This window comes from Rhinopithecus bieti, unplaced genomic scaffold (assembly GCF_001698545.2).
Source record: "Rhinopithecus bieti isolate Rb0 unplaced genomic scaffold, ASM169854v2 scaffold_6933, whole genome shotgun sequence".
NCBI lineage: Eukaryota > Metazoa > Chordata > Mammalia > Primates > Cercopithecidae > Rhinopithecus > Rhinopithecus bieti.
Window position 1 is genome coordinate 2,843,845 of NW_016805426.1, and position 67,613 is coordinate 2,911,457.

General features: G+C 49.2%; 1 protein-coding gene and 1 long non-coding RNA gene across 7 annotated transcripts; one reads left to right on the plus strand and one right to left on the minus strand.

Moving 5' to 3' along the window:
* Positions 1-2,469: 2,469 nt before the first annotated feature.
* Positions 2,470-34,258, plus strand: GATA3 (GATA binding protein 3). 6 transcript variants are annotated; one of them, XM_017872494.1, is made up of 7 exons: positions 2,470-2,515; positions 4,291-4,534; positions 14,314-14,923; positions 17,321-17,857; positions 23,014-23,159; positions 28,530-28,655; positions 32,800-33,956. In XM_017872494.1, exons 3-7 carry the CDS (start codon positions 14,683-14,685, stop codon positions 33,082-33,084), a joined length of 1,335 nt encoding a protein of 444 aa, XP_017727983.1. In that variant the 5' UTR covers positions 2,470-2,515; positions 4,291-4,534; positions 14,314-14,682; the 3' UTR covers positions 33,085-33,956. The 6 variants fall into 6 exon arrangements, with proteins under 6 accessions (XP_017727983.1, XP_017727984.1, XP_017727987.1 ...); XM_017872495.1 differs by lacking the exons at positions 2,470-2,515; positions 4,291-4,534 and adding an exon at positions 12,619-12,793; XM_017872498.1 differs by lacking the exons at positions 2,470-2,515; positions 4,291-4,534 and adding an exon at positions 13,682-13,920 and having other exon boundaries at positions 32,808-34,258.
* On the minus strand, positions 11,273-12,459 carry LOC108529922 (uncharacterized). The gene is made up of 2 exons (XR_001885716.1): positions 12,206-12,459; positions 11,273-11,767 (listed from the first exon to the last, which is right to left on the minus strand). It is a non-coding gene; the product is annotated as an uncharacterized LOC108529922 (long non-coding RNA).
* Positions 34,259-67,613: the final 33,355 nt, after the last annotated feature.

The window sequence follows — 67,613 nt, forward strand, 5'->3', positions numbered from 1 at the left end:
ATGTAGTGGTAGTCACGGTTCTGAAAGTTGAGTTTAACAAAATGTTCTTTTATAAGAAGAAGCAGAAAACTGGATTGTTCCCATGTGATACCTCCTTTATGCCCTCTCAATTCCCACCCCACGCATATTTATAATAAAATAAATCTCAGTGAGTGGAATTGGAAGATTAGAACTTTCAAACCCGGTGATGTGTGCTGTCGTGTGGCAGAGTGCACTTTAAAGAACTAAACCAATCTGAGTATTTGTAGGAAGGTAGAACAACTGAAAAGGGAGGGTGACTCTGAATACTGATGGGCAGAAAGAAAAATACGTGTTTTAGGGAAAAGAAACAAGATGTTGGAAACGTGGATGAATAAATATGTTGGTTCTGCAGCTCTACACAGAGCTACTCTATGTGGCCACACGTTCTTAGGAAGATTGGAGATTCTGCCACTGATTACCTCTTCCTACGGAATCTCCTTTTTCTTTATCCAACAGGTAAACTTCATATCTACGTGGCCATCGTGGAGATCTGAACACGCTGTTTCTATTATCTATCAGTCATTTACTGATTCATCTTCTACTTCCACATGTCCGGTGACTTCCCTTTATATTTAAAATCCAATCAAATGCCTTAGCTTCTAGAAATGTGGTCTGATAAAACTTGCAGGATGTACCACAGGATTGAAAGTGGCTGGCGCCGATGCCAATTAGGATGAGGTGTTTGCCTTCAGGAAGAGTCCCAAAGCCAAGCTCTGTCTCCAGGACCAGGGTTCTGGTCCATCTCGCTAGCTGGTTCAGCTCTGAATCTCCCTCTGAGAAGCAAGAACGCCTGCGCAGGGACAAAAGGCTCAAAGACTGGTGGTAGGTGCTTCAGCGAGGGTAAATGGAGCCAGGGAGGCCTGAAGCAGGGTGCAGGATCATGGGGTGTGAGGAAGAGGTGACCAGCAGTGGATGTTCGTGTCTGTGTGTGGCTGTGAGTGCATCCGTGCCTGGGCTGGGACTCTAGGCATGCACCCCACTCAAAAACTTGTTGGTGAAAAGGTTCCCTCCAGAAAGTCCTAAAACCTGGGAGCAAAGCCACCCCTGTCCCCTCAGGCATGTTAGGTTAGGGTGGGCTCTGAGCAACTGGCCTCCACTGCTCCCTAGTGTGTAAGCTATAGACAGTTGTCCCTGTATACATAAAGCCATTTACTCTCTCTTCTCTTCTCGTCCTCTGTCACCCCCAAGTATATTTACACACACAGAAACCAGAGCCACGAATCAGTGAGCCAGAGTGGTAGCTTTTAAAATTCAGGAAGCGACTTGGGGCTTCATTAAAGCAGTATCTTTGCCGTGTGCCTGGCCAAATGTCCACTCGTCAGAAATAAATCTTCAGCCCTACTGCCCAGGAAGTCCGACCAAGCTACTGACCAGGGAGGATTTCTCTCCCTTGGCTTCCTTCTCAGAATAAATTCTCTCCTTCCTCCCCCACTTCCTCCCCACCCTCAAACCTGTCCCAGCTCTCCTGGAATACCTCACCCTAATCAGCAGGATTTCCACCCCAAGTCCATCAAGACAGCAAGAAAGTCCAGCTGGCAGCATTTCCCCCTGTCTGACCATTAAATTGGAAAACAGCTGTATTTTTATTAAGCCCTTTGGATTTTCTTTTTAAAGCCTGAGTCTCTTTGGCAGCTAAATTTCCTTCCATCAAGGCATCTTCCCTTAAAGGTAGAATTGGGGTGATGGGGAGATGTGTGTAGGCCAGCAGATTTCACAACTCCTCACCAAGGAGTCACTTCAGACCCGAGAAAAGCAAGTGCCCGCGTCAGCAGAAAAGGAACGGGGAGCGAGGCCGCCAGATCGACGGGAAACAGGCGGAGAGAGGGTCGCCGGCGATCAGGGCCCGGGTGGCCCGGGGGACGGAGGAGAGACAGGAGAGCCCGCCTTGGGTCTCAGAGGGTGCTGTTGCGGGTTCCAGGTTCTAAGGGAAAAGGGCTTTCCCCTGGGAGGCGAGCCAAAGGCGGGAAGGGAGGAGGGGCAGGAGAATGAGGACGAGAAGCCGGAGAGGGGAGCTTGGAGGAAGACGCATGTGTCGCCTCCGGCCTAGTGGACGGCGAGTTGAGGTACAGTTAATGCCCGGGTCAAGGAGACAACTGTCGCCGCCTTGGTGACCGATGCCCCTCCCTGGGCCCCCGACCTAGTCCCCACGGGGGAGCAAGAAGGGAGGAGGCGGTGTTGGGACCCTCCGGGGATCGGGAATGCCAGCGACGCTTCTTTTCCCAGCAGCAGGGATCTTCCTGGGACAGGCCAGGCAGCCCCCAGCCCCTCGACCCCGTTCGTCAGGGCAACAGGTTGGGTGCAAGCTGTCAAGAGATGGCCTTCTCCCTGCGTCCTCGAAACGCGCCAAGAACGTGGCTCTGCCACTTGGTGGCGGAAGGCGGGAGGGACAGGGCAGGAAGGGGAGGAGGGGCTGCATTCGTGACGACGGGGGGCGGAGGGGGAAGGACTTCGGGACTCCCCAGAGGGCAGACAGACCTGGCCAGCTTGGCAAATCGTAAGTCCCACTCCCTGGACCCTTGGCCTAAACCTCCCCCAGGGGCCTGCAGCGGAGACGCACGCGGGTTGGCTGACGGGCTGGGGTGCGCCTGGGTGGAGGCTGGTTTGGGGTTCTGACGGCTAGAGGCAGGCCACGGAACCAGAGGAGAGGGCAGGAGGCCCCACCGCGCAGAGCTGCGGCACGGCTCCTAGCGTGGGGCCCCCAGCCTGGGCATCGCGCTCAGCCGCTCTGAACCCCATGTCCACGCAGCTTCGCCCTCACCCCACCTCCACCTCTGTCCACACCGCAGTTCTCCCGACTCTAGGGACCAAGTGCCTCGGCCTCCCCACCACGAAATGGCCACCCCCCAAACCCTTTGCCCCATGAAAATAGCAACTCCTTTCTATCCAACCGGTTGGAGCACAAGAAACTTCTTGACTTCCTGGCCCAGCCACAGACAAATTTTGTTTTATTTCTCCCCAAAGATTTATTTATTTTTAAAGTCAGTCTCCATATTCTTATTGTATAAATATTGTGAAGGGAAAAGTCTACCTGTCAAAACAAATGGACTCTGGCCTTTCTACCCCAATGTTTATGGAGTTTCATTTTACTCTTGCCGAAATTTATTCATGACAGATTCTCTCTCCGTGGATTATTTTGATCTCCTCACCAGCAGGGGTAGGGATGGTACTGGAGAGAGGTGGTTTTGCAGGGAGGGTTGGAGTTTACATGGCCCTACGGGTGGCCCAACGGGATCATTTTCTTTCTGACATTTTATCTCCAGCGCGACCTCTGATTCCTGCTTTCTTATCTCACTCTCCTAGACGTAGATTTGTCCTAGAAGTTTTCTTAAAAAGAATTGAGGCAGGGCACGGTGGCTCACGCCTGTAATCCCAGCACTTTGAGAAGCAGAGGCGGGCGGATCATGAGGTCAGGAGTTCGAGACCAGCCTGGCCAATATGGTGAAATCCCGTCTCTACTAAAAATACAGAAAATTAGCCGGTGTGGTGGCGGGAGCCTGTAGTCCCATCTACTCGGGAGGCTGAGGCAGGAGAATCGCTTGAACCCGGGAGGCAGAGGTTGCAGTGAGCTAAGATGTCACCACTGCACTCCAGCCTGAGTGACAGAGTGAGACTCCGACTCAAAAAAACAAAACAAAACAAAACAAAAACCACAAAAAACTGAGACCCCTAGAGAATCCCCCCAGCCTCTAGTATGTGTGCCCAAGGATACTGCATCTCCAAATATTCTTATGTCTACTCCAAGGAGGGTCAAGGGGTAGCAGCCAGTCACCCAGCATCCTGCACCTCCTAACTTTTACAGGGCAACTACGGCTCAGGAGAGATGAAGGTAGAATGGGGGCGTTTTGGAGGCGTCAGCATAGACAGAAACAGGAGAAGTAGTCGGAAGGGAGAGGGAGAGCCCTGGAGGGCAGAGACCCTAGCTCCTTCGCCCTGCTAATGGATGCCACTGGCTGGACCAAGACAAGCTCCCCCTGGATCCCCACTGCTCCCAAAAGTGGAAGGAAAATGCCATGCATGGCTTTATGCCTATGGTAATGACCTAGTCCGCACTTCTGATGATATGTATAGTGTTAATTCCAACCCTACCAGAAGACAGCGGGCTGTGCAGGCGCCAGGTGCCGGTCACATTTCAGGCCGCCTTTCCCCACTCCCCCAGCTCTGTCAGTTTCACACAACCCTGACGTGCGGTTTGCCTGTTTGCAAAAGGGGGTGAAATTCATTCCCTCGCTCTTTCTCCTTCCCTCCCTCTCCCTCTTCGCAACCCGGAAGAGCTCCGCTCTCTACAGTGAGCAGGAGAAGGCGGAGGGGAGGGGGCTCCCAGGAAGAACGCACATCGCCCAGGTTTTACCTCTCGCTGGAAGCCCGCCTGAGATGCGGTGAGCAGTTCCAGCGGCCAGGACGGCAGCGGCGGCCACAGTGGCGAAGTCTGCCTGTCATTTCTTCCTTCAGATCTCCGGGCGAGTCAGGAAAAAAAAAATAAAAAACAGCTGGCCCTCGGGAGCGAGCTGCCCAGGTCAGTGAATATCACTCTCTTCCCTCTCTAACTCCGCACTCCCTCTCCCCGCTCCACGTGGAGAGAATTAGGAGGAGGCCTCCTCTCCAAAAGGCAGACTGCCTCTGAAAGAAACTCAACTAGAACCCAGTTCTCATTGTTCTTTTTGGTCCCTGGAAATCTCTGGGTTTCTGTGGTGACCTTGGGCGGGCACGGTGTGTGAGTGTGTGGATGTCCTCGTTTGCGGGAAAGAGCTGGTAGAAGTGGGGATGTGAAGAAAAACCCAGAGGAAGAATGAGAGCCCGTGGGAATGCTTGGAAAGGGCCGGAGACACGTTTCCCACTGCAAGAAGGGCAGAGGATTGGGGAAGACAACTCCTGTGCCCAGGAGCCTTCTCCTAAAGGTGGCTTCAGTGTCAATTTCATGTTTATTTTCCTCTGTTTTAAAGCGTGTGTTGAGGCTCATTGTCTCTGCATACAATTAAATAAACAGCTGTGCGCTGTAAGATCAGGTTGGAACCCAGATGTGTCAGCATCTGGCATAGCCCCGGGAAGCTAGGGGTTGGGAGGCTTCTTTGCTTCCAGGAGCACCCTGAGGTGGGTGAGAAAACCGCAGCCTCCCAGAAGTTGCCCAGGGACATCCGAAGTGGAAGGGGCAGAGAGGAAAAGATTTGGACTTAACTTCTCAGACATCAGACCAACAGACCTCTCCAAAAAGTCACTCAAAGGCAGTTGTCCCCTGAAGACAGATAATGTTAAAATGTCAAGGAAGTGAAGTGAGTCTGGGCAGGACAGCTGCTATTATACATGCCTTTTCTTTCTCTGGGATACCGACAGGGTGCCTGAGGAAAGTGACATGGGTGATTCTCTGGCAAGGGCAGGGAGGAAAGGGAGTCCAGTGGCGCAGCATCTCCCTCGGCTTGGTTCCCATATTTCCTGGTCCTTCTCTCCTCCCTGTTGTCCATGCTCACCAGGATGCTGGGGTCGCAGATGGGACATTAAGAACTTTAAAGGGATACGTGATGGAGCAGCATTTCCGAAGTCTCCTCTGCTTACTGGCTGCTGCAGGGAAGGTAGTGGTAGTGACCATGGGTGGGCTGGGGACTAGCCAGTCCTGTTGAGTCCATCCAGGCATCTGTAAATGAGATGCTTGGGGGCCCACATAGCTGGTAGTTTGTGTGTGTGTGTGTGTGTGTGTGTGTGTGTGTGTGTGTGGCTTACCATGACCTATTTGTGCCATTCAAAAGAATGGAATTGTTTTCTACCCATTTGAACCCAGTCGGGGTGTGGTGTCAGTTCGGACCAAGACCCCATTGGGTGTCTGGTCGCATGGGGGGTCTGATTATGGAGTCTTTCGGTGGGATCAAGCAGGAGTCTCTGCTTGCAGCTTCCAGCCAGCTGCCTCCTAAAGCCCGAAGTCCCTGGCCCAAGAAGCCGCAGGGCTTAGAAAATGCGGAGTGGCTGCAATCCACCGGCCCATCCTCCACTCTGCACAAGAGGTCTCTGCCAGCCCCAGCACTGGGGCTGTTCTGTCCTTACCAAAAGCAAGGAGACCTGGCAAGCTGCATTTTTCTTTATTTGACATTTGCAACCTGCCTTCTTGCAAAAGATAAATGAGGTGGGGACAGTCAGGGGTGCAGAGAAGGGATGGGAGTGGGAACTCCTGAGCATTCTTCGGTGGGGGTTTTCTGTTAGGGTTTCCAGCTGCCCCGGGACACAGAGTGCCTGGGGAACCGGTAGGTACTGGGAGCCACGTGGCCGAGAGCCCCTCTTCTGGAGGTTAAAGCAGTTTGTGTCCTGGAACCATAGGAGATGGCGGGGAATTAGGGATCCTGATAAGGTGTGTGGGGCAGATCCCAAAACCACTTCTGTCCTCTAGCATTCAGTTATATTTAACCATTTCTAGGCTGTACTGAAGTAATGTCTCATTCTTGGTGCCTGGGCTATTTTACACATAAATGTGCATTCTTCTCCTGGTATGTCTTTGTGTGCAGACCAAATCTTTCCCATCACCTCTTTTTTCCTTAATGGTTGGAATAACCAGAGAGGCTTTGCAGCCTCCAAGGGAGCAAACTGAGGAATCTCCTATTTGCTTTGGCTGCTGGGCTGACCGGAGCTGGGGTGCAGAGGTGGGTGCGGCAGCGAGCAAGAAGCAGCTGCCTGAGGCGTCCCGGCTGATGTCCGCCGGGTGTCCGTCGCTGCTGGACTGCTGGCGCTAGTGAAGAACAGGCACATGCGTCTGGTTGCTGTTTTGTTTTATATAACAAATTGCTTGGGGTCCGCGAGGTGGAAGGCAGCCTACAGCTGAGCTGCCGGGAGGGAGAGGCTGTGGGTAGGGGGCAGCCCGGGACCAAAGGAGGCCGGGAGAACGGTGCGCACGCCAAACCTCCTCCTTTGCATCTCTGAGCCAGGCACAAACATGGATTTTTTACCAGGGGTTCTCTAGCACGTCCAAAGGAAGACACGAACGGCTTGTGCTTTTAAAAGTGCGCCTCTACTGTCTCCAGGATCTGAACGGAGTCCCCCTCCCCTCTTTTCCTACCCCTGCTGTGAACACTCCGCCTGCCAGATCGTCCCGCTACAATCACACTCCAGTTCCTTGGCTAATATAAAGGAGTCAAAACACAATAGTCCCCAGATAAAGCCCTCCCTCTCCTCCAAAAAGGCCAAACTGAAGCAGACGGAGGAGACTCGGTTGAGGCCAGCGCTGGGGGCTGGGGCTGTAGTTGGCCAGGGTCCTCAGGAGCTGGGTAGCTGTGAGGAAGTGGGTGTCCAGGCGGGGGGAGTGGAGCAGGTGACTCCACTGGCCGTCCTGAGCACCGCGTGCACCCCACCTCACCCGGCAATGCTAAGGCCTGGTGGGCCAAGCCTTGAAATGGGTGAATTTCTGCCAGGCTGAAGCCTTTCCTAGGTGCAGGGGCTGGAGTCCTGGGTGCTATAGCGGTGAGGCTGAGGGGTGCCTTGGGAGGGAGGAGAGGCCGAGTCTAGAAGTAGCAAGCTCCTAAGAGTCACTGATGCCGCTGAGGGCAGGGTAAGCGGTCCTGGCTTACCCCTGGAGACCCAGGGCCGCCGGCTGGGCTGCCTACATCCCTTCTTTTTCTCCGGCGGCATCCACCTGTTCCCCCACCTGCCAAGACCAGGAGGGAGGGAGAGAGCTGAAAAGGGCACTTTTCCTCCAGGGTGACTCCAATTCCTTTCCACTCACCCTCAAGGCGAGTTCTTTCTCTCCCACCCAACCCAGGGCTCCCCCCAACTGCCTCCCGCCTCACGTGTGCATTGTTAAACCCGAAAGCAGAAATCCCCTGCCTTCTCCCTTCCCGTCTCCCCCTTTCCGCTGCACCCCTACCTACCCAATTTTTATCTCGCTACAATCAGGGGTTTTCTCAACCGGGGAAAAGGTGGTAGTGGCTGTGGGAGGCTCAGGATCCCTCGAAGTGGAGGCCGGGGCCGGGCTAGGGGCGGAGTGCGGGGGCGGGGGTAATCTCCCAGCGCATCTCCTCTTTTTTGACTCTCCCCACCACTCGCGGCTCCTCCTGGCCTGGGCGGGTTTCCTTCCGAGTTTTAAACGGTGGTAGATGAATAAGCAAAACAAACAAACAGGGAAAAAAAAAAAAAAGAAAGAAAGAAAGAAAAAAAAGAAATGAAGGAAAAGAAAAAAGGGCAAATCAAATCACATACCACCCCCAAAACGATTGCTCATTTCACAGGGAAGGTAGACTCCCGGCCCGGGGCGCGTGGGCGTGGGAGCCGCGGGGAGAGTTGCCCCTTGGACGCACCCGCCTCCGTCATCTTCCCTTTGCCAGTGAGTTTTAGGTCCCTCTTTCTCTGCTTTCCCCCAAGTTCCCTGCTCGCTGGGTTTTGTTTGAGAAGAGCCAGCCTTGCTGGGCCGGGATCCTCAACCAGCATTGCCCACTGCCCGGCTGCTTTCTCCTCCCGTTTAGATCTTGCTCCGCGCTCTCCGCATTTCAGCTCGCCAGGGAAAGAAAAAGGGGGCCCGAGTGGCAGATGCAGAGATAATATGTATTTAACCTGAGCGGTCCGGGGCGCCGTGCCGCAGCGAGCTCCCCGCGGTGTGGCCCGCGCAGCCGGGGCCAGCGGTGGCGCCTGGAGCCGTGTCCCCGGCATAACCCTCCCGCCCGGCAGCCAGCGAGCTGTTTATACAGCTTTACCTGTGCTATGGCCCTATCCAGTAAAAACCCTCGCTCGGCCAGGGTAACCTAATCCAGGGGCCGAGGCAGAGGAGGGGGCAGTGAGACTGGCTGGGTTGGAGAGGGAGGTGTGCGCGCGCCACTATCCGGGATCTCTCCTTTGCCCCTCCTCCCACCATAGGGAAGGAAATTTGGACATGGTTCGGGTGACCGAAATGGGGACCCGGGGCTAAGGAGGAAGGAGGCCAGTTTTCACGACCCCGTCCTCCGGCTTCTCTCCTTTGAACAGGCGCTGGGGACCTGCGCGGCGGCCACAGCCGGACGCGCGCAGCGAAAGGCGCGGCGGGCCCGGGGGCGCCCGGCGTGGGTTAGCGAGGCCGAGGACAAGTTTCCCGCCCTGGCCTGGCTCAGGTCGCCCTCGCCCCGCTTTCATCTTGCCCCAGTCGCCCTTTCCAATTCCCACACTGAAGGCAAAGCGAGCAAGGAAAGGAGCCGGCGCCTCCCCAAGCGGACCCTCCCTTCCGCGCAGCCTCGGCCACTCTTCCAGAGCGCCCCGGCGCGGACTGCGGCCGGCGCAGGGAATCGAATTAAACGCCTCTGGGCGGTTATTGTCTTTGGCTAATTGCTCGAACAATGGCCTCTATTAAAATGGAGACACCCAATTAAAGGCCCCGCCGGGCCGTGCTCTGCTCCCGGCAAAGCTCTGTCCCCCGGCCTGCGGCGTGTAGACCGCGAGGCCGCGGACCTGGCTGGTGCTGGGCGCTGGCGCCGGCCTCGACACCTTTGGCCTCCACTTCCTCCCCAGACTCACAGCGACAGCGGCCGCTTCACACTGTTTTTATTGACCGATCGCAGCCCAGCAAGATTGATCGAGCTGGAATGGGAAGGGACTTCTCCTCCCCCAGGCCCGGCTCGTCAGGGCCTCGGGCCGTGCTGCAGTTTCTGGCCTTTGGTGTCGCTCCCCGCCCCCCAGCCTCGCAGATTCCCGGTTTCTTTTCTGTCTTTAACTGCGAGGCCGGGTCCGCCCAGGCCGGCGCCGGGGCTCAGGGGGGAGGGACTCGGCGGCGCGGCTCGGCTCCGCTTCTTTCTCCTGCCTGCAAATATTTGCTGCCTTGCTGGAAATCCGACGATTTCGCGCGCGCTGTGCTTGCAAAGTCTTTAAGTAAACACCCTCAAATGACCGCCCCGGGCGGCCAGAGGCACGCTCTCTCCCCCTGCGCGGGATTAGTAACTTTAGGACTTCGACCCCGGGGCTCCACTTTGCCGGTTACCCAGGTCGGGCAGCGCGCGGGCGCCCGGAGCCGGTTCTCCGGGCACCTCGGCCCCGCGGAGCTCGCCTGGAAGCATCGGTTGCCTGGCTCGGGTGGGTGGCGCGAGCATCTCCGCAGCCTGGGTCCATAGCCCTAGGGCTGAGCCCCGGAAAGCCGCGACTCCTCTCTGCGCCATGGCCTCTGCTTTCTGTACCCGACTGGGTTTCCCCACTTCCACCGGGACAGGGTCTCTTCGCCCCTGGGAGGGCGGGTGGGAGGGACTTGCACGTGGGCATGTGTTTGGGGGTGTGTGTGGGTCCCAGCTTAACCCCTACCGAGCGTAGAAACTCCGGCTCCATTTCTCACCTTTTCCCCAAGAGGACACACATACCCGGCTCAACTTGACGCCTAAAGGCAGCCGCTTCCAGGCCTGGGGTTTCAGATAGGCCAAGCCGGCTGCCACCGCCCCGCACGCCGCCCCGGGCCCCGGCTCCTCTCCAGGTGGTGGCCGCGCCGTCGCCTGCTCGGTTGCGGGATGCTTGCTCCCAGGGTCCTAGGCGTCCAGGTTGATCGCCAGCCCCTTACCCTGGTGAGAGAGGCCTTGTGCCCTACAGAAGCCCTGGGCCCTGCAGCGGCGGCGGCGGCGGCATCCTTCGGGTCGCCTCCTCGCTTTCCTCCACCCGAGCTCCTCTGGCTGCTCCTTGGGAGGAAGGGGACTCGCTAGACCAGGCCGAGGCCCAGGACCCTGGGGAGGGGTCGCGTCAGGTCTGCGGGAAGGCGCTCAGGCTCCTCCGCAGGAGGCCAGGATCGGCTTTGTGGCTGTGGCACAGGGAGAATCAGGACCACCTTATCCCCCTTCTCCCCGGCCAGGAGCCCCTTCCCCTCCCCGCCCGCCAAGGGAGGAGGAAGCCCGGCCTGCTCTTGCTGGCGAGGCGGGTCATGCCGGCGCCTGGCCTGGCCCGGACCCCCGCAGCCCGGCTCTCCGCCTCAGGCCACGCGCCGCAGCCTCTCCAACCTCGCTCCCTTCCCCCTTCCTTCCCCGTGGGTCCCGGGGCCGACCTCGGCCCTCCCTCCTGGGTATCCCCCTCCCATCCTTTTCCCTCCCCCGCTGCCCTATGCTCCGGGCTCCGGGGCTGGGCCCGTGACGTCAAACCCAGTGTGGCGTCGGCGAGACTGGCCGGCGCGGGCCATCAAAAGAGCAACGTCCTCTCTCCCAATTACCCACTGTCAGTCCGGGAACAGGGGCGGACCGGCTGGGAATTAAATGTTAAATACCCCCTACCGGCTGGCTCCATTACCCGGGGCATCCAGCCCCAGGCCCCCCACCCCTCTCTGCCAGCCTCAAACCACCCAGACCAAGAAGGGCCTTCGGAGATTTTTTATTTTTCTAAAGGTGGGGGTTGCTGTTCTCCATCCCCGGCCACTCCGACTTGGTGCTGGCAACTGAATTTAAACGAATAATCCCCATTTCCCCATCCAAAATTAGCGGAGAGGCGCCCCCGCACCGGAAGGCCTCCTCACCAGTCTTTTCTTTTTGGCTTTAAAATAATTCTTAGCCTCAGAAGTTAGCATTTTCAAGACCTGGCATCCGCAGCGTTTCTGTCGCGGGGACTTCTCTCTTCGACTCTGAGGTCTCCGCGCGCAGGACCCAGGGCTGCTCTTGGTTTTACGCGTGGCTGTAAGCTGGGCTAACGCTGCGTGGCGCATCCAGCCCCCGATTGACGGGCGGAGAAACATTTTTCATTTTTTCTTTCAGCTTCTATCCTTCATCTTAATCCCGGGCTTCTTAGCAAAAAATGCGTGTGCGTTCGTTTCCCCTTGTTTATGGAGAGGTTTCCGGTGAATGTTAGACAGCAACTAAATAATTAAAAGGTTTAGAGAGCGCTGTGAGCAGGAGAAGATGCGGGCAGCTTGGCTGGCCCAGGAGAGACGAGTGGTCAGAGAACGAAAGGAAAATCGATGCCTCTTAACTGGGCCGCCTAATAACGGGAGACCAAGTGGGCTCAGGCGAAACGTGGGGGGAGAGCTTTCTTTAAGAAAAATGAGGGTTCTTTCTGTCCTATATATGGAAATTCAGCCCTGATTTCAAACAAACATCAGATTTAAGAAGGTGAGGACTCCAAAGAAGATCCAAACGCAAGACCAGGAAGAGCTACGTTTCCACTACTTCTTCCAATACATTTCACTAATCTTTCTACAGGGATAGTGTTTTAAAACACGACAACCCTCACACACCAAGTTGAAGCTGAATGTTGATGTTCCTTCACCGCATGAAAGGAATCCTTCAGAACTTACTTTCAGGGCCGGCTTCTTCTATCTCGAATTTTTGCATTTGTAGGGAATTTTATGGAGTAGAGGAGCGAAGAGGGAACAATGTCTCCAAATAAAACCCCAAATTAAGCTCTCAGCTCCATCGGTGGGATAGCCTGCGGGGGAACCCACTCCCTCTCCTCGCAGCATTGCCCTGGGGGCGAGCAGAGAGTGGATTTGGAGTCTTCTTTTCCCGCCTGACTCCTGCTCGCCCGAGAAGCATTTTCGGGCCTGCGGCTGCAGCCACCCGGGCGCCACTAGGGGATGCAGTGGCTCAAAGGACCGAGCAGGCCGTGCAGGTTGGAGCCCGCGGGGCGGGCCAATCGCGGCTAGTTCGCAGCCTCGCCCGCTGATTGGCCCCTCGCGGTCCCGCCCCTTCTCGCCCCGCCCTCCTCTCTGGGGCGCCTTGCAGCCGTGTGCCCTCCGCGCCGGGGTGCCCATTGCGCAGAGCGTGGCCTGGAGACCCGCGAGCCGGGGAAGGTCGCCGTGGAGTTCCGACCGGAGGCCGGGGTTGGGGTCGGTGCAGACTGAGGGCTGGTTTCCTCGACTGGGGGAGAAACGCCGGGAGCCGGAGTAAGTAGGACTCCGGGAGGGGCGAAAGGAAAAGTTGGGTCCCTGGAGTGAAGACCGAATTCTTTCTGTCCGTCTACACTGAGCGTACTCGGGGAATGAGTTAGAGCCAGTCTCTTCCTCCCCTCCCCTCCCCCCTTCTAATCCCTCACTGTTGCCACTCAAGTCAAAAGCACACATTGATTACAAATATTAGGTCTGGAAAGGGCAGCTGCAACAGCTGAACAGGCGTGTTCACTGTGGGGGCTCGAGAGCGCAGAAGGCTCGGGAAAGAGGTGACAGTGACAACAAAATTGACACGGACGCTCCAGTCAAAGGCATCTCTCCTTTACCCGATGCCTCACCCTCTTAGGAAGTCGGCCGGAGAGGCAAATCGCAAAGCACCTTGACACCAAACATTTTGTTTTACTGATCAATTTAACGCGCACGTCTCCCCACATCGATGCGCTCTCCCAAACAGCCTGCATTGGATCCTAATGACGATCCATGCGTGCCTATTGTTTAAAAGTCTGAAAAAGAAAAGTCTGCCCATCGAAATGAACTTCATGAATGGGGCAGGCTGGCTGCACTCGGACAGAATCGTCCACCCGACCCGAATGAATCGGCAGGAGCCGAGGCCACATTTAAAGGGCCAGAGCGCGCGTTCCCTCCCGTCCGCCCCTAAGCCCCGCGGGCCTCGCCCACCCTGCCCGCCGCCCCTCCGCCCGCGGCCGCCCTCTGCGGCGCCCCTTTCCGGTCAGTGGAGGGGCGGGAGGAGGGGCGGGGGTGGGCGGGGCGGGGGGAGAAGTCCTGGAGCCGGTTTGGGTTGCAGTTTCCTTGTGCCGGGGATCCTGTCCCCTACTCGCCAGCGCCAGGCTCCTCCCCCCTCGGCGCGGATGACACTAGAACCTCCTTAAGTTGCGTCGCGCCACAGCTGTCTGCGAACACTGAGCTGCCTGGCGCCGTCTTGATACTTTCAGAAAGAATGCATTCCCTGTGAAAAAAAAAAAAAAAAAAAATACTGAGAGAGGGAGAGAGAGAGAGAAGAAGTGAGAGAGACGGAGGGAGAGCGAGACAGAGCGAGCTACGCAATCTGACCGAGCAGGTCGTACGCCGCCGCCTCCTCCTCCTCTCTGCTCTTTGCTACCCAGGTTGGTACTGGTGACTTTTTTTTTTTACCTTTTATTTTTTGCCCCCAACCACTTGGGAGGACGTAAAGCAATTTTAAAAACCCAACTCTCCTCTTTTGGAGGTTTTCTAGGGGCTGAGGGGATGGTCCCGGGACCGGTGTCCCCGAGGGAGGGACTTGTCCTCCAAGTTGCAACAGTCAGCCCTGGGACTTGTCCTCCAAGTTGCTCAGCCAGCCCCGGCTCCCGCGAGTCGGGCTGCAGGGACGTCCCTGAGAGTTCTGCGGGCTCCCTGGCCGTTTCCCCGCGCGCCTGTGCGGGTCTCGGGTGCGCTGGGCGGGCGGGCGGCGCGAAGGGAGGTGGTGCCACTCCAGCAACTCAGGGGCTCATCCAGGTCTCCCCTTCTCTCCCTTGCAGGTGACCCGAGGAGGGACTCCGCCTCGGAGCAGCTGAGGACCCCGGTGCAGAGGAGCCTGGCCCGCAGAATTCCAGAGTCGTCGCCCCTTTTTACAACCTGGTCCCCTTTTATCCTGCCGTACCCAGTTTTTGGATTTTTGTCTTCCCCGTCTTCTCTTTGCTAAAAGACCCCTCCAAGATTATTTTTTTAAAATCCTCTCCTTTGCTCACCTTTGCTTCCCAGCCTTCCCATCCCCCCACCGAAAGCAAATCATTCAACGACCCCCGACCCTCCGACGGCAGGAGCCCCCCGACCTCCCAGGCCGACCGCCCTCCCTCCCCGCGCGCGGGTTCCGGGCCCGGCGAGAGGGCGCGAGAGCAGCCGAGGCCATGGAGGTGACGGCAGACCAGCCGCGCTGGGTAAGCCACCACCACCCCGCCGTGCTCAACGGGCAGCACCCGGACACGCACCACCCGGGCCTCGGCCACTCCTACATGGACCCGGCGCAGTACCCGCTGCCGGAGGAGGTGGATGTGCTTTTTAACATCGACGGTCAAGGCAACCACGTCCCGCCCTACTACGGAAACTCGGTCAGGGCCACGGTGCAGAGGTACCCTCCGACCCACCATGGTGAGTGCGCCCGGTGTGCCGGGGCTCTTGTCGGCTGCTTCAGTCGTCCCAGCTCGGGGAGGTCGGGAAGGACCTGAGGGCGGGGAGAGGTCAATCGAAAGCCCCCATCTGCCGTTCCTGGTTCTTTTACAAAAAAAATTGGGGCCCGGAAATGGGCAAGGGAGGCCTCTGGCTCGTCGCGAGAGTGTGTTTTCAAACAGTCGCAGCAGGCGCCTCTCCCGGCTGGTGGCCCTGGGGCCTGGCGCTCACCTGGCGGGCGCCAGGCCGCAGCCCTTCGTCCCTGCGCGGCTGCAGGTTTTGGGGGGGGCGTCTCGGGATGTCCCCAGGCGTGGGGTGCCCTGGCTCTGCCTCCGCGGGTCTGGGCTCTCTGGGCCCGGTAGCCGGCGCCGGCCAAGCCCGGCTGGAACCCGGCTCTTCCAAAAAACCTGGCGTTCCCTGTTACCCGCTAGCTCTTTCTAGGGGGGCGGCCTCTGCCAGCGTCCGTCAATTCGCACATTTTCAGAAAGGCCCCAGAGACTTATTTATTCACACCCTTCTCCTTGACCTTTTCCCAAAGCTAGTGCCTTTGGTTTTTAGACAGGTCTCCTACCTCTTGGCTTCAGGAATGGAATTCTGATGCTGAAGGGATTTGGAGGGGAGACCCCTGTCTTAAGTTCGAGGGATCTGACGTTTCCCAGATTCCCGGCTGCACAGAATTTTCCTGCGTCTTTGCTTTCAAGTTGACTCCTTGCCTGCAACTCGTGCCTTATACTCTGTCTCTGGGTACTGCCCTCCACTAGCCTCCCACCTAAGATGTAGGATACGCCTCCGTTTAAATAGAGGCAATTCCAGAACCACCTCTTTCTCCCTTTCACCTGGAGAAGTTTAGGAGAGTTTTGAAATGTAAAAAAAGAAGACCGGGCCTGTGCAGTTTGAGGAAAAAAGATGGCATACTTTCCAGCTCTAAGTTTGTTCCTAAAGAAGAAACAGGGGCAAAACATTGGTCAGAAAAGTGTGAGGCTTTCTGAGTCCAGCCAGACCGAATTCTGCCCTGATCCCCCTACTTAGAGCCTGCCTTGGCACCGATGACATAGCCCCTCCGGCAGCAGGCATCCTCTACCCTGCTGTCGCCAGGTTTTAAACAATCGTTTCTGCAGATGGGGCGCTCTCTGCCCACCTTCTGTGCAGATCAACAGTTAAGTGGAAATGCGGTAGAGGCAGACTTAATATTATTTACTATACTACTTCCTGCATAATATGAATCTTGACCCTTGGTGTTCAGAGAACCCTCTTTCCCTCTCCACTCCCCTCCCCTTCCTCTCTCTTAAGTTTAGTTTCAGTATTGTTCTTAATGGTTGAATCGAATGTCAAATGCTGAGGCAGGTACCGGATTTAAAGATCAAGAAGTGTGTGGATTTGCACTTGCTTTTTAAATGAACCCCTCGGAGTGTATGAGTTACAGCTACTTTATTATGCGTTTAAATGAAGGCTAAACAGACTCTGTGTCTGAGTCATCTTTGATTTAAAATATATACATCAACTGGAATTTTGTGTCTTTGGGGCTCAGGTGAAAATTCACCTATGGCACTGGTGGGATCATAGCTTTATTGAGGGCGCGTGGGGCTTATGTTATCTCCTTCTCCTTTAGGATTTGGGAGGGTGAGAAAAGTGGAGAAAACAGCCATCCCAGGGTCCAGCCTTGGGAACTTTCTCCAACAGCCCCAGCAATGAAAATGTCCCTGCAAATCCCATTTCAGGCCTTTTGCAGGCAGCCTGGCTGATTCTGAGCAAGCACTGGGTTAGGTTTCCGGGAACTAACCCTGAAAGTCTCCTGACTTCTGTCCCAAGGCCTCTCCTTCCTGCATTCAGTGCTGGGAGCTGGGCCTGACTCCAGGGTCGTTTTCTGGTGTGGAGCAGTTGTGTGGCCGGGCTCCATCCTTCAGGCCTCCTCACTCACAGCCGTCTCTCTTATCAGGCTGACTGGGATTAAGTCCGAGTCAGGGAACTCAGGGCCATTGAAGGAAACCCATAAATCAAATCAGGTTCTAGAGAGAGACTTTGGGGAATGTGATTTAGGGGGTGTATCTGGAGAGGCCAAATAAGCAGAGGGGCCCTTCTCCACTCTGCAGCAACCTCTCGGGTGTCAGCCACAGGCCCTTCATTCTGCTGGATTTGATGGGACATCCCTGTGGGAGAGAGCGGTGAAGGATTCTGTCCCCAGCCTGACCCCCAGGTGTGCCAGGCAGGTACTCCTGGGACCACTGGGATGAGAGAATGGGCCTGAGCCCTTGTCTGTGCTTGGACTTTTGCTGAAAGGGAGGCTAGTGCGAGGGAGAGAGTCCCCAGGTGTCCCTGACGGCCTTGCAGGGTCACACTCACCCTCCTTCTCTCTCCTGCCCTTTCCCCGCTGCCCCACAGGGAGCCAGGTGTGCCGCCCGCCTCTGCTTCATGGATCCCTGCCCTGGCTGGACGGCGGCAAAGCCCTGGGCAGCCACCACGCCGCCTCCCCCTGGAACCTCAGCCCCTTCTCCAAGACGTCCATCCACCACGGCTCCCCGGGGCCCCTCTCCGTCTATCCCCCGGCCTCGTCCTCCTCCCTGTCGGGGGGCCACGCCAGCCCGCACCTCTTCACCTTCCCGCCCACCCCACCTAAGGACGTCTCCCCGGACCCGTCGCTGTCCACCCCGGGCTCCGCCGGCTCGGCCCGGCAGGACGAGAAAGAGTGCCTCAAGTACCAGGTGCCGCTGCCCGACAGCATGAAGCTGGAGTCGTCCCACTCCCGTGGCAGCATGACCGCCCTGGGGGGGGCCTCCTCGTCGGCCCACCACCCCATCACCACCTACCCGCCCTACGTGCCCGAGTACAGCTCCGGACTCTTCCCCCCCAGCAGTCTGCTGGGCGGCTCCCCCACCGGCTTCGGATGCAAGTCCAGGCCCAAGGCCCGGTCCAGCACAGGTAGGAGCCAGCTCTCCCCTGGAGCCTTTTCTCCTCCCTCCTCCCCTTTTCCTCAATCCAGGACCGCACCCAGAGGGACCCCTCCGGGGAGCCGGTGTGTCCCAAAGCCTGCTGAGATGCCATTTCTTCCCATTCCTCCTGCCGGGAAGGCACTGCATGTCCTCCCATCCTAACTCACGCCTGGCTTCGGAAGCAGAGGGGAAGTGGGATCTGATTTAAAACCCCCCAATGAGCTGGGAAAGGAAAAAGACAAACAAAAACAAAGTCATGCCCTCTTCTGCCTGTCGCAGGACTTCTGGATTCGGTTGGTAACTTTTAGTCAGTTTCCAAGACCAAATGGAAGGCCGAGGGAATAAATCTTGAGTGTTTCATGCTAAAACGAAACCTCCTCAAGCCTAAACAAACACAGGTCCCTCTATGACCCCTTTGGCCTCTGTCATTCTGACTGTTCCTCTCGCTCAGCTCAAAGGGGACCATGCCGTGAGGACAGTCCTTTATTAGACATGTAGATACAAAGTGTGTGTGCAAGAGCCTGGCCAAAGCTGCACACATATTCTCTGCGTGGAAAAGGGGGCTCTCAGCTGAACTGAGAGAAAGCGGTGGCTTTGCACTGGGGAAGCCGAGTTGAATGAAAATCAAATATTGCCTGGCCCAGTTAGTTACCTGCAGCGTCTCCTAGAGCTCTTAGTGCAGGCAGGGGCAGGAAGCCGTATTAGGACATACTGCTTGGCTGAGCTGCAGCCAGAGGAGGTAGAAAGGAACGGAAAAGTGCTCCAGGTGTGTATCTCAGTTTCCTGTGCTCTGTTCCTTTCCAAAATGCAAGCGCTGCCTAGCAGCACGCTGCATTTTTATTCAATTGGTGTCATTACTTGCATGAAAGAACCCCCCCCACAAAATACTTTGGCTTTAAAAATAAATCAATCCATCACCAATTCCATTTCTAACCAAAGTAATTGAGTCAAAAGAGAGCTAGGGATTCTCTGAGATCGATTTAACTGTATTTTTAGACAGGGTTTGGTGAAGATTTTGATGTCTCCTTAGGCGTGTCCATTTCAGGGTGGGCATCTCTTCCCTGATCGACTCCAGGTATCTTGCCTCTGCTCTCTCTCTGTATAGATCCTATATAGAAAGCAATCGTGAAAATCACTTGTCTTTTAGGGATGAGATGAGCAGCCTTGAAACCGAGCTCCCAAAGCTCCGGTTTGAAAAACTTCAGAGGGAGTACTCTGGGAGCCCAGTGACCATGAGATCAGTTTTCAGAGTTTTTTTCCAGGGTGACATTCACTCCGACTGCCTGAGCAGGACTCTCTCTATTTAGTTGATATGTTTTAGCTAATCCAATTATTTTCAGACTGCTGCACGCGACAGTTGCATTGTTTATCCCGAGCCAGGAACTTTAATAGAGTCCGGATGCGGTTAGGCTGACAGAAGAACTCAGACCTGCATGTTCAGTACATGAAAGTAGGCAGGAGGGAGAGGGAGGCAGGCTAGCTGGTGGAGTCAAAAAGAAAGCAAGAGGCCGGGAGAGCTGGAGACACAAAGTGGCCGCAGTGCCTGGCAGGGGCTGGGCTTGGGGGTGGAGGGAAGGATTGGGGAGAAGTGGGGTGCAGCTTGACTCAGAAACACAGGCTGGGGCGCTAAATCTAAAGAGAGCAGACCTGTGCATTTTGAGGTCATGATGGGATTTATTTTCTTTTTCTTCTTCTTCTTCTTTATTTTTTTTTTTTTAAAGTTCTCTTTTCTGGTAAGGCTATGAGGTTGGGGAGAGCTCGTGGTATCTGAGGCCGGGGTAGTGGTTTGTGCGGGTGGGGGAGGGGACAGAGTGACTTTTCCAAGATACTCTGGTTTCTTTACCCTCATTTCCGTGTTTGATTTCTCCCCCTCTTGTGCACACTTTCTGCCTTAAGTCACATTTCTTTCTGTAAGACTCTGAACATGGAGGGGAGAAAAAGAGGGCCGTGGTTTCCCTAAGCCAGAGCTAGGAATACTGATACACCGATTTTGGTTTTTTGGCAAGGGGGAGAGGAGGCCATTGCAATTTGGTCTTTATACTTCCTCCTTCTTAATTCCTTTCTCACAGTCATGAAAACCAAGAACAGCACACCTGGCAGGGGCGGTGAGCGGGCTGGGACTTTTGGGAGTGTGGAGGGGAAGTTTTGAGAAGCCCCTCCTTGTGCAGGGGGTGGAGGTGGTGGGAATTCTTGAGGAGGGGATTCTCTTGGTTTTAGTGGTTGCTCTCTCTCTATTTTTTTCCCCCTTTAACCTCTTCTTTGCAAATGCATTTGCTGAAGGAGGACACAGAGAAGAGAGAGTTTTTGGGGTTGTCGCTGGAAACGGTTGAAGTTGTGGTTAGGGCACCTATTGCTGTCTTAACGCCTAGGCTTTCGGGGCTGGGACGAAGCTTTTGCAAACAAAAGACAGAGTCTTTGTATCCAGGGCCGCTTCTTAGCTCCCCTGCCACCTTTCCAGTTGGGCATCTCCCTCCACTGTCCTCTGATCAAGCTCCTGCCCTGCTCCCTACCCCCTCCCACAGCCTGGTTTCAGGGTTTCAGGCCAAGGCAGAGTAAGAGGCGTTTGCCAGCAGCTGTTGAATGTCAAGAGGCCTCGCAGCTCTGTGGTTCTTGTCACCTAAGAGAGAGGTGTCTGCCTGAGCAGCTCACAACAGGCAGGGGTGAGGAGTGGGGAGGAAAGAAGGCAGGAGAGAGTCAGGGCCTCCATTAGGAAAATTGGCTGTTTGCTGAAGTCACAGACCAGAGGCAGCAAGGAAAAAAGAAGAAAGGCCCGTAGAGGCAATGGCAAACTTGCTGAGTGAATCAAGACAGAAAATTGCCCTAGTGTGCAGATCCTTGTTGAAGAGGTAACCGTTGCTAGCTTTCAAGGTGTTTCTGAAAAGGAAGCTATCACCCTCCCCAGCGCCCTGCAAATGAAAGGAAATCAGACTGATCACGTCAGACTGGGAGGTCCCCCAGCGCCAGGGTGCCCAGGAGCCGGGTGGCAACCACACTCCCTGCCTGCCTCCAACCACAGTGGCCTCTCCTCACACTGCCCTCTGCCCAGTGCCCAAGTAGGGGAGGAGCCTGAAGGGGTCCCCTGTCTGGGCAGGGTGGGTAGTGGGCCTGCAGTCCTAGCTGGGACAGGGCCAGTGCTGCTCTAGAAGGAGCTAACCCAGCGGCCACCGGGGACGCTAAAAGGCAGGCCTGTGGCCTCCTGGCTTGGGCTGTAGCCGGCTGCTCGCCCACTCACCCTTCACTCTTTCCTTCCAGCCTCCCCCACATCCAGTCTGCCACATCCCTCAGGCTTTTGACCCCAACTGAAAGGTGTCTGGGTGTGATTCAGGCCTGAGTCTTTTTCAAGAACTGAGAAGAGCCGTTGGGTGCTTAGGAAGGCGCCTTTGGCATGCACTGCGGCATGTCTGTGTTTAATCTCAGGGGTTCTGGGGCACAGCGAAGGCACTCTGGGGACCCTAGGTTAAGAACCTTTTGGAATGTGGAGCCAAAAAAAAAAAAAAAAAAACCTCTCTTACGTCCCCAATTTTTTTTTTTGAAAAGCAAAGTAGACAAAAACTAGTGGGCACCATCCCTGACTCTCATGGAAAAGGGTGCAAGACCTTCTTCCATTTGCAAAACTCTTTAACTTTCCTAAAGAACTTATCCCTGGAGAGGATCACAGGCCCCCAAGTGTGAACCCCCCCTAGATCCCTCCTACTTGGTCTGGGGCTTTCCAAAGGCCCAATCGGTCCCATATCTGCCAAGGCAGATTTTTCCTCCTTTTAGGGGAATCAAAATTCTAAGGACCTTATTGCGTTCTCTGTTTCCACCCCAGTGGTCCAGGCAGGTTGGAGGTCATTAATTACTCTCTTAAAACAGTCTTCAGGGCTCATTTTTCTTCCTTACCCACCCTCCAGGGTCCTCCTCTGGGCCTCCCCTCTCTGGGGGACCAACTGGAGTTGAGCCTCCTGTTCCTGCAGGGAAGGGGAGTCCTGGCTTTCTCCGGGCACCAAGAGACGGGGCACTAGAGACCCAGGTGTCCCTGGGCCCCCCAGAAGCAAGGAAATTCTCCTAGAAAGCATCTTTCTCTTCCTCCTGCAGAAGTTGAAATCAGTTAGCAAACTCCCCCATGTCTTGAAATGGTAATTTAAGGGATTCTTCCAAGGAGTTTTCCGGGTGGGTCTGGGTCACTTTCCAGCCGGGGCTGAGGGAGTGAATATGCCGCTCAAACTCCCTACCGGCCTGGCCGGTTTTTCGTTTATTTTGTTTGTTTGTGTTTTTGGAAAAAGAGAAACTGCAGGCAGGCCTTGGTTAATGAGCAGCCACCCCCCTTCGTTAACTTACCTGTTCTCCTGATCTTCTTCTGATCGGCTTCACTCTGTCCTCCCAAACCTTCCCTTTTCCTTTTTCCCTCCCTCCCCCTCTTCCGGGTTCCCCGCCTAAAGTTTGCATCTCGCCCCTGCACACCCTGGCTGGGGTCATACGTTAACTTCAGTCTCTGTAACAGTGACTGGAAAGCTATGGAAACCCCTGCTGCGTCCTAATCGCTTCCTCTCCAGCCGGGGACATTTACAGTTTGATTGGAAGTAAAATCTAAAACCCTAGCTACTGAAATCAATCAGCCGATTGATCAATCTATACATCTATTATCTGTTCACCTATCTAGCCATTGATTAATCCTTCCTTTCCCCCATCCTAATCTTCATTATTTAATCAATCTCTATAGACAGACCCATGATGATAATGGGTCACCTTTGTCTTCCTTTTTTTCCTTTGAGGGAAATGAATGGAATGTTTGGCTTTTGCCACCATCCAGGGCTCAGGATTTTCTCAGGGAAGTATTTGAGCTGGAATCTGCGTTCCTTCTCAGTCCTGCCCGGTCTTCTCCATCAGGTCGGGCAAGCCAAGAACAGGGTTCTGTTGCAACGATGCATCTACCCCTTCTGCGGGCGCCTCTATGTGTGTCGGGGGAGCGGTCACGCGGGGACAGCATTCCCCAGCTCTACTTTGGAGCGTCTTGGAAAGAGGTGGGGGTGGACACGCTCCCCAAAAGAGGAAGGAGAAGGAAAAAAGTTCTCCATTTTACTTTTCTTCCCCCAGTTCCAAATGCTGTCAGCCTTCCCGCGTGTTTTCCTTCCCTAAGTGGCTTATCTGTGCTTTTGTTTCCAGAAGGCAGGGAGTGTGTGAACTGCGGAGCAACCTCGACCCCACTGTGGCGGCGAGATGGCACGGGGCATTACCTGTGCAATGCCTGTGGGCTCTACCACAAAATGAACGGACAGAACCGGCCCCTCATTAAGCCCAAGCGAAGGCTGGTAAGTCCTCGGGAAGGGATGGATTCCACGCTGACCATTCCCGGTTTCTCATTTCCTCTCTTCCGGAAGGACAGCTTTCTGCAGGAAATTGATTGACAGGATAGCCTCCAATCATGTCAGCTGGCTTGGGATAGTTTTTTTTTTTTTTTCAAATTTGGTACACAGAGCAACTCTTTTTCCCCATCCGTGTTTCTTAAGTCACTTGTGAACATTTTAAGGAGACTGAATTCTTGGTTATCAAATCTGCAGTGTATTCCTGAATAGAATAATGGTATGAACAGGACCAGCGCAGCTGGTTTAAATGTATTGGTGAGCACTGTTTGACAGATAGAGACATTTAGTATGAGGATGGAATGTTCCAGAAACCATCCAGAATGGGTTCCTGAAGTTGTGGTGTGTGGCTTCCCAGGAAGGATCACAGACTCGGTGCAGTGGATGGACTTGTTATGCTAATGCTTCGAAATGGTTGGAGCTGATTAAATGAATTTCAGAGGCTTCACCAGCAACCAGTGAGCCTAATGCCACTTTCCTCCCTTCTTGGTCTCAGCATTCGAGAACTTTCCACAGGCAATTCCTGGGGGCAACGTCGTGTGAGTCCTCTCATACCTGGCATTTGGTCTTATTTTCTCTTTGAACTACTACCAGTAGGGTGATAGTTTTTTCCCTCCTCTCTCATTATTCTTTAAAACACTTTTGAAGCATGAGGGATCCTTGAGAAAACCTGGCTCTGTCAAGCATTTATAAGGAAGACTCACAAGGGACATTCATTTGCAAGCTCCTTTTTGGAAGTTTGAATAGTGAATATACGCGACAGACAAATAACAACTCTAGCCACAGCTAAGAGATCAAAATGTGAATGTGGTGCTGACATTCACCAAGTAGATATGGGAGGAGGGGATTTCCCCATGCAGATTAATGGATACATTAGCATCCATCAATTTCTAAGGGAGGAAAAAGAACACCTTTGTATGCTTTTTAAAGAATTATTTGCCCTCCCCATCAGATTGTAGTGCAACTCAACACGTTTCACATCCTCTTTTGAAGAAGGAAAAACTTTCTTTTTTTTTTTTTTTTTTTAGATAGAGTCTCATTCTGTCACCCAGGCTGGAGTGCAGTGGCACAATCTCAGCTCACTGTGACCTCCACCTCCCAGGTTCAAGCAATTCTCCTGTCTCAGCCTCCCGAGTAGCTGGAACTACGGGCACCCACCCCCACACCTGGCAAATTTTTGTATTTTTTCAATAGAGACAGGGTTTCGCCTTGTTGGCCAGGCTGGTCTCAAACTCCTGACCGCAGGTGATCTACCCACCTCACCCTCCCAGAGTGCTGGGATTACAGGCATGAGCCACCGCTCCCAGCCGAAGAAGGAAAACTTTCTAGGGATGGAAATGTCCACATGACTTTAATCTTTGACAATCCTGGATATCGAGGCTTTATTCTTTCTGACCTTTGCCCCCTTCTCCAACTTTCTCAACCTTCCCCCAGCTGTCCTCCTGCAGTTTGGTTTTTTTTTTTTTTTCCTTTCTCTCATGTGCAAAGCTGACTTCCTAGGAAAAAGCTGCCGGATATCTGAGCACTGGAGATAACTCATAAACAACAACTCAGCTTCCCCAACCTAAACACCAAGATGTTTGAACGTATCAGAACAAGAAGTGTTTGAGAAAAAAAAAAGGCTAGAGGTGTTAGTGCAGAATGAATATGATCACACCACAAAAGAATGTTTTGAATCACTCAAAAACCTGGCCCTAGTAAAAAAAAAAAAAAAGAGAGAGAGAGAGAGAGAGGAAAAAAAAAAACCAACAAAAACCTTCTTGTTAAAATGTGTCTTGGTACCATTATAGTTTTTTTTTTTTTTTTTTTTTTAAATAAAAGTAAAGAAGGCAAAAGAGAAGGATTAAAAGTCTAAGGTATGGGCTGATTGGTGAGCAAAAGTTTATTTGACATTTTCTTGGGTTTTCTTCTTGTGTCTGGTCAGATTGCAGAGGAGGATCGTACTTCCATTTTATACAATTTTGTCTCCACTCACCTTTCATAGGAAAGCTCTAGAACTCTGAGTAATAATTGCTTTGAATTTTAGAGTTCAATGACTGTCACATTTTCATCTGTCTTTTCTTTCTTAATCATCTGTCTTGGGCGGTTTGATGTTTTTAGTTCTACAGAATTCATAAGCTACAGGGAGATAGAACACAGGACACATTCAGATTTCTCTTCCTTTCTCCTTTCTTTCTTTCTTTTTTCTTTCTTTCTTTCTTTCTTTCTTTCTTTCTTTCTTTCTTTCTTTCTTTCTTTCCTTCCTTCCTTCCTTCCTTCCTTCCTTCCTTCCTTCCTTCCTTCCTTCTTTCTTTCTCTCTTTCTGTCTTTTTTCAGCCCTGAGATATATTTGACTTCTGAACATCTAGAACCCGTTGTTTTCTTCTTTCCTGTATTCCCTGACCCTTTATTCCAGTTCCAGATTGCTATTTTTGTTGAAAACATTTGCAGATTCACTGAAGACCACTCAGCCCATACATAGCTAGCTCTTCTGTGAGATGCATATTTAACCCTGAATAAACTAATGAAGGAAACAGGAGAGAGAACTGAAAGGAAGATTCATAGATTCTTTTCCCCCTGGCATTGCCAGGATTTTCATCCATCTCACCACTAGCGAGAGGCTGAGCTGCTTGCCTTAATATATTCTACCTCCTGCTAGTGACCCAAACAGTATAGCTTTGAGAGACCCTAAGTTCCCATAAAGTTTGTAGTACGGGAAGCATCTTCCTTTGCTTTTATTTAGGTTGCTGTCAATAGACTGCAAAAGATTACACGCTACACCTTGTCATCTGGAGCTCTGATTTTACCAGTTGGCATTATACGCTTGTACTGTGTACATTCAGAATTGCTGGGCTAGGAAACCCAGATGCCTGAGTGATATTAATCTGCTATAACTGAGTAGCTCTTCTAAAGAAAAAAAAAACACTATAGGAAGATAATAATCACATATAATTTAATTGTCAAAATCATTAAGCACTGGTTTTATGTTGTACTTTCTCCCAAAGAGTATACAAATGAAACAGTTGTTTCAGCCTTAAATTATCACGTTTCATAAAGGCAGTCTGGCAGAGGCATATGGGGTTAGAATCGACACTCATGGACAACGTGAATTACGTTCACGATGGACAGCAAAAGACTCCCATCTTCTCCATTGTGATAGATCAGGGCAGTTTTTAGTTTCCAGTTCCTTAGAATACAGAAAAGAAAGAATTTGTTTAAAAAGGTCATAATATACTCTGTTATTTACATCCCACAGGAGCATATCTGTGGAACAATTTAGCAACTTTGAAAGAAAAAGGGTCACTCAGGTTAATTCAAAATTGCCACTGGGTTCTCCATATTTGGTGGTTTTGGGTGTTGACTTCAACTTTTTGCTTGATAAAATATTGATATAAAATTGTACTAGGATCCCAGGCCAGGTACAGTGGCTCACGCCTGTAATCCCAGCACTTTGGGAGGCCGAGGCAGGCGGATCACGAGGTCAGGAGATTGAGACCATCCTGGCTAACATGGTGAAACCCCGTCTCTACTAAAAATACAAAAACTTAGCCGGGCGTGGTGGCGGCGCCTGCTGTCCCAGCTACTCAGGAGGCTGAGGCAGAAGAATGGCGTGAACCCGGGAGGCGGAGCTTGCAGTGAGCCAAGATCATGCCACTGCGCTCCACCCTGGGCGACAGAGCGAGACTCTGTCTCAAAACAAAGCAAAACAAAATGGAAAACAAAAAACAAAACTGTACCAGGATCCCTATAGTTCTTGTTCTGTGTTCTTATAACCATACCAGAATTTTCTTCATCACAGACAGAGACTAAACTCTTTCTTCTCTTACCTTTCCTTTGATAATATTTTTGATCCAGGAACGGGGATAATTTTGCAGTTAAAATTTTTTTTCCGTGATAGAAGGTGAGGAAGAGAGAGAGGTTAATATTAGAAGTGACCCAACTCCATTTTCTTCCAACGGTTTTTTTCATTTTTTTTTTAAAAGCATGAACAGAGAGTAGTCACTTGATCAATTTAAATATGTCAAAAAATGAAAGAAAAATCTCTCTTTTAAAGGAAATTAGGGCAGTAACACAACCAAGGAATTAAAATTCAAGTTGAGGCTGACCTTTGACCTGCAACTATGCTACTCCGTGAACAGCACATAGGAAATGCCTGATTTCACGAAGGTGAACTGGTATCAGAGGAGACAAGGGATTCTGGATCCTTGAACTCTGGTTCCTGATGAGTGGCAACATTCCTTCGTCTTTTGAGTTTGTTTGATTGGTGAATCAAATTTAGGTGACAGCCACCTAAAGAGAGTGAGGGTGGCTGTTTCGTGAATGGGAAGTGACCAAGCTTGAAAGCACAGGCTGTGGTGGCTCACGCCTGTAATCCCAGCACTTTGGGAGGCCCAGGCAGGCGGATCACTTGAGGTCAGGAGTTCAAGACCAGCCTGGCCAACATAGTAAAACCCTGTCTCTACTAAAAATAGAAAAATTAGCTGGGCGTGGTGGCAGGTGCCTATAAATCGCAGCTTCTAGGGAGGCTAAGGCAGGAGAATTGCTTCAACTCGTGACGCAGAGGTTGCAGTGAGCTGAGATCACACCACTGCACTCCAGCCTGGGTGACAGAGTGAGACTCTGTCTCGAAAAGAGAAAAAAAGAAAGTGCAGGCTGTATAAATTTAGGAGGTCTTGTCAACTTAGGATGTCCTACTCAGCGCTTCCTCAGGTGTGTCACCCATGTGTGCATGCCACACACTTGCACAGACATTCTTTGCAGAATTTGCTGTTGTGTTAGCAGGCTGTTCTCTTGATAACTCAGCATTTCTTTATTTGGGATCCAGAGTGTTTTTGGTGCTTGGCTTTGTGCTTCCTTCGCTGATGACCGGAGCCTATTTGAGGATGGATATTCTTGGGAGTTGAGTTGGAGTTTGAAAACGACCTCTTGTGGCCCTGGACTTGGTGAAAAAGGCAACTGAAAGCCCAGTTCCAAAATTGGCTGGCTAATTCAAAATTGCCACCCATAAAAATTAACCCTCTGGTGTACTTTGTGGGAGGAGGGTAGGAGGCTAAGACTGCCAGGGAGGAGGCCCTGGCTTCCTGCTCCTACCGGAGAGTGGTGGGTGAAATTCTGGCCACGTTACTGCAATCCTGACATGCTCCAGTGTAGTGGCGACATTTTTCTTCTCGAGGCAGCTTTTGGGGATCTGTATGACTTTCATGTGGGCCACTTGCTAGTTTTGATTTCAATGATAATTTCTTCCTTCCTTTTGTTTTTTTTTTAAGCCCGTCTTCATAGTGATGACAACACATTTAACATTTGTTTTGATTTTACCCTCTCCTCTCTCCCCACTCTCAGTCTGCAGCCAGGAGAGCAGGGACGTCCTGTGCGAACTGTCAGACCACCACAACCACACTCTGGAGGAGGAACGCCAATGGCGACCCTGTCTGCAATGCCTGTGGGCTCTACTACAAGCTGCACAATGTAAGTAGACTGGGACCAGCAAGAACAGGGCTCCCTTCCTGATGGTGACCGGCAAACAGTGTCACCACCGCCCTCTCCATGTCAATCGCCCACCGCGGGGGCAGATCACAGGCTCCAAATAATCGATGCAATAGGACCTAGCTTGGAAAACTACTTTGTCTAGCATAGCCTTGCTGAGGCCGAGGGGGTTTACAGCCTGGCAGCCACACAACCCCCTTGGTGTGCATTGGACACTCCACGTACCATGCAGCAATCTGATGTGCTGGCTGGGCCTGTCTGGTTTATAACGAAAAAAAACCCAAAATCTTCCTTTTGGAAAACAAAAACAGCCACCGGTCCTATGTTGTTGTTTCCTTACATTTTAAACTCTTTGCAGAAAGAGAGAGTGAAAGAGAAAGGTAAATAGAATTGTAATGAGTGGCAGGGACTCTGGAAACCAAGAGGATCCATTCGGTTACTGAGAGGTAAAAAGCCTTGGCTAAATCTGTGCTATGAATCTGAAATGGATTCTCCGTATAAAAGACACGGAAAAAATGTCTGAGAGATTTCGTCTGATGTCTTTGTCCGAACCAACTTTTACGTGCAGAGAGCTAGCTCCTGAGGAAGGTGGCTCACCTGGGAGAAGTTACCATACCAGGGAAAAGAAGCTGTCATTTTCTCCTTTTATGTCATGTTAGCAGAATGGTAATTGCCAGTCACCTGAGTTTAGCTGTGTCATTTCTAATCTTTCCATTTGGGGTCCTCTCATTTCATAATATATCTTAATCTTAAAAAATTTTTTTTCAGGTTTTTTTTTTTCCTTTTTCCTGAAACCGTTCTGGCTCACGGGCCATGATCCTAGTGAGGCTTCAAGTTTACGTTAATTCCAAAGACAAAAATGGTCATTTTGGTCTCTCTCTGTCTTGTTCTCTCTCTCCTTCCTTTTTAGCTCTTTCTGATTCTCCTAAATTCTCTTGGCCAACCTGACTTTGGCAAAGTCTGGGGCTGAACGGGGAGGAGACAGGGACGTTTGCTTGCGGCGGTTCTGGCAATGAACTCATCTTACTCAGGAATACCTGGGAATTGGGGAGGAAGCTTTTCTGGTTGGATTTTTTGAGTCATAGAGAACTTCTTAGGGTGACCCCAGCACCCTGCTTCTTTTTCACTTCTTGGGAACAAGTTGTTGTGATTCCGAGGAGCTCTATACACTCATTTCCCTGCCTGTGCCATCTCTCTCGCTGTGGTCCCGGTTCAGTGAATGAAACTAGAGTCTTACTACGATCCCTTATTCCCCCTTAGGTCCTGGGACTGTGGTTCATATACATTTATCAGCAATTAAATCCAAGTTCTGTTTTCACTTTGGGGAATTTACTTGCTGACTGCAGTAGAGATAGAGATTCATGATTACAATCTGGAAGACTTGGGCTTATAAGCTATGAGGCTATTAGCATTAGGGTTTATTAGCTATCCAGTCATCAGCACTGCCTATGAAGTTATTTCTGGGCTGTAATTTATGGATTTCAAAGAACTTTCCTGTTACTTGATTACATTTGAGCCTGAGATAGTCCCATGATATAGACAGGGCAGAAATTATTTTTATTTCGGTTTTACTTGAAGGAATTATGACTCAGAAAAGCAAGTCGCTTGCACAAGGTAACATGGCTGAGAAAGTAGAAGAGTCGGGGCCCATTTCAGAGTCAGGAGGCTTTCCTGGGAGGTTGGCAGTGTCAGAACTAAGAGGAGAACCAGGGGAAAGGGAATGATGTCTTTTTTTAGAGTACAACAAAATTGTAACGAATCGTGTGTGTATGTATATTTCATCCCTATAGCCGTGAAAGTATAGGAATTACAGGAGATTAACTAGTTATATGCTTTTTTGAATAGTTAGCTGGGATGAGATATGATCTCACTTGTGTCTGATCATATACATATATATATGTAATATATTTCTGAAGAATATGAATTTCTCAAATCAAAGAAAAGCTGACAGATCCTCTGCATGCCTCACTTCTACCTCCTCAGTCTTCATGAGCTTGGTCTTCATGACTGGGCTCGGGTGAGTGGGAGACAGAAACTTCCTCATCCTCAAGAGTGGTTTTTCTGTCTTCTCTGGTTTACCAGGAATTCGTAAAAGTAGGCGATTGATGTGTATTGAACAGTAAGAGATAACAATCTATTAACGTTGTCATCGCGTTGCGTTTTGCTCTGCCCTTCCAGACATCTCTACATGGACGCCATAAGCTCCTTCTTCTTATCTAGGTGTTGAGATAACTGCCTACCTCGGTATCAGCATCTCTCAGTGGTGTTGTGACTGGTTATCTGGGGTTGTGTGGCTACTGGTGTAACTAGATATTATATTTAGATACCCGGCTATGTATAGCTAGATGTCAGCATCCAGAGCTGTGTATCTGGACATCATCTTGGTGAAGATTTGATGTGGGAGTAGATTCCTGTCATCTCTGTAGGCTGCATCTTTATCTTGATGAAAACTTGGAAGAAGGAACCCGGAGCTGTTCCTCTGGCAGTGACCTTTCTGGGCTCTCCTGCCGTCGGTCACATTGCCTTCCTAGGTGTGGGGGAAATAAGGTCTCAGCTCCAGTGTGGGGCTTTGTCTCCTTCTCCAGGTGACCTCTCCCAGCTCAGCTTCGGGAAGCTGGGTGTTGGCTGCTCTCAGCACGTTGACCATTTGAATTCTTCCTTTCTCAGGTGTGATTTTCTGGCTTTGGGAATAGATAGGTAAAACCCAGAGCCAAGGATTCTCCACCCTTGAGAACTGTGGTGGAAGGCGATGCTTTCAGCCCGGGAAGTCAGGAACGGCCCGACACTGACATTCACTCCTTGAGTCTGTTTGCCACCCTCCCCTGGGAACGTGGCCAGATGTGGAGTTTGCTCTTCCGGGCAGATGTCTGCTGTCGGGGTTAATCTGCCTCGGCCTCCCTGTGGGGAGTAGCTTCTGTTTACTTTGTAAAGTTTCCTTTCTTGATTCTGGGCCCCCAAAGCAAGTGTATTTTTAAAAGGCAAATGAGGTTTATCAAGAAGAGGGAAATGGTAGCTGTCTTCAAGATTGAAGTCTCTTGATCTTCAGAGTAGGGTCTGGTCTCTGTCTCTTTACTCTAGCACATTCTTGGTCTTTCCTTATTAACATGAGTGCCCTTTTGTGCTCTACACCCCATAGGTGGTTATTAAATACTAGTTGATTTGTTGGTTGGCTGTTTGTCTGGTTAGAAGTGGAGAGTCAGAGTTAGGTGAAAATAGCACTTGCAACCACTACAGCTGCTGCTGGAGTGATAAAGGCAAGAGATCACCTTTTGGCCAGGCACGGTGGCTCACGCCTGTAATCCTAGCATTTGGGAGGCGGAGCTGGGTGGATCACAATGTCAGGAGTTCGAGACCAGCCTGCCCAATATGGTGAAACCCCGTCTCTACTAAATATACAAAAATTAGCCAGACATGGTGGCGGGTGCCTCGAGTCCCAGCTACTCAGGAGGCTGAGGCAGGAGAATGGCGTGAACCCAGGAGACAGAGGTTTCAGTGAGCCGAGATCGCACCACTGCACTCCAGCCTAGACAACAGTGAGACTTTGTCTCAAAAAAAAAAAAAGAAAAAAAAAAAGATCACCTTTAAGAAAGGCATGGTTTCGTGAAGTACAACCCTGCTACATATAAATTCTAGGGGAAGATTTTATGACCTCTCAAAGGCCAGGTAGAAAAGAGGCAACCACAAGTTATTCAGTAGAGCGGTACAGTCCTCATTTCTTCAAGGCAGACGGCCTTAACCACCTAGAGGCTGATGACCTGGGGAGTGCTGTTCAAGTGCAGATTTGTCAGAGTAGACAAAATGGTATTTCCCTCTTGAAGATTCTTCACTACCTCGATTCTTATAGTCTAAGGAAGTTCTAAAGAAATAAGACAAGTGAACTCCATTTTCGTTACCAGAGAAATACAATCGTATTAGATGGGTCTCTAATCTGGTAACTGTATGTATTTGAGTTCTTCCGTCCCTGGGAAAGAGACAGGAGAAAGTGGGAGAGAGGAAGGGGCCAGCTGAAATGGAAATGGATCCCTGACCGGGGCGGCCGGTGGAACCCTTGTTGGTGTGGGAGAGCCTGTGCATTTAAGAGGCAGCCAAAAAGTAAAAAAAAAAAAAAAAATTGATCTTTGTTTAGATTAACAGACCCCTGACCATGAAGAAGGAAGGCATCCAGACCAGAAACCGAAAAATGTCTAGCAAATCCAAAAAGTGCAAAAAAGTGCATGACTCACTGGAGGACTTCCCCAAGAACAGCTCGTTTAACCCGGCCGCCCTCTCCAGACACATGTCCTCCCTGAGCCACATCTCGCCCTTCAGCCACTCCAGCCACATGCTGACCACGCCCACGCCGATGCACCCGCCATCCAGCCTGTCCTTTGGACCGCATCACCCCTCCAGCATGGTCACTGCCATGGGTTAGAGCCCTGCTTGAGGCTCGCAGGGCCCCCAGCGAGAGTCCCTGCAGCCCCTTCGACGTGCATTTTGCAGGAGCAGCATCATGAAGCCTAAACGCGATGGATATATGTTTTTGAAGGCAGAAAGCAAAATTATGTTTGCCACTTTGCAAAGGAGCTCACTGTGGTGTCTGTGTTCCAACCACTGAATCTGGACCCCATCTGTGAATAAGCCATTCTGACTCATATCCCCTATTTAACAGGGTCTCTAGTGCTGTGAAAAAAAAAATGCTGAACATTGCATATAACTTATATTGTAAGAAATACTGTACAATGACTTTATTGCATCTGGGTAGCTGTAAGGCATGAAGGATGCCAAGAAGTTTAAGGAATATGGGAGAAATAGAGTGTGGAAATTAAGAAGAAACTAGGTCTGATATTCAAAAGGACAAACTGCCAGTTTTGTTTCCTTTCACTGGCCACAGTTGTTTGATGCATTAAAAGAAAAAAAAAAAAAGAAAAAAGAAAAAAGAAAAAAAAAAGAAAAAAGTTGTAGGCGAATCATTCGTTCAAAGCTGTTGGCCTCTGCAAAGGAAATACCAGTTCCGGGCAATCCGTGTTACCGTTCACCAGTTGCCATTGAGGGTTTCAGAGAGCCTTTTACTAGGCCTACATGCTTTGTGAACAAGTCCCTGTAATTGTTGTTTGTATGTATAATTCAAAGCACCAAAATAAGAAAAGATGTAGATTTATTTCATCATATTATACAGACCGAATTGTTGTATAAATTTATTTACTGCTAGTCTTAAGAACTGCTTTCTTTTCTTTGTTGTTTCAGTATTTTCCTTCTCTCTCGATTTTTGGTTGAATAAACTAGATTACATTGAGTTGGCCTAAGGTGGTTGTGCTCGGAGGGTTTCTTGTTTCTTTTCTTTTTGTTTTTGGATGATATTTATTAAATAGCTTCTAAGAGTCCGGCGTCATCTGTCTTGTCCCTATTCCTGCAGCCTGTGCTGAGGGTAGCAGTGTATGAGCTATCAACGTGCATGTCAGCGACCCCGGCCCGACAGGCCATGTCCTGCAAGCAGCCCGACTGCCTCTTTGCCCTGTCGTGTTCTGTGTTAGTGATCACTGCCTTTAATACAGTCTGTTGGAATAATATTATAAGCATAATAATAAAGTTAAAATATTTTAAAACTACAAAATGACATCGTATCCACGTGGTGGCCAAGCTCTTCTAGAATAATCTGGTAGCTCTAGCTCATTTCAGAGAAAGGAGTTAATAGAGACAACAACAAGACATGTTAAGTTATTCACTAGGAGCCGATGCTAACCCCAGAGAGTCAACATCTCTTTTGGGGAAAACTGGGAGTATTTGGAGTTCTACATGTGGCCTGGAGGAATTTATCCTGGGGCTGGGGTGACATCTGGGGTCCCCTAGTGAGCGGCAGTGTGTCTTCCTGCTCTCCTCCTGCCCATGGAAGGAGGACTGGGAAGATTGTATGCTGAGATTCCCAGACGCAAACTGCAGCTGACGGGTTCCTCGAGGTTCTCTTTGAGATGGAAACGAGCCGGCTGCTCTTACCTTCATTTCTGTTTTGCTTTTCTACTGTTGAGTGAATGACACCACAGTGAAGGGATTATTGGAATGTTTTCGAAACCCTAAATAACCACTTTGTAACTTCTGCTGTATAGTTTTCTTTTCCTGTGGAGGGAGTGTGTAACTATAGCACACATTTCAAAGAAATCTGTTAATTGTCTCTGCGCTATCGTGGCAAATATTTTAAACCTAAAGCTAAATGTTGAAGTAAAGGTGTAGAGCATCACTGAGATGCAAACGGAGCTCTCTCTGGCTCCTTATTAATGACCTGCAACTCGAATGTTGTTTCCAATTACTTTTGAAACACCGAAGGAAAGAATCACTGCTGGCCGTGGTAAACTTGGGAGGTTTTGTCACATAGTTCCAGTGTCTTCAGGTTTGCCACCGCTTTGCTTCATGAGCAGATTTGAGTTAATGCCCTTTCACCTTAAGAACAGGGAGTTCAAATTCTTGACATTCTTAGGGCTGGACAAGGGGCGGGGGACACGTGGAAAACTCCCAAACTCAGTATCTCAGCTACGGTTTGTTTTAGGTACATTTCATCCCATTCCTTCTTCAAAGAAATGTCATTTCATCGTTGTGGGCATGGATTGAACCTTCTAAGATGTTTCTAGCAGATGATGCAACAGCCGTAAAATATAAATATATATATATAATAACAGTGATTCAGATCCTTTTTTTTTTGTTTTCTTTCTCGAGACGGAGTCTGGTTCTGTCGCCCAGGCTGGAGTGCAGGGGCGCAATCTCGGCTCACTGCAACCTCCGCCTCCCAGGTTCAAGCGATTCTCCTGCCTCAGCCTCCCGAGTAGCTGGGACTACAGGTGCCCGCCACCATGCCCAGCTAATTTTGTATTTTAGTAGACATGGGGTTTCACCATGTTGGCCAGGATGGTCTCGACTTCCTGACCTCAAATGATCCACCCATCTCAGCCTCCCAAAGTGCTGGGATTACAGGCATGAGCCACTGCACCCGGCCCATTCAATTTCTTCTTTGGAATATTATCATATATTTTAATGGCCAGAATGGTTTGGTTCTTTTTTCTTTTTTCAAAACCATAAGACACAGTAGAACAGCAATACTAAAGAGGGTTTAATCTAGAAAAGTAGAACAAGATTGCAGATCTAAAATATTGCTAAATTTTTTTTTTGAGTAAATTGTATTCCTAACTAATTTCCAATTTGTTTGACCTCACTTTTGAAGTTGTTGTATTAGCACATCTATGGGAGAATATTTGAGTAAATATATGTGGGGGTTTTTTTTTTTTAAAGATCTGAGGTATTTGGGTTAGTTCTTTAAAACATTTAAAAATCCACAAATAGAAAAAAATTACATAGGAATCGAAAAGTTTGCTATTTATAAATGCCTCTAATAGTCTTCTGGATTAAGCACTTTTTCATTTATCAACAAATACCCCAAGTGTCTAAGTTGACCTTTTTTTTTTTTTAATTTTTTAAAAGGCAGATCAGGAAACAGAGAAATCAAGATTCCAGTGATGTCATTCTTACTTTGTGACATTTACATTGTTGTTCGTCTTTAAAATGAACTGCGTGAACTGTGGTGTGCTTCTCACTGGGCCTCTGGGTTAGTCCCTAAGCAGACAGGTTGTGATGGAACTAGGGTTACCCAGAGCTCACCTTCTGAGATCAGCGTCTGCTTTCTAAACCTCTTTTTCTTTATTTTTTGAGACGGAGTCTCGCTTTGTCGCCCAGGCTAGAGTGCAATGGTGAGATCTCGGCTCACTGCAACCTCCACCTCCCGGGTTCAAGTGATTCTCCTGCCTCAGCCTCCTGAGTAGCTGGGATTACAGGCACGCGCCACTGCGCCCAGCTAATTTTTGTATTTTTAGTAGAGATGGGGTTTCTCCATGTTGGCCAGGCTGGTCTTGAACTCCTGACCTCAGGGGATCCACCCATCTTGGCCTCCCAAAGTGTTGGGATTACAGGCATGAGCCACCTCACCCGGACCTTGCTTTCTAAAGCTTTCTAAGGTCTTAAAGTTGTTTTTAAAGCGTACTCCTCATCACAAGACTTCATTTTGGTATTTCACAAGTTCCAAAGTGTGTGAAGGGTGCAGATTCTTTCCAGATATTGCATACGTGACTCGAGTTTAGTGAAACACCTGTTCCCAAATTCAAACCCACAAACTCCAACGCAATCCATTGCCTGCCTTGGATGTTTTCCTCCTCATGGTAAATTGTCCTGTTTACATTTTGAAGATGTAGAGGTATTATTACTCCATTTTCTCTTGTTCCATTCCCCTGTCCACATCCTCAACCCCAAATCTACCCCTAGAGCCATTTTTGTGATCCTGCATGGGCAGAGGACATTGGTGAGCCCTCTGCAACTTCCAAGCTAAGGAGAGATTAAAAGACCAAAAGAAAACATTTGGACAATGGCATAGAATCTTATCCATAGAACAAAATGCTAGCCATTATCTAAATCAGCAGAGCAACACACCAACACCTTTTGCCCTTCAAAATGAAGCAAACTTCTGGAAAACATCTTCATTTTTCTTTGTACCCTCCAGCTCAAGCAGATTTGACATCATCAGCTCTGTCTTGTCCATATGCTTTGCAAAGAGAACAGGGAGGGGAAAACCCTGAAATTCTGAGACACTCATTGATCATTTGAGCGTATTTTGACTATTGTCCTAGGAGTCTGGAAACTAGGGCTTCGTTCTTGGCTGTGCTGACAGTTAACAGGATGATGTGGGGCTCTCTGTTTGATTTCTCTGGGAGCTTTGTAACTCTGTAATTAGTGAGATACTCTCTAAGACTCATTGGAGTTTTGTTTTTTGTTTTATTTTTTTTTTTTTTTTTTGGAATTTTTTTGGGGAAAGGGTTTTCACCCCCCCCCCCATTTTTTTTAATTTTTTTTTTTGAGATGGAGTCTCACTCTGTTGCCCAGGCTGGAGTGCAGTGGCACAATCTTGGCTCTCTGCAACCTCTGCCTCCTGGGTTCAAGCAATTCTCGTGCCTCAGTCTCTGGAATAGCTGGGATTACAGGCGCCCGCCACCATGCCCGGCTAATATTTGTGTCTTTAGTAGAGATGGAGTTTCACCGTATCGGCCAGGCTAGTCTCAAACTCTTGGCCTCAAGTCATCCGCTCATCTCGACCTCCCAAAGTGCCTATGATTACAGGCATAAGCCACCATGCCTGGCCCATAATTTTGACCAGGGTATTTGGAAAGCCTGAAGGGAGAATAGCCCATTAAAGATTCCAGGTGGGGGCTGGGCTCAGTGGCTCATGCCTGTAATCCTAACACTTTGGGAGGCCGAGACAGGCACATCACCTGAGGTCAGGGGTTCAAGACAAGCCTTGCCAACATGGTGAAACGCTATCTCTACTAAAAATACAAAAATTAGCCAGGTGTCGTGGTGCATGCCTGTAATTCCAGCTACTCGGGAGGCTGAGGCAGTAGAATCACCTGAACCCAGGAGGTGGACATTGCAGTGAGCGAGATCCTGCCACTGCACTCCAGCCTGGGTGACAGAGCGAGACTCAGCCTCAAATAAATAAATAAATATAAACAAAAAAGATTCCAGATGGGTTGGGGGAGTTCCACTTCTATCTGCCCTTAGTGCTATCTCGTGAACTGCAAATTAACTTGTATTTCATGACTGTCAACCCGGGATACGAGTCAGCGCCTCAGTCTTAGGAGTCTGTTCTGCTCTTTCTGAAATGTGTCCAGGCCCCTCTCGAACTGAATACACAGGGCTTGCTTGTCCTGCTGATTTTGGCAGCCTGGTTCATATTTCTCTCATCCATTGTGTAAAGAAATTCTGCCTGAATTGCTTACAGGCTATTCTAGGGCTATAGCCAGAGTCCAGTCTTTTTTTTTTTTTTTTCCTTGTCCTGCCTGTCTCTCTTTCTCTTTGGAGAAGGGGATCAACGGAGGAAGTGGATCAGTGCTCAGAAAAGTGGTTCCTTTTAGGATGCTCTGTTTGGACCCTGGTGTCCCCGAGTCACTTCCTGACACGCCCTTGAGCTCTGGTGCAGGGGACGCTGGTCCATTAGCTACATTGTCTGTGGTGCATTTTTACAATCCCCTGTCATGTCTGTGTGCAGTTCGGCAGGCTGCACATTGGAGCAGGGATTTAGAGAGTGGGCCCTCTCCCCTCGCCCTTCCCTACCCCCACAGGTCTCAAGCTAAACAAAAGCCATGCTGTATAAAGCCACTCATCTCATCCCTGACTGTAGTGGCAGGGCCGGGTCCCCAGCAAGAGCCTGAAAGATGTGTAAACACCTGGAGGAGGCTTTGTGCTTGGGCCTTGCGTTGTGTAACTAAGGGATGTTGTGTGGGGAATTGAGGCTCCCAGGACCAGGTCCTCATTCAGAGAACAGGTCTAAAGAGGACCCTGCTTCAGAGACGCGGGTTGCACAATGCCCAGACTACTGCGTGCTCTGCAAGGAAACCAGCCAATCCGGTTTTGTTTTGTTTTGAGGGGTTGGGGTGGGCTGCCTGTGGGCATAAGAAACTTCCAGAAAATTAAAGTTTTGTTGTCTTTCCTTTTTTAAAAAAATTATAAAATTAGTTAATAATTTATTGACCAAACTTGTAAAGTACCAAACTGTTTTTTAGAAGAAGCAGAAGAGCCAGGTGTGGTGGCTCTCACCTGTAATCCCAGCACTTTGGGAGGCCAAGGCAGGAGGATCACTTGAGGTCAGGAGTTCAAGACCAACCTGGCTAAACATATGAAAATTAGCCGGGCGTGGTGGTGCACGCCTGTAGTCCCAGCTACTCGGGAGGCTGAGGCACAAGAATTGCTTGAACTCAGGAGGGGGAGGTTGCAGTGAGCTGAAATTGTGCCACTGCACTCCACCCTGGGCGACAGAGCGAGAGTCTGTCTCTAAATAAATAAATAAATAAATAAATAAATAAAAGCAGAAGCTGCAGAGTTTTCCTCCTTGCTGTTGAATTGACCACGTGCAGTGCAGTCTTAGGAAGGGTTTGTCCTGAACGCTGTCTTGAACCTGATGGTCTCTGGGGGTGGGGTTGGGGGAAGCTTGCGTATAGCATTTGTTTTTTTGAGGGTCATTAAAAGTTCATCTCATGAACTGGAAGGGGTCATTAAGTAAAAGCCACCTTGTAAACTGTGGCCACCCTTCTCTTCTTACTGTTGGGGAGTCTCTGTTCCTCTTTATTGGGTCTACTAGGCTACAGCCATGCCAAGGATAGCACAGGGACTGCTTGAGCAGGCACAACAAGTGGCCCACACTGCCCCACAACCTCCCGCAGCTTCCAGGACAGCCTCTACCCATGGGCACAGCCAGCTCTGAGCAGACACTGCCTGACTTTCCCTCCATCGCCAACCTGATGATCCCGAGTCACGAGCTCTGTGACTCTCCTCCACTCCAGGAAGACCGTTCCCATGCCAGGCACACGAGCTGGCCTGTCTTTGATAAATTCGATACCCAAGTGTGTGAAACCACCCTGTTCTTCACTTTGAACATCTTCGGGCTCCTTTGTGCCAGAGTGACCTGAAGTGCCTTGACACAAGATGGGCCTCCGGTGGCAAATTCTCAATTTCCCAGATTGGAGTCACTCTTCTGAAAACCAGACCTCTGAACTCCGGACAACTGCACAGACCCATGGGGCCATCCTAGAAAGACAAGGGAATGGATTTGTTCAGTGCAACCGCTGGGACTCACTCAGCCTAGACGATGAGAGTAATCCACCTGAGAAAATGGGCTGGGAGGCTGGCCTCACACAGTGCACAGAGGCTAACAAACCAAGCTTGTAACACATCAAACCCTTGGCAAATGACAGTGGGTGTTTCCATTGAGCACATGCTCCGTGTTGAACTCTTTGGAGAGATTTTCTCCCTTGACTCAGAAAAGCTCTGGAATGTGGGACGATCACTCCCCTTATTTTATGGGTAGGAAAATCATGGGATAGAAAGGGTAAGTAATTTGCCTCCAACAGGAGTTCAACATAAGGAGGGGCATCAGGTCCCTTTTGCTCCTCCCAGAATCCTGCTAGGATCACAGTGGCCAGCAGGCAAGACCCACTCAATAGGTTTGGTTGAATACATGAAGGCCAGTGTTATGCTGTTTTGAACATAAGTAGGTCCCTTTTTCGGAGGAGAAACTGAAATCACCCGTCAGAAACAGTGGCTTCCAGTCTCCCCTGATTCTTGTTAGATAGCAGGTCCTGGGAAACTGCGAGGCAGACAGGATGTGTCTGAAGATCCTCAGAAGCCTGAGGACAGACCCACAGAACACTGAGATCTTCAGCTTCTAGGGACGCTCTTCTGCAACGTCCAGTGCCCGGCCTTCGTTCAGTCAGCATCTGCATTAGTTGCCTGTAGCTGCTGTAACAAATGTTATTTGTTATTTCCAAATAACACAAATATTATTTGTTTTATTTTCCAAATAACAAATATTAATTTGGTTATTTTCCAAAATAACAAATATTATTTTGGTTATTTCCCCAAATAACATAATATTATTTTGGTTATTTTCCAAATGAACAAATATTATTTGTTATTTCCAAATAACAAATATTATTTGTAAATAACATTTAAATAACACGTTAACATGTAAATAACAGTTGTCATTCACGAATGGTTATTTGAACTTGGTTGCCTCCAACAGCACGCATGTATTCTCTTGCAGCTCTGGAGGTCAGAAGCTCACAATCAGTGTCACTAGGCTATAGTCGTGGTGTTGGCAGGGTTGATTCCCGTAGGAGGCTCCAGGGGGAGAGTCTGCTTCTTTGCCTTCTCTCGCCTGGGAGTCAGCCTGCATTCCTCGGTGCATGGCCCTTTCCTGCCATCACTCCAACCTCTTGCTTCTGTCATCACATCCCCTAACCATCTTTTGTCAAAAAAGAGGAGCTGGCTGTCCTTCGCTCTGCAGAAAGATGCAGCTTAGAGGTTACAGCAGAGGAAGGGCTCTTGGGGTCAGATGAGACAGGTGAAGTTGGGGAGTTTTTCTCCTCTGCAGAGTTCGCTAGTGAGCCCCAACTGGAGATGGGGCCCGCAATCTTGGCTTTATTTGCTGAAGGCATTCATCAACTGAACTTGGCCTCAGTGATTGTGCATGTAGCTGATACCAAAGTATTTGTTAAAGACATAAGAAACTGAAGAAATTCTTTTACCTAAGCCCAGGGCAGTTTTATATGTGTCTTCTAATCTCAAGTCAGGATGACTCTGGTTCCTTGGACCCCAAGGTGAGGTGAGAGTGTGATTTTTGTCATTGTGTGATGAATGTCCTGAGATGTGTCGGTGATCTTGCTTCATGCAAGATCTCTCAGCAGGGCAGGGAGGCACACCCTCTTTCTGTATCGCTTCTTGCTACATGGGACCTTTCTGTAATGGTGGAGTGTAGTAAAATGACAGGGACTTCTGTTATTCTGCCTGTTTTCATTGTAAAATTATAAATGAAGGCATTTTCATGACAGTATTTCTACCCAATGAAAGGCTGTTTTAAGAATGAAACTTCAGGCCGGGCGCGGTGGCTCATGCCTCTAATCCCAGCACTTTGGGAGGCCGAGGCAGGTGGATCATGAGGTCAGGAGGTTGAGACCATCCTGGCTAATACGGTGAAACCCCGTCTCTACTAAAAATACAAAAAGTTAACCGGGCATGGTGGCAGGCGCCTGTAGACCCAGCTACTCGGGAGGCTGAGGCAGGAGAATGGCGTGAACCCGGGAGGCGGAGCTTGCAGTGAGCCGAGATTGCGCCACTGCACTCCAGTCTGGGCGACAGAGCCAGACTCTGTCTTAGAAAAAAAAAAAAAAGAATGAAACTTCAGAAACTTCAGAGACTATGGTGGGTGAGTAGCAGGAAACAGCTTTCTCTCAGCTCCCAATAAATTATACCAAGTAAGTGAGCAACTAATCCAACTATGTGTGAAGTCAACCCTTTCCTTAAGAGGTTTACAATCTCTTTGGGGTGACAAGATGTGCCTGAGAACAATTAAGTCCTGAATGTGGCTCTGGCTCACTGAATGAGGAAGTGGCGACACTCAATCCCTTTCTTCGAACAGAAGACGGGAGGGCTGTGCCTCTTAGTTGGATCAGGGGGCTTGGAGCTGCCACTCGGGCTCTCAAAATGTGATTGTGGGTGGCACAAAGGGATGGAACTTGGAGCTTAATTCACTTCACTGCTGCTCTGGCCAGCACTCCACACCATCAGTTCCATCTGAGGCTGGCTGTCCAGGCTGTTCGTGGCACAGACCCTGTTGCACGGTTGCCTTATAGAGTCCAGAGGCAGCTCACTCCTCCGTTACGTCGCACATCTGCGAAGAAGGGGAAGGACAGGCAGCAGCATCACTGCCAGCCGCATGGACGGATCACCAGCAGCTCCGATGAAGGCAGAGGTTTTAAACTACAGTTGTGTCTAAGATGAAGTTTGGGGATTAGGTGTCTCTGCTTTCCATTACCCCAGATAGAAGTGTGCTGGCAGAATGTCTGCCCTCGGAGCCAGCTGGCTGGCCAAAGGTGAAAGGAGAGGAGGAGAAAAAGAGGCGTCTATCCATCCACTTTTTCCATCAGCACGGTCCTCTAAGGTAGACTGCTGTCCTCTCTGTCACGCCCCCGGAAACTGAAACTCTGGGATGTGTTGAAGTTACCCAAGGACACAGAAACGCTTGTCCCCAAGGGCCTGTCCTAGATTGTGAGACTGTTGGTGTATCTGCTCTCAGCACTAACAATAAAAAATAGAAAAGAAAAGCCCACAGTGTGATTCTTAAATTTGAGGGAAATGCTGTATTGGCTTAGGACTGATAAATAGATTTTGACATTTAGATAGAAATATCCCAAATCAGAGTTGTCACCTTGATTTGTCATTTAAAAAAGTCCCATTGTTTTGGGCTGGGCACAGTGGCTCACGCCTGTAATCCCAGCACTTTGGGAGGTCGAGGTGGGCGGATCACCTGAGGTCAGGAGTTTGAGTCCAGCCTGGCCAACATAGTGAAACCCTGTCTCTACTAAAAATACAAAAATTAGCCAGGTGTTCTGTAATCCCAGCTAACCAGGAGGCTAAGGCAGGAGAGTCACTGGAACCCAGGAGACAGAGGCTGCAGTGAACTGAGATCTTGCCCATGTACTCCAGCCTGGGTGACAGAGCGAGACTCTGTCAAGAAAGAAAGAAAGAAAGAAAGAGAGAGAGAGAGAAAGTGAGTCCCATTTCTGTCAATGGATGCCCCATTAAAAGTCTTTGAATTGTGCTTTGCACAATGGAACTTAATACCTGTTGAAGGTGTGACCAGTAAGAGTTCCAGCTTGATCCTAGAGTCTGAATGGCAAGCATGAATTTTCGCTGAAGACAGACAGCTGTAATGTAGTAAGAAGGGATGCTCAAGTTGGGCTGAAGTTTGCAAATCAATACAATGTGTTGGCTTGCTGGGAACTTCCTTCATTTTGTTAAGGATTACATTTCTACATGGTTTGCAGACTAGATGTTAATCAGTGGCTGTTGGCCAGAGAGGCCAAATCCTACCAGCAAATAAATGCATTTAAGATGTTAGGGAGTGACCAAAGAGGAATATGTATGCAGAGACCTGGAAAATATGAAACCAGTTAAGAACTCAAAGGTCATTTTGTTCAGGGCAAAATTCTTGTGCATGGTGCTGACAGTTTGCCCTCTGGGTGTTTTCAGAGCTTAAAGGATCAAACTTGTCCACATGAAATATGAAATGTCTAATACAGAAACCCCACGTACCCCGTCAGACCAACCTTTTTGCCCTGTAATTACCACGGCTCCAGCTTCACGTGGGATCCCACCCTGTCTATTGCTCTTGCATAAGCGTGGCCTGGCTGAACATCTAGAGGACCTTTGAAGATGTCTTAGGGAAATAAACAAAACAGAATACTTAACAGTCTATGCAAAGGAGGGGGAGGATTATCCTTCTCCATATCTGAGATGGGTTCCCAGTGGTAATGCAACTTTGCTACAATGCAGAAATCTCACCAAGGCTTCTGATGTCACTGTCAAAGTGGACTGCCGTGCTAAAAGGAGGATGAACTATGATCTTCCACTTTCTTTTTTTTTGGAGACAGTCTGGAGTGCAGTGCTGTGATCACGGCTCACTGCAGCCTTGACCTTCCAGGCTCAAGCAATCCTCTCCCCTCAGCCTCCTGAGTAGCTGGAACCACAGATGTGCACACTACACCTGGCTAATTTTTAAGTTCTTTCTGTAGAGACAAGGTCTTGCTGCGTTGCCCAGGCTGGTCTCAAACTCCTGGGCTTACTTGATCTTCCCTCCTCGGCCTCCCAAAGTGCTAGGATTATAGGCGTGAGCCACCATGCCTGGCTGATCTTCCCTTTGTACCAAATTGGTTATTTTCCTGCAGGTGGACAGGATAGAGTAGGCACTTACGTTGTGGAATGGAGACCTTAAGAACCATGAGTTTTGGGCTGGGCGTGGTGGCTCACGCCTGTAATCCCAGCACTTTGGGAGACCGAGGTAGGCGGATCATGAGGTCAAGAGATGTAGACCATCCTGGCAAACATAGTGAAACCCCATCTCTACTAAAAATACAAAAATTAGCCAGGTGTGGTGGCAGGTGCCTGTAGTCCCAGCTATTCGGGAGACTGAGGCAAGAGAATCACTTGAACCCTTGAGGTGGAAGTTGCAGTGAGCCGAGATTGTGCCACTGCACTCTAGCCTGGCGACAGATTGAGACTCCATCTCAAAAAAAAAAAGAAAAAAAAGAACCATGAGTTTTGCCAAGAGACGGATTGTGAAGAGAAGATGAAGTTAGAATTACTTCCATCTTCCAGTTTCTGGCCCCCACAATGTGACAAATGTTGGTATTTATCACAGTGGTACTGGGCCCCTGGTACAGTTTCCTCATTCAGCTGCGGAACCCTGATGCAAATAGGACCCTGCACGCTGGGCCCTCGTCAACTGATCCTTGCCCCTCAGAATAAGCCTGAGCTGTTCAGAGTCCTGCTCCACACTAAGTCTGAGCTGATACATTCTTTTGAGCTAAGGTATTGATGACTCTTAATGGCTTAATGTTATCCTTCTTTGTTGAGCTTTGCATGTAAAAAAAGCCTTTAATGCCTTCAAACTTACACCAAGCAAGCGAATCCTGTGGGAATTCCGGGCACCAGGGGAGATACGATAGTTTTGGGCAGAGATGTCTTTCAACACCTAGCACAGTGTAATTTGTCGAATAATAACTGTCAGCTGATGTGCAGGGTGGCCAGCAAGTCTGGAAACATAGAAGTGATTTTATCATGTAAGGAAATTAATATCAATACAGCATTTCTGCATCCCCTGACGTTTCTAGGCTTAGTGACCACCCTGAATTCTGAGCGTTTACCAAGTGCTGTCATAAGTGCTCTCACTTAATCTTCCCAACAATCCTATGATGTAAGTATTATTATTTATCATCCCTGTTTTACATATGAGGACAAAGAGGCTTAGAGAAGCTAAGTTGAGGAATTAACTCATCGCTGGTCTGTAGCTTTGATCGAAGAGCTGTGTTGCTACTTTTACTTTCTTTCTTTCTTTCTTTTTTTTTTTTTGAGATGGAGTCTTCCTGTGTCACCCAGGCTGGAGAGTACAGAAGTTGCTCACTGCAACCTCCACCTCCTGAGTTCAAGTGATTCTCCTGCCTCAGCTTCCCCAGTGGCTGGAATTACAGGCGCCCGCCACCATGCCCAGCTATTTTTTTGTATTTTTAGTAGAGACGGAATTTTGTTATGTTGGCCAGACTGGTCTCGAACTCCTGGCCTCAAGTGATCTGCCAGCCTTGGCTTTCCAGAGTGCTGGGATTACAGCCATTGCACCCAGCCACTATCTTTACTTTCTACTGAGAGAGACCATCCCTCCTCAACCCCAGATAGAAACTGAAAAAGGAGCCTGAGGCTCTATGTCCCCAGGCTTTTGGATTTCTGTAGAATATTTTCCACTGATCTTTTCTGTTGAGTGGTTGCCTTGCAGTTTCTCCCTTGTAAGGCAGCCTGACCATTAAACCCTTCATCTCAAGAGGTTGTTTGCCCAATATCACAAGCAAATCAGCACTGGGGTGAAAAGTCACAGCCATAGGTGCTCAGGTCTGGGCATCCTCCTGACTGGCTGGGGCTACAGGCGTGCACTATGCCCAGCTGATTTTTTTTGTGGAGATAAGGACTCTCTGTGTCGCCCAGGCTGGTCTCTAAGTCCTGGGCATAAGTGATCTTCCTGCCTTGGCTTCCCAAAGTGCTGGGATTACAGGCATGAGCCACCGCACCTGCTTGATCTTCCCCCTTTACAAAATTGGTTATTTTCCTGTAGGCTCTTACGTGTGGGACAATGACTTTAAGAACCATGAGTTTTACCAAGAGATGGATTGTGAAGAGGCAATAACTTGGGGAATGCTCTTGGCAGAAGTAGGTTAAGTTTAGATTTGATCTCTTGTTGGTCATTAATAGGCTTGAGGAGCCTAGCATCATCTCCAATTTGGAAGCTCTGGTTTAAAAAAATCTCCTCCCGGCTGGGCGCGGTGGCTCATGCCTGTAATTCCAGCACTTTGGGAGGCCGAGGCTGGCGGAGCATGAGGTCAAGAGATGGAGACCATCCTGGCCAACATGGTGAATCCCTGTCTCTACTAAAAATACACAAATTAACTGGGCATGGTGGTGCACACCTGTAGTCCCAGCTACTTGGGAGGCTGAGGCAGGAGAATCACTTAAACCTGGGAGGTGGAGATTGCAGTAAGTGGAGATCATGTCACTGCACTCCAGCCTGGCAACAGACCAAGACTCTGTCTCAAGAAAAAAAACAAAAAAATACCCTCCCATAGCCAGGTGCAGTGGCTCATGCCTGTAATCTCAGCACTTTGAGATTACAGGCTGAGGCCAGAGGATCACTTGAGCCCAAGAGTTCAAGACCAGCCTGGGCAACATAGAGAGACCCCATCTCTACCAAAATTTTAAAAATTATATGGCAATGGTGGTGCATGCCTGGAGTCCCGGCTACTTGGGAGGCTGTGGCAGGAGAATCACTTGAACCCAGGAGTTTAAGTCTGCAGGGAGCCGTGATGGTGCCACTGTACTCCAGCCTTGGAGACAGAGCAACACCCTGTCTCTTAAAAAAAAAAAAAAATTAAATTAAATTAAAAAAAGAAAATCCCCTTCTAATGCAGAAGGAGGATGTGGTTTCCTATTGGACAGACTGCAGGGAGTGGCCATTTCCTTTCAGACTGCCTGCCTGCCCACACACTTAAGCACATAACGGATTTCAGGCCCCACGTGGAGGCTTGCTACCCTGAATTATGTCTAGGCTGGTAAAACTCAAACCAAACTCATCACAAAACACTTAGTCCCATAAAAGAACCCCTCTTTTTATGATGGAGAAATTAACCAGTCCTGAGCAGGAGAGGGTAGGGAAACTGCCGTAAGATATAATTATAACCATGGTAATATTAATAGAGGTACACTCTGCATGCCTTTTGCCTTTCGTCCCAGATTTGAGAGTGGCTGACTGGTTAATTAACGTGAACGAGCGTGATTGGCCCTGTTAGAACTGTACATGGATCTAGAAAAAGAAGCAGCGATGCTTTGTTTGTCTGTTTTTCACTGTGAGCCCCGTCCTACTTTGTCTGGGGGAAGTGGAAGTGGTGGTCTTAGCCTGGCTCACTCTCCCTTTTGGAGGTTGAACAGAATTAATATGAAAACAGAAGTTTTTTTTGAAAATTTAAGTTTAAATTTTTGGCCATGCGCAGTGGCTCATGCCAGTAATCCCAGCACTTTGGGAGGCTGAGGCAGGCGGATCACTTGAGGTCAAGAGTTCGAGACCAGACTGGTCAATATGGTGAAGCCCCAACTCCACTAAAAATAGAAAAATTCCCCGGACGTGTTGGCGGGCACCTGTAATCCCAACTACTTGAGAGGCTGAGGCAGAAGAATCGCTTGAACCCAGGAGGCAGAGGTTTCAGTGAGGTGTGGTCATGCCACTGCACTCCAGCTTGGGCGACAGAGTGAGGGACTCCATTTCAGAATAAATAAACACATAAATAAATAAATCTTTTCTTTTTTACAGGCGAGATCTTGCTCTGGCACCCAGGCAGGAGAGTAGTGGACTGATCCTAGCTCACTGCAGCCTCGAACTTCTGGCCTCAAGCGATCCCCCTGCCTCAGCCTCCTGAGAATCTGGGACTACAGACATGTGCCACCATGCTAAGCTAGTTTTTAATTTTTTTTTCTTTTTGTAGAGAAGGGGTCTTGCTGTGATGCTCAGGCTGATCTTGAACTCCTGGGCTCAAGTGATCTTCCCACCTCAGCCTTCCAAAATGCTGGGATTACAGGCATGAGCCACTGCACCTGGCCCCCCATTGTATTTCTTAGGGGTTGTGAAGGAGACTTACGAACTCTCTGTGATATCCAAGGTTAGGCTGGGTATTAGGAGTCACTGTCCTGAATTAGTCTCGCACCTAGCACACCCTGTGAAACCAAACATTCCCGTGTAGCATAAAATAGGTGGCCCCACTCTGTCATTACTATACGTGACATCCTTCAAGGGACGGCAGAACAAACTGAAGCATTTATAGCAAAGCAAAACTAAATGAAGATCGAAACAACTTGCCTTCTGAGAGGTGGCTATTGGACTTTATTAAGGCATTTACTGGACAATGAAATAATCAGTCATATGAAGGCAATAAACAGGAATATGAATGCTGCTACCTACCAGGAATTGGCCAATAAAGTGAAATTTCCAATTTAATTTAATTTAATTTAATTTAATTTAATTAGTTCCGGAATATATGTGTAGGATGTGCAGGTTTGTTACATAGGTAAACGTGTGTCATGGTGGTTTGCTGCATCTATCAACCCATCACCCAGGTATTCAGGCCTGCATGCATTAGCTATTTATCCTGATGCTCTCCCTCCCTCAACCCCTTGACAGACCCCAGTGTATGTCGTTCCCCTCCCTGTGTTCATGTGTTCTCATTGTTCAGCTCCCACTTATGAGATCAATAAAGTCAAATTTCTAAGTGTCTGAAATTCCTTTTAAAAATATATTAAAAAAAATCCCTCGAGTTGGAAGGATGAGTAGAGCAATGCTAGGTACAATTCAGGTTTTTTGTTTGTCTTTTTTTTATAGCACCTGTCAGTGCTATAAAAAGGCAAGAAGGAAAATCATCCTTATGAAGAGAAATGGATGCCCGCCAAGGGCTGGGATTTGATCCTTCAAGTTCTCTTTTCTTCCTTTTGGAATCACTGGGTTTATGAAAGAAAGTGTTGAAAAATATGCAGAACATGAGAGATTCGTCATCTTTGTCCTAATGTTCACTTATTACACAATACCAGACCAGGGCCTTACTTCCTTCGTGCTAGTTTTCTCCTTTCAAGACGGTGGAATACGATGGTAATTATAGCTTGTGGGTCCTTTGGTGAAGGGAGTATTGATAAGAATATGTTGTCCAAGGCGGCCTATTTTGTGACTCCCCCCCCCCCCCCCAAGGGTTGTTATTCCAGCCTAGGGTGAGGTCAAATAGTTGGACAGTATTTGAAAAATGTCACAATGCAACGTGCTATTTGACTTAACGTCTAAATGTACTCTTGTCATCCAGAGTGGAGTATCGGTGGTGTGGACGTCAGCCCCAAACGGACTCAGGGGATCCTCACAAAAGGAACATGTTGGGCCGGGCATGGTGGCTTCTGCCTATAATCATAGTACTTTGGGAAGCCGAGATGGGAGGGTTGCTTGAGGCCAGGAGTTGGAGAACAGCCTGGGAACCATAGTGAGACCCTGTTTCTACAGAAAAATTGAAAAAATAGTCAGGCATGGTGGGGTCTGCAGTCCCAGCTACTTGGGAGGTGGAGGCGGGAGGATCGCTTGAACCCAGGAAATCAAGGCTGTAGCAAGCTATGGTTACACCACTGTACTCCAGCCTGATGACAGAGAGAGCTCCTGCCTCTTGAGAAAAAATGAAAAAGAAAAGAAAAACTTTACAGCTTAATGCGATCAAGGCATTGATCCCCAATAATAGGATCAGGTTAAAGTCATGTGGCGGATGGCTACAGAAGTGACTGTGTCTGGAGAATGTGTACCTGTGTCTCTCTCAATGGATGTGCAAGCGTTTACATGCTTGTGTGTTCACTTGACATCCCAAATCCAAATGTAAATGAGTTTAGTGCCTGTATTTTTTTCCTTCTTCCATCAGAGCAGATATCTGAGGCTCAATATTTGGGTGGGGAAGAGAATTTATGTTTGAGATAGAATCTTGCTCTGTCACCCAGGCTGCAGTGCAATGGCGCAATCTCACCTCACTGCAACCTCCGCCTCCCGGGCTCAAGTGATTCTCCTGCCTCAGTCTCCCGAGTAGCTGGGATTACAGGTGCCCACCATCACACCTGGCTAATTTTTGTGTTTTTAGTAGAGATGGGGTTTCACCATGTTGGCCAGGCTGGTCTCAAGCTCCTGACCTCGTGATCCGCCCACCTCGGCCTCCCAAAGTGCTGGGACTACAGGCGTGAGCCACTGTCCCCGGCCAAGAATACTTTTTAGGATTGCCCTTTCTTTAAGTAGGAAGAAGGCAGTGAGATCCACTCTGATTCGCTGTTTGGATTGGAGACCAGCTTTGACAAGGTCCCGAAAAGCTCAGGGCCCTGTTCTCCGTTGGTGAGGCAGGTGTAGGGGAGTGTGCTGTCTGCTGTGTAAACAGGTTTCTGTTCTGTTTGGTGCTTGCCTCATGCTTTCCATGGAGCCCAGAGAGGCTGGGAAGAGCCCTTAGGTCCTTGTTTCAGAGTCAATCAAGCCCTGACCTCTTACCTAGACCAGTCTCCCAAAGCATTCAGGCCAGGGCTGCAGTCAGCTGTCACGTAGGACTCAGATCTCCGACTCTCCTAAAATATGAAGGTTTTAGAATCCTGGGCAGGCAGATGAGGGAAATACTTTCTCCTCTGCACTTTCTGGACATGTGCTTCCATGTGAGTAAGGTAGACTTGTGTGTATGTATAGCAGTGCATGTATGACAGCAGTGCATGTGCAAAAATTCAATTACACCCTAAAAAGGAAAAAAAAATTCGATAAAAATATAAAGTGTCCACTTTGTCTCACACATTGTGCTGTACCTTTGGTGGTGACCCAGTAGTATGAAAGATGCATAAAACTTCAATATTGAAGTAGAAATGATTCAGGCACATTGAGACAAACAGATCTGACTGCTTCTCCTGCCTGTTATCGTACTGACTCGTGGCTAGTGCTGATGAACAGCAGTGGCAAATTCTTTATGAGTGGCTCTTCATAAGGAGAATTAGTGGCTCCATAAACTCAAATATTGTTAAAATGAGGCACCAAGGCGAATTGCCATTTAATTCCCCAGGCTTCCAGAGCTGAAGTGGAGCGCAGGACCGTGGGGGTCTGGTTGGGAGTGGGGCAGGGGTGGAGGATCACTGAGTCACATACTTTTAGACTGTAGAAAATATATTTTCTTACCAGTAAAATGGGAGCTGCAATGAGAATTAAATGAGATAACATAGGTACGACATTTAACATAGTGCATGGCATAGAGTAAATGTTCCATAGATAGTGACTATTATTATTAGAAAGGCCCTGCTGGGTGCAGTGGATCATGCTTTGTAATCCCAGCACATTGGGAGGCCAAGGTGGGTGGATCGCTTGAGCCCAGGAATTTGAGACTAGCCTGGGCAATACAGCAAGACCCTGTCTCTCTATTTAAAAGAAGAAAAGTCCTGACTATCAATATATTTAATACCTTTGAAAATCAGGCCAGGCACGGTGACTTATGCTTGTAGTCCCGGCACTTTAGGAAGCCGAGGCAGGTAGATCACTTGAGGTCAGGAGTTTGAGTGCCAGCCTGGCCAACATGGAGAAATCCCCATCTCTACTAAAAATACAAAAAAACAAAGTCGGACGCGGTGGCTCACACCTGTAATCTCAGCACTTCGGGAGGCCGAGGCAGGTGGACCACCTGACGTCTGGAGTTCAAGACCAGCCTGAGCAACATGGTGAAACCCCATCTCTACTAAAAATGCAAAAATTAGCTGGGTGTGGTGGGTGTGCCTGTAATCCCAGCTACTCGGGAGATTGAGGCAGGAGAATTGCTTCAGCCTGGAAGACTCTGTCTTGAAATAATAATAATAATAATATTAATAATAAAAATAATTTAGCTGGGTGTGGTGGCGTGCACCTGTAATCCCAGCTACTCAGTAGGCTGAGGCAGAAGAATCTCTTGAAACTGGGAGGCGGTGGTTGCAGTGAGCCGAGATTGTGCTATCACACTCCAACCTGGGTGACAGAGCGAGACTGTGTCTCAAGAAAAAACCCCGGAAACAAAACAAAACAAAGAATTGGGACTTTCTTCTGTATTCAGTATGGAGACATTAAAGGCGTTTCAGCAGAGGAGTGATCTTATCACAGCTCCACATTTGGCAATGGATATGGGATGGATTAGGGGGTAGAAAGATGGGAAAAGGAGAAACTAGCCGAGGCAATTGCAGGAGCCCAGGTAAAAGGGGGCATCTCAGAGGGCAACTTGGAGCGATGGGGATGGATGGGAGAGAACTTGCAAAGGAGAATCAGGGGAAACCCGGAAATTGACTAGATGAGGTAGACTGAGGTAGAATGAGTCTATGCTGGGTGACGGGGAAGTGACTTCCTTATTCTGCTTTCTCAAACACCCCTGCTGCCTCTTTGAAGGGTATATCAAGTCCTGAGGAGGCGGTATTTGAGAAGAGATGATAAACCGAGCTTCAGACATCTTGAGTTGCTGGTGGGGTATCTTGATCAAGGGGTGCAACAGGTAGAGAGTGGAGTTAGGAAGAGATATGATGGGGCAATCTGAGTAGAATCCCCCTTGCAGTCATGGGAAGGCTGTGAGGCCGTAAAGAGAGACCTTGACAGTGGAGAGCATGGATTTATCAATGGGGAATGCCTTTGATTTGACGATCGCCCTGCACACGAGGTGGAAGGCAGAGAGCACTGGAGCTGGACAGGGAGATGAGAAGCCCGTCTGAGAGGTGACAGCGGCCTCCAGGAAGACCTGTTTCCTGGAAGCCAAGCCAGGAGACAGTTCAAGGGGGAAGGCGAAACGTTGCAGAAATCAGGGTTAAAGAGATCACTAGCTTTTGGAGGGAGGTGGCTATTTTGACCTGGGAAAAGAGTTTCAGTGAGATGGCCGTGGTGGGCACTGGATGGTTAGGGGCAAAAGCACATGTTGGAAGAGAGGAAGAAGTCCTGGAGATTCATCTTGGAAATCTTTGTCAGAGAAGAGACTGGGGTATTAAATTGATGAATGAGGCCAGGCACGGTGGCTCATGCCTATAATCTCAGCACTTTGGGAGGCTGAGGTGGGTGGACTGCTTGAGGTCAGGCGTTCAAGACCAGCCTGGCCAATATGGCAAAACCCTGTCTCTACTAAAACTACAAAAATTAGCCAGGTATGGTGATGCATGCCTATAGTCCCAGCTACTCAGGAGTCTGAGGCACTAGAATTGCTTGAACCTGGGAGAGGGAGGTTGCAGCAAGCCGAGATTACACCACTGCACCCCAGGCTGGGTGACAGAATGAGACTCCGTCTAAATAAATTAATAAATTAATAAATTAATAAATTGAGGAGGTGAAAGGGTTGCTCTCAAGTTTAGGTTAGAAGTGATGCAATCAGGTTATCAAGCAGAAGAGAAGGAGTGACTGGAGTGAAGACAAAGATAAAAGGTGACAGACAGGGCCAGGCACAGTGGCTCATGCCTGTAATCCCAACACTTGGAGAGGCCAAGATGGGAGGATTGCTTGAGGCCAGGAGTTTGAGAACAGCCCGGGCAACATAGTGAGACCCTCATCTCTATTAACAAAATAAAATAAAAGTGCAAGACTGATGGTGCTGAATGGCAAAAAATTCTCCAGGAGATGGGAGAGAAAAGGATCAGGAACAAAGGCCTTCTCCCAAGAGATAGAAAAAAAGAAGGAAAAAAATTCAGAAGTTGAGGTAAGGAGTGGGGTAGACATGGCAGTGTCTGCACATAGCTGTGGCGTCTCTGGGTGTTATGTTAATGACGAACAGGGAAGTTGAGGATGGTCATGGCGAGAAGAGGCCAGGCCATCTGCAGGGAGAACAGCAGGGCTGGGCAGGTTGGAGATTCCAGGGAATTCCCCAGGGAACGCAGCAGGGAACCCGCGGGAGATGACTGAAGGATGGTGGAGCCCTTAGGCGGGCTTGGGTGAAGTTAGGGGCTTTCTGCAGCCATACTCTGAAATCTGGGTACCAGGGCACAGAAACTGGATGGAGACTGGAGAGGCCTGGCTTGCTGGGTGGGCTGTCTTGGGGCTGGGGGATTTCTACCTTCAAGAGCAGCAAATGAACCAAACTAGCGGGACAGGCCGTGAGTTCAGAAGAAATAAAAGTGCTTTCCATTTCTTTGCTTGAGGTAGGAGCGTGGGCAGCAGAAGCGTTGGGCGGGCATCCATGTCCTGGCTGCCTCTCCTGCTCCGAAACCGCCCTTGGGTTCTGCTGCCAGATTCTCATTGCATGACTTTCTTTCTCTCGGTGAAAGACGAGAGAGTGACTCTCCCGAGAGACGGGAAAATCCGTTCCATTGTTTGTGCGCCCCTCTGCTCCTCTGCGAGGGATGTCTGGCTTCTTTACGGCTCCTCTAATAGACCATGTTTAATCGTCACTGTCAGGCGGTGAGGAGCAGCCGTCGGTGGCCTGGTGGCAGTTTATAGGCCCAGGGCCATATGTCCCAGAGTGACATGCAGGGTTGCAACTCTGCAATGACAAAGAACAGCCGCGGTGACCACAGTGTGAACCATGACTGATGACAATCTGCAGGGTTTTTTGCATCAACCTGGCAGCATGGCTCACGTAATGGGTGAGTGTATTTGGGTTCAGATTTAAAGCAGTGTACAGTGTCAAGGGATCATCTGAGTTAACCTCAGCAGGTCCACCTGAAACTTTGGTGGATCCTACAATAGATATATATATATATAAAAGCCCAGGTGCGGTGGCTCACACCTGTAACCCCAGCACTTTGGGAGGCCAAGGCACGTGGATCACCTGAGGTCAGGAGTTCGAGACCAGACCAGCCAACATGGAGAAACCCTGTCTCTACTAAAAATACAAAAATTGGCCAAGCATAGTGGCGCATGTCTGTAATCCCAGCTACTAGAGGAGGCTGAGACAGGAGGATTGCTTGAACCTGGAAGGTGAAGGTTGCAGTGAGCCAGGATGGTGCCACTGCACTCCAGCCTGGGCAACAGAGCGAGACTCTGTTCCCGTCCTCCCAACCACCCAAAAAAGGAGAGCCTGGCCAACATAATGAAACCCTGTCTCTACTAAAAATACAAAAATTAGCTGAGTGTGGTGGTGTGTGCCTATAGTCCCAGCTATTTGGGAGGCTAAGGCAGGAGAATCACTTGAACCCAGGAAGAGGAGGCTGCAGTGAGCCAAGCTTGCCACTGCACTCCAGCCTGGGCAAGAAATTGAGACTCTGTCTAAAGAAAAAAAAAAAAAAAAAAAACGGGACTGGTGAATGTGGACCAAGAGCACTGTGGTCAAACCTGGGTTGAAGTCCACAAGGTGACCTCTGGGCCTCAGACTCATCGTCTGTAAAATGGGCATGCTAATACGTGCCTTGTAGCATCACTGGGGAGATAACAGGTGATAGGGCCACAAAAGGGTGATTATTTTACACACCTCACAGAAGTGACCACAGCATGTAGTCATTGTTTGTTTTTAACGTTTCTCTCCCCCACTAGACGATGTCATCCTTGAAGGTGGAAACGTGTCCCCAGAGGTATGTTGACTCTCAATAAGTAGTTGTTGAATAAATGGGTTGCTGGATATTAACAACTCACATTTGCTAAGTGTGGATGTGCCAGGTTGCATGTGAGTATTTATCTCATGGAATCTTCATGACAACTTGAAAGGGGAAATGCTGCTATTATTTACAGATGGGGATACAGAGGCTTAAAGAGGTTCAATAACCTGCCTAAGTTTGCACAGCTAGTTAGTGGTGGAGCGACCTCTTATCCACTCTTAGAGGGGCCGGGAAAGTCTCCAGTTGAGGATTTAAATCTCAGGGGTGTTCACAGCCACTGTGAACCAAGATGAGGAAGATGTGTGGTCGCGAGTTTTCTTCTAACTCTTTTCAAGTAGCTTCTCCTACTGGAGCTGTGCAAAGAGCTAAGGCCACTTGGCCCATCTTGCAGGCCCGTGCCCGTATTAGGTAAAAAATATTCAGAAGCTGTTCACACACATGAAGATCCATTAGGCACTATACAGCAGACGGTGACCCCACCAGGGAAGTGTTGACTCGTGGTGGGGCTGGGTGGGTCCCAAGACCTGGAGAGCCTGCAATGAGTTTCCTGCACTGAGCCTGCTGCTCTCATGATTAATGCGACAGTGGAAAATTCCTCCCTTGGTTTATTTTTTTTCCCTGAACCGAGAGCTCCATGTAGGAGCTGTGAGTGCCTCAGGGTGATACTTTCCCATTTGTCAGTACGTGGCGTACTCCACCCTCACCTGGACGGATGTCTCACGTTGCAGGAGGGCAAGGTGGGGATTGGGCCAGGCGACAACTCCCCAGGCTTGGGCCCCGTGGCTCTGCGGTAGGCAGGGGCCCTGAGAATGCAGGGTTGTTATTTTCCAGGTCCCTCTGCTTTAGTCATCTTGCTGCACGGTGCAAAGGCTCCTGTGGCAGGAACCGAAGCTTAGCACCCCGGGGTTCCCTAACGCTGAAGCAAAAGGTCCTGCCTCTGAATAGGGCCTCATTGACACCATTGGAGAAAGAAAGACCGTTTTCTGCCTTTAAAGAGCTCTGGAAGTCTGCCCCGGGTTAACCGTGATTACCACCACGGTGACTTCTACTTTTTCAGTTTCCTTCCAGATGTTCTACAATGAAATTGTATTGCTTTAATAATCAGAGGAAGAAAGCTCTGGCATGACATTAGCCTCCTGTGTGCTCACCAGATCCCTCTCTTTGGGGTGTTCTTTGGGGAAAACGAAGAAAATGTCTTCTTCTCTCCTCTGAGCGCACCCGACTTCACTTCACCCCCGATGCAATTTCTGGTCCTGTAATTTTTCTTTACAGCTTCCACTTAAAACGAACCAACCAACCAACCAACCAGGCCAACAAACAAATCTGATAATCGATCTGAAGTATTTATTGGACTCCTGTGATGGGCTTAATCTCTCAAACTCCTGGATTTTTTTTTTTTTTTTTTTTTTTTTTTTTGACAGGATCTTGCTCTGTTACCCAGGCTAGAGGGCAGTGGTGCGATCTCAGCTCACTGCAACCTCTGCCTCCCGGGTTCTACTGATTCTCCTGCCTCAGCCTCCCAAGTAGCTGGGATTACAAGTGGCATGCCAGCATGCCCAGCTCATTTTTGTATTTTTAGTAGAGACTAAAATTAATCATCTGATTAAACAGATGAACAAAGGGCATTCAAGGGCTATGAGATTAGCCCAAGAATACCCACTAGGAATTGACTGAACCAACACTGAGTCCCAGTCTCTTGACTTCTCATTCATAAGAAGATGAAATTAACGTTACTGGAATCAGACAGAATCAGGGTTTCACTATGTTGGCGAGGCTGGTCTTGAACTCCTGATCTCAGGTGATCTGCCTGCCTCGTCCTCCCAAAGTATTGGGATTACAGGCATGAGCCACCACGCCCGGCCTGGATTTTTGTTTATTTATTTTTGTTTTTATTTATTTATATATGTATGTATTTAAAGTTTTCTTTCTTTTTGAGGCAGTCTCTCTCTCTCTCCCCCAGGCTGGATTACAGGGGTGCAATCATGGCTCACTAGAGCCTCAACCTCCTGGGCTCAAATGATTCTCCCACCTCAGCCTCCTGAGTGGTTGAAACTATAGGTGTGTGCCACTATGCCCAGCTAATTAAAATAACTTTTTTTTTTTTTAGAGATCGGGTCTTCCTATGTTGCTCAAGCTGGCCTTGAACTCCTGGCCTTCAGCGATCCTCCTGCCTTGGCCTCCCAAAGTGCTGGGATTACAGGTGTGAACCACCGCAACAGGCCCATGGGCTTAATCTCTTCAACAGTTTTTTGACTTCCTTTTAATCTTTTCTGCATCTATGTAGAACCTTGCCTCTCCCGCCCTTGCTTTGGAATAATGCTGCTGAGAATTTGGGAGTGTTTTCCTTCTGATGCCATTTATTCTTCCCCAAATGATAGGCTTTCTTGTCTACCATGTTAATAATTATTTTCTTCTTCTACTGTGGTGACTCAGATGCTAAAATAAAAAAAAAATTTAAAAATTGTTATTTTTCTCCCATGAAATTCCTCCAAAATCTTAATTTTGAGCATTATGGTTGGGACTTAGCTCTGATAAAGCGACATCTAGAAGATGGGAGAAGTTAGGAAAGAGGTGGATCTATCTGACTTCTCTCCTGCACCTGCTCTTCTTCAAATGTTTTCTTCCCATGCTGCTCCCAAAATGAGGTCCTTTATGGAATCTGAGCCATGCTTAGAATAATATGGAGATTAGCTTTCAATACAGATACCCACCTCACTTTAAGTAAAACTTATTTATAAACATCAGGAGGAATGATTCGCTTTGCAAAATGATGCTTTGCTAATAATAAGAATTCACCATAGGATACTTTATATAGTCAACTTCCCAGTGCATAGAAATGCTATCATTGCAAAAATTCAATATAAATTCAGCAGCATAGAATTTTCAGGAAGTAAGGCATAGCTGCATGCACCTGTATGATTAGGAACCCCAATGCCATGTTTTTTCTGGAGACTGTAGGACCCACTATCTTGTCACCCCAAAGGTGATGTCGCTGACAGTATTATGGAACTCAAATTGTGCTTGTGAGTGAGGTTAAGCTAATCAGCACTGAGCTCATGGCATTATTCTGTATAAACCATTACAGAGGGGCTGTCTGATTCTGGTAATGTTAATTTCATCTTCTTATGAATGGGAAGTCAATAGACTGGGACTCAATGTTGGTTCAGTCAATTCCTAGTAGGTGTTCTTGGGTTAATCTCATAGCCCTTGGATGCCCTTTGTTCATCTGTTCAATCAGAAGTATGTCCTAGAGAGTCTGTGCAGGTCATTCTCAACCTAATTTCCTCATTCTTTGATTACATTCAGCTATGTGGATAGGAGGCTGGGACTCTCTTGGGAGCTGCACAGGAGATTTTGGAATTTTACTTTATCTGGTTATAGTTCTACTGGTTTTAAGGAATTTCACACAACACATAGAGGTAAGAAACAGCATTTCTAAAAGACGGTGTTGTTTCATGGTTACATACTTCCAGGAAGGACAGGAAAAGCCCAGTCTGGGTTAACCCAGCATAAGGGATCATACATTACTGACATTCCTACTCCTCTTGCAGGACCTAGAGGGAAACTGAAGTTCTTGCCACCCAGACACTGGACTGTGAAAACTCTAGGTCACACGTAGGCTCCTGGAGATGAGGAGCCTTCTTTGTTGTGGCTCTTATCATCTTTAAGGTGCAACACTTCCCTTTTCAGCACCTCAGTTTCCCTGTCTGTAAGATGGTTCATTTATCAGTTCTCAGTTTGACTCATGGAACACTTGTGCAAGGTAGAAGAGGGTTATTTTTTATTTTTAATTTTTTGAGGCAGAGTCTCGCCCCGTCGCCCAGGCTAGAGTGCAATGGCACAATCTTGGCTTACTGCAACCTCCACCTCCCGGGTTCAAATGATCCTCCTGTCTCAGCCTCCCAAGTAGCTGGGATTACAGGTGCCGGCACAGCGCCTGGCACAACGCCTGGCTAATTTTTGTAGTTTTAGTGGAGATGGGGTTTCACCATGTTGGTCAAGCTGGTCTCAAATTCCTGACCTCATGATCCATCCCCTTCGGCCTCCCAAAGTGCTGGAACTAACAGGCATGAGCCACCGCGCCTGGCCAGAAGATCATTATTAACTGCATTGGGCTGAGGGAGAAGCACTAGATGAAAAGAAAGACCTAGGAAGCTCCACTTTCATAATGAAGCAATTCTGTCTCAAAGACAGATCTTGGGAGAAGGGATGAGGCCAGAGGCTTAATCATGAGTGATTGTCTTTAAGACTGAACCCCAAATCCCTGGTCAACAGCTTCTGGGAAAATGCCCCCTTTACCCAAGTGTCTAGTGACTGGAATTTTAGCTGAAGTCTCCTGGAATTTCAGATGAAGCTCAGCCTAGCTAATCAAGGTGTGAGCTTGTTCACATCCAGAATAGAACAGACACAGGCCATGCTTGGATATCCCCAGGGGTCCGAGGAACAAAGGGCATCATCATTGCAGTAAAAAGAAGTCACCAGTCCTTGGATTAGGACAACAAATTCTCTGGCTTTTAAAATTACAATTATTTTGAACAATCTAACTATATACACACTCTTACACGCGACAGACGCGCGCTGTTTAATATTGGAGGCGGCCAGCGGGAGGGAGCGCGCGTGCCTTTCTAAGGACCGTGGGTCACTTTGGGTATATCAACCTTCTCACTGGTCCTTGTCCTCCACATTGTCTTTTTCTTTTTATTTTTTTATTTTTTTGACGACGAGAGTCGTTTGCGCGCTGATCACCGCAAGCGCGCGAACGTGCACAGTGCCCGAGCTCAGCTCACTGTAAGCTCCCTCCCGGCGTTCCCCTGCCATCTCCGCTCGAGAGTTTCGTCCTCACGCCTCTCCTGATCAGTAGCAACTTGCGACTGACAGCGCTGTCCACCTACCGTACCAAGCAGCCGCGCACTCTAGTTTTTGCTATATGTTTTAGTAGTAGAAATTACGGGTTTTTCACCCAGTGATAACACAGGATGATCGACGTCTGCCAACTGACCATCCATGGATCCGCGAATTACATATAGTACCGTCTCGCCTCCACATAGTGCTGAGGATACAGGGCTTGGAAAGACTCCAGGGCCCGGGCCCGCCCGTCTTGTGGTTTCTTTTAACCACAAACTCATACACTCTGCCAGCCTAGCGAGTAGTTTCCCTGGACCGTATTTCTCAACCCACCAATTGCTTCTCCTCTCCAGGATTCCTTCTAAGGTGCGTTTGGGAGGCTAGGCTCTCGGGGGCTCTCTGGCTCTGTGTCCCTGGAACTCTATTTCTCTGGGTAGCTCCCTCCCAATGAGGCAAGGTACTTCTCTGTAAGGCAACCTGCTGTGTCACGGAGCCGTGGCCCTTTTCTGGGGGCTGGGTGGGTTGTGCTGTGGTGGGCTAACCTGTCTACCTGGGCTTCCTCTTGGTAGCCCCCCAAGTACACACAGAAATGAGGTGGCAACGGAGGCACACATGCAGGAGCCATTTCCTGGGAGGGCCCCATGTTTCCCTCATTCGTTCTTTGGCCATCACCCTCCAGACATGGAAGAGCTGGACCCGAAGTCCTTTCTCTTTTTTTCTGTTTTTTGAGATAGAGTCTTGCTCTGTTGCCCAGGCTGGAGTGCAATGGTGCGATCTTGGCTCACTGCAACCTCCACCTCCCAGGTTCAAGCAATTCTCCTGCCTCAGCCTCTCGAGTACTTGGAATTACAGGCACCTGCCAACATGCCCAGCTAATTTTTGTATTTTTAGTGGAGATGGGGTTTCACCATGTTGGTCAGGCTGGTCTCAAACTCCTGATCTCGTGATCTGCCTGCCTCGGCCTCCCAAAGTGCTGGGATTACAGGCCTGAAGTTCTTTCTTAGTGGAGAATTGAATTGAAAAGATCCAGTCAGACATGGTGGCTCACACCTGTCATCCCAGCTCTTTGGGAGGCTGAGGCGGGAGTGTTGCTTGAGCCCAAGGAGTTCAAGATTAGCCCGGGCAATGTGATGAGACCACCCCCCGATCTCTACGAAAAAATTTTAAAAAATTTGCCAGCCATGGTGGTGCATGCCTGTGGTCCCAGCTACTTGGGATGGGAAGGTTGCTTGATCTGGGAAGGTTGAGGCTGCAGTGAGCTAGGATTGCATCACTGCACTCCAGACTGGGTAACAGAGCAAGACCCTTTCTTTCTAAAAAAAGAATTGGATTGTTATCATCCACCCTCAACCTACACATCTTTGAGGAGTAATTCTCTCCCCTCTGTTCTTCTCAATGTGGGAATCAGATATGGGAGAGGAGAAGTGTGTCTTCCCAAAGCCCTGGCAGGGGTGAGATAAGACTCTGACATGTTATCGAATCTCCAAACCTTAGAGCACTGGGGGGTGGGGAGTGGGGGTTGTACATTTCACTACCCAGACTTCAAGGTCCTGGACAGACTGTCAGATCCTGGAGGACAGGCTGCCTCCTGCCCACCGCGGCCGTAACCCTCATGGGCATTGGCTGGGTCTGGGCCTTGGTAGGCCCTGCAGGGATGGATGACAGCCAGCCTGAGTGACAGGCTGATGGAGTCGAGAAAGCAGAACTCATTGGGTCCCCAGTAGCTACGGGGATTTTCTGCTTCATAAGGGGAGTTCCAGAGCTCATCAGAGGTGGTGAGGGTGGGCGCTGCTTGCTGGAAGGGCTGGTGCAAAAACAGTGCGGGGAGGGTGTGGTGTGGCTCAGGGACTCCAGCCTTCTGCTCTGAGAAAGGAGTTGAGGTGCCTCCCTAAGCCACCAGCCCCAGGGAGGCAGAGGGAGTGGCTGGGACACCTCCCTAGCCGCCCACTCCCACTGGGAGGAAAAAAGGAGTGGCAGGAGGCACCTGCATGTGCCTCTTGCCGCAGGAGAAAAGCCAGAGACACCTGCTGGGGCTGCTGCCTCCCTCCCGGGAAGAGGGCGGAGCTGCTCTCTCGAGCTGCTGCATGCCCGCCTGGGGGGCCCGAGGCTGGGGGTGGTGTGCGGCGGGAGCTGAGAACAGTCAGATGTTTGCCAAGGTTTCACGAAGTTGGGAGCAGATCTCAGGGTGGCAGATGCTACCTTGGAGGACCTTGGCCAGAATTTTCTAGGCCATTGGGATTGCTCCTAATTTAGAAGATTCAGAATCTGGAAGAACGCCCTTTTGGAAGGAGGAACTAGAGGCAGAAGGATTCTGTCCTCCACAGCATTTGCCTCCAGCCTGTCGGAATTTACCCTGTGGTCTAGCTTGTTCTCTCCCCCAACCCCACCTTCATTCTTCATGGGGCGTGAGGGCAATGGAAAGCAGAGGGTTTGTCTAGTGTGTCCTGTCTGACCTTGACCTCTCCAAGTGCCGTGGCCTTCCCACCTGGGGAAAAACCGGGTCACTAGATTTGAAGAGAGCCCCTTGGCTCTGCGCTGGTTAGGACAGCCCAGAGCCCAAGGTGACTTCTGTGCTTGTATTTGATGCTCCCTGTATGCACCTCGCCCCATGTGGCTTATCACGTCCAACATCTGACGCTCTTTAGAGGGCATGTGTGTGTCAGTTTGCTAATATGGGATTTTATTTTATTTTTGGCCCAGAAGTTGCGAATTCAGAATAAGCCCCTTTCTACCCCAAAAGAACACTTGCGAGCGACTGCGCTGATCAACGTCAAATGCCAGCCAAGGACGAGGGAACGAGTGAGCTGCCTAAAGTCTGTTTTCTTCTTTTAGTTCCCAACTCATGCTGACAGCTTGGGGATTTTCAGTGACTCAACAAAGAGAATGACAGACAGAGCTCCCTGAGCGGGTTCCACACCACCAGCCATCACCCTTCTCTCTGGAGGCGTCAGCCGACCCCTAGACACCTGCCAGAGCCTCCCGGCCCTCTCAGGAATATATGTGATTGGATATTAAAGAGGGTATTGCCTTGACCCCAGGACCACACACTCCAGAACTAGTTAGGGAGAGAGACTAACAGAACACAAATTCTGCTCAGTGAGACGGAGAGGTCCTACGGAAGCTTTTATAAGCCAGAATCTTAAAAACATTTCATCTTTGGCTTTCTAAAAAAAACAAAACAAAACAAAACAAAAAACTCCTATTTGCTGGCTAAAGACTCACATCCTTAGCATGTAAAATAGAAAGCTTTTCTTGATGTTTGTTTTAGAAAACAGTATTTTTAACCTCCCCGTAGACCCCGGGGAACAGGCTGCTTGAAGTGAGGGGTCTCCAGGGTGGGAGAAACTCTTAAGGGCTGCAGGGATTCCACACGGAGCCAGGCAGGGTACCCAGCCGGTCAGGGCCAAGGAATCATCGCCAAGGAGTCATCCACGAAGACGCTGCCTTATCCCCGGGAGAATCTCAGACATCAAAGGCAACTCACCTTAGGAGGGAATCAGATCCCTAACTGGGATCAAATACGGGAAGAGTTTCCAGTCCGGGTGGCGGAAGCTTCTCATCCTGGCCATTATCTGATGCTGGCAAGAGGGAGCCCTGAGAATCACCAGGGGCATTCCCCACGACATTCTGGGAGCTTAAAGCCTGCTGACGGTGCAGCTGGGCTTTCTGCAAATCCTAGTCCTAACGATGGACGGACAGTGGCAGTCCCTGTCACCCCCACCCCATCGTGCCCTTTCTCTCTAACCATAGACCTGTACCATCTTGATGGAAGGAAACAGGACTTTGACAGTTACCAAAACTCTGATCTGGTGATATCATTTCATCAGTTTATCGTGTTCAGGTGCGGTGGCTTGGACGGCATCAAAGCTGAGACGAAAGGTGTTAATTTGAGTGGCAGCATTTAGATGCCCATATTGTCTCCACAGCCTCGGCTGCCCTAGGCTTATTTTCTCTAAAATCCTAAGTTTGAAAATATCCAGGCACGGAACGACGAACTCCAGCCGTCTTCTCTCTTCTTGGCTCTGAACTGTGCCCTTGGCAGACCTTACTACCTTCCCTGGTGACGGCCGCATCTCCTCTTCCATCCTCCCTTCCCCAGTGGGAACTCGAGGGAAACAAACAGGGAGAACATGAGGTCCAGCACCTTCTTAGGGGGTGCTTTCCAAAAGCCCAGGCCTTAGAGAGGCTCATGGGAAGGCAGTGCTCTGGACGCCACTTAGATTCCTTTACCCGCTGTGGGAGGCATTCCGGGTGGAAGCCCAGTCCGGGGAAGGAGCCTTGTGGGAATGTCACAGCACACGCGTCCTCCTTCTGGGTGGGCTTATCATGAGACCCACGAGGCAACACAGCAGGGTCCTGGGCCATCAGACCCCGAGTGTCTCCTTTCCCAGCACAACAGGCATTGGTTCTATCTAGGCCAGTGTTGGGTTATTCTTTCCTGCGGCAGCTGGGTTTGGTGATCATGAGGGACGTTGGCTGCCTGAGTTCCAGATGCTGGTATCCCACCTGAAGCATGGTGTAACATTTCGGTTGAGTGCAGAGTTTTAAAAATTTTTAATTTTTAAAAAACTTTTATTTTGCGTTCAGGGGTACCACGTGCAGGTTTGTCATATAGGTAAATTGTGGATCTTGGGGGTTTGACATACAGATGATTTTGTCATACAGATACTATGCTGTCACCCAGCATAGTTTTTTTTATCTCTCCCTCCTTCCACCCTCCACCCTCGAGGAGGCCCCAGAGTCTGTTGTTTCCTTCTTTCTGTCCATGTGTCCTCAAAGTTTAGCTCCCACTGATAAGTGAGAACATGTGGAATTTGATTTTCTGTTCCTGTGTTAGTTTGCTTAGCATAATGGCTTCCAGCCCCATCCATATCGCTGCAAAGGACATGATCTCATTCTTTTTAATGGCTGCATAGTGTTCCATGGTGTACATGGGCCTTGTTTTCTTTGTCCAGTCTGTGGTGGATAGGCACTTAGGTTGATGCCGTGCCTTGCTATTGTGAATAGTGCTGTGCTGAACTGAACTGTGTGAGTGCAGTTCAAGGGATTCTCCTGCCTCAGCCTCCCAAAGTGCTGGGATTATGGGTATGAGCCACTATGCCTGGCCCTCGTCATGTATTTTATCTGGCAAAGCTACCTGTGATGCAGAAAACGTTAACTTTTCCATAGCCAGCCGATCTCTCCTGCTGTGTCTCCCAGCCACTCTGTGTAGGGGAGGATGAGGAGAACATATGCCCCTCATATATTTCTCTTCTGACACATCCTCTCAAACCTTTTATCTCAGCCTCTTTTATCCTCAGGGGCTTTGGGTTGAGAAAGACCAAGCTCAGGTACCGTGAGCCTCCAATTGTGCCCAAGCTCTTTCAGCTTGGACACAAGCTTTCACAGGATTAATCTTTCTCTTTTTCTAACCACCAGCATTTATTTCCTAACTCCTCTTACCATCCATGAGAAATGAAACAATTCAAGGCCCAACTGTGTGTGGGACCTGAAATCCAGCTGGAACCTACCTGGTTTAAGCTTGGGCTATTAGAATCATCAAAAACTGTTCAGGTAATAGCGTTTAATTACTTTAATTCCAAGAGTTAATTCCACAGAAACCAAGCAAGCAAAAAAAAACTCAAAAATCTAAATTCAACTCCTTATTCTTCGTGAACACCCCTCATGTATGCCTAAGGAGGGAATTTGTGACTTAAATATTTGTGATTTTATTTCCTTTGGTATTTGCTTTGGGAACAGTTACACTGTCCCCCTGTAGGAAGACCCTGATCCTGTCCTAGAATATGTGCCCCCCCCCCGCGTTTTCTGCCGTGTTGCTAACAAACATCGGATGAATTCGACTTAGTTCCTCAGGGAGTTATAAACGGAAGTACACATGGGCTGCAAATGTTCACTGCGCAGCATTCATTTTTAAGATCTTCTGGGCACACAAAACACGTTTTTTTTTTTTTTTCTAAAACATAAGAAATATGTACTTGATGGGGTTTAGATTGGAGTTGCCTGTTATTACCTTTTTAAAAAAAATTTAATTAGAATTTTTTTTATGAAAAAGAAAAAAACTACTTTATGATAAATTTAAATACATAGGTTAGATTTTAAATACATACATGAAGTGGGCAAATTTCCAGAAAAACATAGTCAATAAAATTGACTTAGAAATGGAAAGCCTGTATAATTTTTAAACTTGAAAATAAATAGACCTATAATTTAAAATCTATCCATTCAAAACCCACCATGCCTATATGGTTTAACCGATTATCTCTATCAAGTTTTTAATATACAGATAATTTCAATCTTCTAGAGAATAGAAAAGGGATGTTTATTCTCCATCTCATTTTATAAAACTAAACTAACATGAAAAGCAGAGTTTAAGTCTTCGGGTGCGCCAAA

What these genes read in the sequence shown, in the direction of transcription:
- GATA3 (XM_017872494.1), top strand. Translation starts at nt 14,683, where the DNA reads ATGGAGGTGACGGCAGACCAGCCGCGCTGGGTAAGCCACCACCACCCC. An exon ending in CAAGGCCCGGTCCAGCACAG is followed by an intron (nt 17,858 to 23,013) that starts GTAGGAGCCAGC and finishes TTTTGTTTCCAG; the next exon opens with AAGGCAGGGAGTGTGTGAAC. An exon ending in TCTACTACAAGCTGCACAAT is followed by an intron (nt 28,656 to 32,799) that starts GTAAGTAGACTG and finishes ATCTTTGTTTAG; the next exon opens with ATTAACAGACCCCTGACCAT.